This window comes from Leptodactylus fuscus, chromosome 6 (assembly GCF_031893055.1).
Source record: "Leptodactylus fuscus isolate aLepFus1 chromosome 6, aLepFus1.hap2, whole genome shotgun sequence".
NCBI lineage: Eukaryota > Metazoa > Chordata > Amphibia > Anura > Leptodactylidae > Leptodactylus > Leptodactylus fuscus.
The window spans coordinates 166435423-166504509 of NC_134270.1; the positions used below are offsets into that span (position 1 = coordinate 166435423).

The 69087-nt window shown below is 47.3% G+C and overlaps 1 protein-coding gene and 1 long non-coding RNA gene across 2 annotated transcripts; one reads left to right on the forward strand and one right to left on the reverse strand.

Moving 5' to 3' along the window:
* The first annotated feature begins 17592 nt into the window (after positions 1-17592).
* Positions 17593-25720, forward strand: LOC142209825 (uncharacterized). Its single transcript, XR_012716967.1, has 5 exons — positions 17593-17694; positions 18322-18396; positions 21767-21839; positions 25045-25105; positions 25556-25720. It is a non-coding gene; the product is annotated as an uncharacterized LOC142209825 (long non-coding RNA).
* Positions 25721-28913: 3193 nt separating this feature from the next.
* On the reverse strand, positions 28914-59743 carry SCN1B (sodium voltage-gated channel beta subunit 1). Its single transcript, XM_075277935.1, has 6 exons — positions 59224-59743; positions 38562-38728; positions 34428-34665; positions 34157-34298; positions 33356-33453; positions 28914-31867 (listed from the first exon to the last, which is right to left on the reverse strand). The coding sequence occupies exons 1-5, from the start codon at positions 59261-59263 to the stop codon at positions 33387-33389; spliced, it is 654 nt and encodes a 217-aa protein (XP_075134036.1). The 5' UTR covers positions 59264-59743; the 3' UTR covers positions 28914-31867; positions 33356-33386.
* Between the last annotated feature and the right edge of the window lie 9344 nt (positions 59744-69087).

Below are 69087 nucleotides of genomic sequence, written 5' to 3' on the forward strand. Positions count from 1 at the left end.
AAGTGAATGTGACACATTAGACAATAAGACAACATTTGCTAAATCTGTATATTGCATAGAAAGCTCAGTATAGAAGATGCAATGACAAAGTATCTATAAAGTGACCATTTGTAATCCATCCCAGGAAATACAACAACCAAAATGGATGGAGACGAAGACAGGATGTCGAAGTGTGAGGATGTGACACCTGCGTGGAGCAATGATGGTAGGGATGGTATTAGTTTCCAAGTGTTTGTGTGATCTAGAGCCTCGTATACACTGACCAATCAGCGCTCGTGATCTACTTAGTAATCTACTGTATGCAATGTGTACTGTGACACTTTTTGTGAATGTAGGGTGAGTTAGCTAGACACATGCTAGATTTGAAGTTTTGGGTTAATAAAACTATAGGTAACAGGTAGGTAGTAAGAGGTGATGGCAGAAGGTAGACTGGTTTGGAAAGTAATTTTCATTGTTACATTGTTTCCACATTGCAGATTACAGTTTGAGAAAATGGGGCCTCATCTGTGCAATATTCTGTATCATTGGAGTCTTGGTGTTGGGTATCGGTGAGTATTTACTGTACCATATTTGTGCTGCTCCTTGAGGTTATATTCACATGACACAATTTTACAGATGAGTACTATGCCACCAGCCCTTGTGCATCCAGAATAATAATATATTACCACATCACCTGGTAGGATTACATTAGACTAGTGTCAGGTTGTGTACATAAGGTTTCAGATTTCTGACCTATATGTGGTCCAGGGTGGGTCTTCTAAACACTTCCCATTGACTTTAATGGGAGCACTCGTAAAGCCGGCTTTACTCGCGCTCCCATTGAAGTGAATGGGAAATGTTTAGAAGCGCTCGCGTGTACGGCTCGGAGTGAGCTGAGCGCTTACGCCATGTGAAGGGGCCCTAACATGTAAATTACAATGCTAAGGCTGAGGGCCCAGGTTGCATAAATGCAGCGTTTTTTTGAGCCAAAACCAGTAGTGGGTTGAGCAGGAGGTAGAAGTATAAGAACCTCCTAGATTTTCCCCGTTCCTTTTTGTAGTCATTCTTGACTTTGGCTCAGCAAAATTGGCTCCTTTCTGTTTTTGGTGCCAGATGAAAGATCTGTATTATTTGCAGAGTCAAGATCAGTTAAACATAGTCCTGAGAACCCTGCTCTGGAAATCCTCTACCTGGTCATTAAACATATTAAAAGAGAGTACCCGATACTGACCCCTGTGGCACCCCAATAGTAACGGTGACCCGTCCAATACTAAGCCATGTGGCACCCCAATAGTAACGGTGACCCGTCCAATACTAACCCATGTGTCACCCCAGTGGTAATGGTGACCCATCCAATACTAACCCATGTGGCACCCCAATTGTAACTGTGACCCATCCAATACTAACCCATGTGGCACCCCAATGATAATGTGATCCATCCAATACTTTCCTATGTGGCACCCCAATGGTAACCCATCCAATACTGACCCGTGTGGCACCCCAATGGTAACTGTGACCCATCCAATACTAACCCATGTGTAACCCAATGGTAATGGTGACCCATCCAATACTAATCCACGTGGCACCCCAATGGTAACGGTGACCCATCCAATACTAACCCGTTTGGCACCCCACTGATAACTGTGACCCACACTGAGTAACAAGTACCCTCTCTTTCCTATCAGTGAGCCAGTTGTGAACCCCAATGCATATGTTTCCCCCCAGTCCCAACACTCTCATTTTGTATACCAACCCTTTATGTGGTCCAGTATCCAGTGCCTTTGAAAAATCCATCTACCTCATTACCCATGTCCAGATACACCATGTCCACGGCATTAGCCATGTCCAGTCTTGAACTGACCTCATAGAAGCTGATCAGATTAGTCTGACAGGACTGATTCCTCATAAACCCATGCTGATTTGGTGTTATAAGATTATTTACATTGAGATACTCCAGTATGGCATCTCTTAGAAAGCCCTCAAATATCTTACCTACCACAGACGTCAAACTTACTGGCCTATAGGTCCTGGGATCACTTTTAGACCCCTTTTTGAATATTGGCACCACATTTACTATGTACCAATCCTGAACCACTACTGAATCCTTAAATATTAGGTATAAGGGTCTATCTATCACCATGCTTAATTCCTTCAGAACTCAGGTATGTATGCCATCTGGACCTTGCAAAACCAATTGGCGCAAAAAATTTGCTACTTTGTATGCCTTGTATGCCACCAAACTGGCCTATCAGGTATTATAAATCTGCCCAATATGTCTTCAACTGAACTGCAATGTCATGTGGTGATTTATTTTTTTCTTTTCATCAGGTTGCCAAAACACCAAACAAATTATCATAGAAATTATCAAAATATTTGCCATAGACTTTAAATCACAGACTGTCAAAGAAATTAACAGGGATCTGATCAGGACAGTCATTAAATATATAAAGAGATTCATATGGTAAGTGTTAGTGTTACTTTCTCTGAATTCATAACGCTGCGAGATTACCGGATTATTAGTAATCCTAGACTTCAAATTGTGTAGTAATGCAAGTATACCCTGCACCCGGGCCCCAATTTTTTTATAACTTGGATCACCCCTTTAAAGAGGACCTCTCACCAGCTACAACTCCTTCCATCCTTCGATAGGTGCCGCTCCATTAATTCCGTCACAAGAGGAATTTTTATTTCTAGTTCCCACTATTCCTGAGCAATTGAAGCTAATGAACCCAATATGCTAATTAGGTGGGTGGTCCTTCCCAGGACATAGAGCAGAGAGTCCGGGACCACCCACCTTACAGTACAGAGCATAATTATGCAGAAACTTACAGTGAATTTCTCGGGAATACTCTGGGCTCGAGAAATACATTCCAACTGTGCCAAAATCAGCGGAGAGGCACCCAATGAAGGATGCAAAGAGTTGGAGTTGGTGGTAGGTGGGAAAAATCCTCTTCAAGGGATCTTGGGATTCCTGTGATTGTTCTGGGTATTGTCATTACTGAACATTGGTCTCACCAGGAGTAAGAGTCTTGTTCTAGAATGAGAAGATATCTAATATTCCGTTTCAATTTTCTAGGGAACTGTTTAGTGACTCGTAATGACCACCATCCAGACGTTCCAGGAGACAACTCCGAAGCTTCTTGGTCTTCCTCAGTTTCTTTTCCAGTTTCAAACTCTTCAAGATTCTACAAGAAAATAGAAAGTCAGAGATTTTCAATGGACTCAGTAGTCATCGCCAGTGTCTCAAAGTATCCAAGATATGTCCACCACAGTTTGTAGGATTATGACATTGAACATCCTGATGAAGTCGTAATGTGAATAGAACCTTAATATGGTCCTTCTCTTTTCATCAACTAGTGTGGACCATACAGAGCACAAATCAAGAACCAATATTTAGGCATGAAGTTCCTCCCGTGGATGTGAGTTGATCTTCAAGTTTCTGACTAGTGGAATGCCATCGGACCAGACGTTATTGCCAGGGAGAGCATACACAATTCCTCTTGAGTAGGGTTGAGTGATTGGGATCGGAAAAGATTGGATTCCAATCGGCGATCGAGCAAATTTCACGATCGGGATCGGCTGAAAAATGATCGGAAATCGATTTTAAAATCGATCCTGAAATCTCAAGATCGGCTCAACCCTACTCTTGAGTGATACTACAAAAAACCAATCACAATACAGGTTCTTTTTTTAATAATGTCCATTGTGGAAGTGGATAAAAATGTACCGCATGGTCATACCAGATCTTCTGTGCTCGAAGGTGGTGGAGTCCAGAATGAAGGATTCCTCTTTATTTGTTCAGACCATCCTGTAAATGTACGATGGATGTTGGGTCTTTAAAGAGGTACTGAGAGGACACCAAAGCTGGCAAATCTCTGTCCGTGATTGTAGAGAACTCTTAGCAGTTAACCTCTCAGATGCCGTGGTCAATTGCTATGTTGAGGAGCCTTTTCTTGCATGGTGCTGTCCATTATTATATTAATTCCATGGTGCTGCACATTATTATACTGCATTAATTCCATAGTGCTGTACATTATTATACTGCATTAGTTCCATAGTGCTGTACATTTGGGGGTTACATACAGTACACAAAATATACAAACAAATATAATACTAACAATGACCGGCTGGCACAGTGGGGTAGAGGGCCCTGCCTGCGAGGACTTACAGTCTATGAGGGAAGAGGGACAGAAGGTGAGGGGAGAGACAGTACAGATGGCGGTGCGGTGATAGTGTTACTGGAGGTTGTAGGCCTTCCTGAATAGGGGAGTCTTCAGGGCCTTCTTGAAGCCTGTGATTGTGGGGGGTCAGTCTTATGTGTCTTGGTAAGGAGTTCCAGAGTATGGGGGATGCACGGGAGAAATCTTGGAGACAGTTGTGTGAGGAGCAGATGAGAGCAGAGCGGAGTAGGAGGTCATTGGAGGATCTGAGGTTACGTGTGGGCAGGTAGTGGGGGATTAGGTTGGAGATATATGGAGGGGACAGGTTGTGGATGGCTTTGTATGTTAGCATTAGCGGCCAATGAAGAGTGGGGGAAGAGGTGTATTAAGCGAGCAGCAATGTTAGGTTGACTGGAGGGGGGACGAGAGTATTTGCCAGGAGTCCATGGAGAAAGGTGTTGCAGTAGTCTAAGCGGGAGAGTATGAGGGCATGGACTAGCATCTTTGTGGATTCTGGGGTGAGGAAGGAGCGGATTCAATGGATGTTTTTAAGTTGGGGACGACAGCAAGTGTTGAGGGTTTGTATATGTGATTTGAAGGATAGGTCAGAGTTCAGGGTTATCCCAAGGCAACGGACCCGTGGGACAGGGGTAAACGTGCTTCCATTAACTTTGATAGATAGGTCAGGTAGAGGGGCTGTACGAGGTGAAGCCCCATGTTCTCCACTGTTATACTCTGGTGTCTCCCCAAACACCAGAGCAAAATAAGTGGAGGTGCAGGGGAGGTGCAGAAACATAAAAAAACACCAATATTCATCTTGCCTCACTTTTCCTGGGGTACCTTGTGGTGTCTGGCTCTCCATCATGATCCTCTACACTTGTCTTCTGAGCTTGACTTAAAATTGTCATGGCATTGACATGCCCTCTATGGTTGGATCTTAGCTGACCATGATGGTTGCTGATTTGGGAGGCTGGAAGACACCCAAAGAGGATATTGAAGGTCCACTGGACAATGCCACAGAGCCCAGAAAAGATAAGACCCCAGACTATAATAGTGGTTTGTGGGTGGTGAACCCCCAAAATTTCAACATTTATAGAACATTTGTAATTAACTTGGCTCATTACTAACCCGTTCATTCATTCCTATGCAGGAGCCATTCAGTTGACTTCTGAAGTCTCCCAGGCCTTCCAATGTTAATTTTCTGTCAAACCTTGCATGAGGCGATATAGTATTGCTGTCTACGGCATAAGAGATCAAAGTAAAAATAACAGGATTTTTACCCGTCATAAAATGTTCCACTTCATTCCTCTATGGTCTCGTTCCTCTATAATCCTCGACTCTTGGAGGGGATGACGGCAGGTTTGGTGCACCCCTGGGGTAGGTTAGGCCTGTTCCATGTGGCGGACTTCACTGATCCCTTCACCCTTGAGCTCAGACCCTTTGATTACTTCACCTCTACTCTGCAGTTGCCTAGGTCAGAATGGTTCCACTATCTGATCACTTTTTGTCCACCATGTTTGGGGCTCCACGGGTTTCCGTCCCTACCACCTTCGCGACACCTCCACTAACTCCTGAACCCCCCCCCCCAGACATCTAGGTAAAAGACTTCTGTATTATGTTTGTACATTTGCACTGCTGCTAAGACCCTGGTGACTCTCCACTTGAAGGTCATGCTTTGGTTGCTCATATTAAAGATGTTACGAGTCCTCACAGCTACACTAAACAACACCATGGAGGCCTTCCCATCCACCTGGACCCTATGGGATACATACTGTATTCTCCATGGTCTCTGATCTCTTTACTATCCTGGTTCCCCCCACTTTGTCCCTTGTGTCCCGTCTCTGTCCCCCCATGTCTGTCTCCTGGTTATATTGCATTATTTTGTTGTTGATTTTGCTATTTTTTTCTGTTATTATTGTACTGTTTTTGAAAATTGATTAAAAATCAATAAAAAGCCTCATTGTTTTGTTTTTTTTTTGCTTAGTGAATTCGGTAAAAACAAGACCCATAAGAAAATGGAAAATTATGTAAATCTCAAGTAATCATTATGTGCACTAAACAATGCAGAGATAATAATTTTTTTATGGATATGCAAATCGGCCTACAAGTGCACTGGGGGTGGAGCTTGAAGAACCTGAGATTTTTAGAGTTCACCACCAAGGAACCCAAGTATATAACAATTGGAGGCCATTGGGGGTGCAGATAACTTAGAAAACACTGATACTCCCCTCTCCTGGACGTCCAGTCTTCTTTCCTTGTATCTGGTCTTCATCTGCTCTTGCAATCTCTTCCAGAGTATTCTCCGATATCACTCACGTCAAGATCACCACCATTGGGCTTCACATGGGACACATTGATGTCATGATGCTTTCATTCAGTGTAATGACATCACTGCGCTCCATGTGACCACTGAGATCCAATCACAGGTCTCAGTGGTGACCCTGGGGTGCATGACGTCAGAGCAGACTGCAGAAGAGTTCATAAGAACCCACAGGTGACAATGGTGCACCCCATGTGACCACTGAGTCCCATTCAAAGGCCTCCTCCATGACCTTGGTGAACATGACATCAGAGAAGATGCTGGAAGAGGCCAGAATGAGCAAGTGAACAATGGACACTCAGGAGAGGAGAGTATCAGTGTCTTTTTTTTTTTATCTTTGCCAAATCTCCCCTGGATCTCCAATTGCCTAAAGAAACCCCAAAGTACGATAAAGGTTTGTGGATGGGGAACCCGAAATTTTTGGAAAATTTGTAAGGAACTTGGCTTGTTACAAACCCCATGTGACTACTGAGGCCCAATCACAGGCCTCATTAGTGGCCTTGGGGAACATGACATCAGAGAAGATGCTGGAAGAGGCCAGAAGAGGCTTCATGAACAAGTGAATGAAGAAGGGACTCTCAAGAGAGGGCAGTATCAGTGGGGGTTTGTTTTGTTTTTTAATTTTGGCCAAATCTCCCCTGGGTCTCCACTTGCTTCAAGAGACTCCAAAGTATGATAAAGGCTTGTGGGTGGTGAGTCTGATATTTTTGGAAAATTTGTAAGGAACTTGTCTCGTAACAAACTGGTTGGGTCATCTCTAGTCTTGGGATTTGCTACCCAGAATACAATGGGTTTATGCCACATGTATGACACGGGTGTACCCCGGATAATGGCCGTAATGTCATATGTGGGTATAAACTGATATTAGGGCACAGCCAGACACAGAACGGAAGGAGGGCTACTTGATCTTTGGAGCACAGATTTAGAAGGTTTGGTTTTCGTACACCATGACACTTTTGCAGAGCGACTGAAATCCCAGTAAAATGGAAGCCAAATTTTTTGATATAAAGGAATATAACAACTATCCTCATGGTATACATGCACGGCTACTCCATGCGAACCTCACAAGATATGCTTCATGAATATATCCGCTGTTCTCTGAGAAAGTTACTTCTGGGTCAAACTTGTTCAGACTGAGTCGAAATTACAGAATAAAAGTTGTTTGTAGACTCTGGAGTCTCTTCAGGGATAATGTTAAAAAAAAAAAAAATGTACTCACCTTTCCTGGGCTCCAGCATGGCATACACATTCCTGACCCATCTGTTATATTCTTTGGCCACCATTTTGCTGAATTGTGGCAACACTAACCTTGGGCTTAGAGGTAACTCGCAGCTCAGTGCGTGTACAAGTAACGGCCTCTGCGTTCAGTCTCAACAATTCTGTCAACCACACGAGTAGTTCCCGAGGGCACAAAATTACTCTTATTATGTAAAACAAATAGCTTTACACTGAACTAGGAGAACCAGTAAGTTCATAAAACAATGCTTAAAGGGGTTCCCTGAGCAAAAAAATCTATTTTTAAAAAAGGTCTGCTAGTGCTATTAATGGGTTAATAAGTGCACCCCTATAACTTTACACCTGTTTTGAGTGATTTCTGTCTTTCTCTGGGAGCTCCTAATATCGTTTGCCTTTGGGTACATGGTGTAGCTTTATGCTGTTTTAGTTCATGCAATGCATCATGGTAGTTGTAGGCTGACTCACACCTATCTACCTCTCACTCACATACCGCCCAACTTTTGGAAATTCGAAAGAGGGACAAAACGTGCGGCGCGCTACCCTCTACCCCCAGATTCATGTCCCCCCTCCATCTCTGCCCCCAGATTCATGTTCTCTCCATCTCTGCCCCCAGATTCATGTCCCTCCATCTCTGCCCCCAGATTCATGTCCCCCAGATTCATGCCCCCCTCCATCTCTGCCCCCAGATTCATGTCCCCCATCTCTGCCCCCAGATTCATGTCCCCTCCATCTCTGCCCCCAGATTCATGTCCCCTCCATCTCTGCCCCCAGATTCATGTCCCTCCATCTCTGCCCCCAGATTCATGTCCCTCCATCTCTGCCCCCAGATTCATGTCCCCCCATCTCTGCCCCCAGATTCATGTCCCCCATCTCTGCTCCCAGATTCATGTCCCCTCCATCTCTGTCCCCAGATTCATGTCCCCTCCATCTCTGCCCCCAGATTCATGTCCCCCATCTCTGCCCCCATATTCATGTCCCCCATCTCTTCCCCCAGATTCATGTCCCCTCCATCTCTTCCCCCAGATTCATGTCCCCTCCTTCTCTGCCCCCAGATTCATGTCCCCTCCATCTCTGCCCCCAGATTCATGTCCCCCATCTCTGCCCCCATATTCATGTCCCTCCATCTCTGCCCCAAGATTCACGTCCCACCTCAGTGTAAACATTAGACTTACATTTTCCGCGCTCCCCCGCCGCTCTCTCTCTCCACAGTCTCGCTAACAGTCGTAGGCGCAATGTGACGTCATCACATCGCGTCTACACAGCGACTAGCAGCGGAAAAGCAAGGAGCTGAGCTGTGACAGCTCCTTGTTTTAGCCGCGTCTGTATTCAACTCAGGACGCAGATCTGAGTTGAAATCGGGACATACCTCCCTCCAAACGGTATCGTGGGACACGTCACCCAAATCGTGAATGTCCCACGGAAATCGGGACGGTTGGGAGGTATGCACTCACTCTCCCTCCCTGTTTCCCTAGCTATCCCAGCCACTACTAGCTCTACCTAACTAACTCAGCCCCCCTCCCACCCCATCATACTTACCTGTCTTCCTTTGGTGGGGACGACTCCTTTTCTGCTATGACTCAGATGGCTCATGCACAATAGACCCGGCACTGCGCTGCAGCCGACAGTCCATCTCTACTGTGCAAGCGTGGGAGGCTCCTCCGACCTGCGCATGCATTGACAGACATCAATAAAGAGGAGAAGGAAGTCTGGACAGGAAGACAGGTAAATATGATGGGGTGGCGCGTAATATTGGTGACGTTCCGTTTCTGTGGAAATGGAATGTCACCGGATAATCAGAAAATGTGTCTGGGGCAGTCACAAGACCGCCCAGAGATATGGGTAAATATACATTTTTGCTAAAGTATGTCATTTAGAAAGTAAGCAAGGGATTATAATGATCAGAGGCCCATGGGGAGATGAGGAAATATAAAAACCAGTGTTACTTACCTCTCCTGGGCTCCGTGGCACGCTCCTTGCAGCTTTCGACCCTCTTCAACATCAGTACAGACACCATGTGGACCAGGTCAGCATCAAGACACATAATGACGCCGGCCTGGGCCATGCAACAGCTGGGAAGTCGCCAAAGACTGCCTTTATTTTTATGTTGTTACCAAAGTGATATAGTATTTGTGGTTTAATACCTTTTAAAAAATGAAAAACTTTGCAAAATAGAAAAAAAAATTGTCGCCATAGTGTAACACCTGTAACTTTTTCATATTAACAAGTATGGAGTATTTTTATGCAGGACAAGATGTAGTTTTTATTGATACCATTTGGTCCCATTATGTTCAGTCTCCCTAGGGATCGCTCATACTATTCATTGTAATACTAATGTAATACATTGCATTGCCTATGGCAGGGTGTAATAGAACTATGGCAATGAAAAGCCTTGGAGCCATTAGCACAGGCAGGCGGTATTATACAGCTGGCATTCACCATGTATCGTCAGCTCCTGAGCTCTCTCCGTACACTTCCATATGACCTAGGACAGTGACGGCAAACCTTTTAGAGGAGGAGTGTCAAAATTGCACCCAAAACCCACTAATTTATCGCAACATGACAATTTAACCTTAATGCTATGTGGATCCACAATTACGGACCCGCAAAATAAGGTCGTGTAAATGGGGCTTAAAATCTGCTCCAAAGTGACTCTTACACAGTATAATCTGCTCCACGGTGTCCCCCACACAGTACAATCTGCTCCACAGTGGCCCCCACACAGTACAATCTGCTCCACAGTGACCCCCACACGGTACAATATGCTCCACAGTGACCCCCACATGGTACAATCTGCTCCACAGTGACCCCCACACGGTACAATCTGCTCCACAGTGACCCCCACACAGTACAATCTGCTCCAAAGTGACCCCCACACAGTACAATCTGCTCCACAGTGGCCCCCACACGCTACAATCTGCTCCACAGTGACCCCCACACGGTACAATCTGCTCCACAGTGGCCCCCACACAGTATAATCTGTTTCACAGATGGGTGAGCACAGAGAGGGCTCTGGGACGCATGCCATTGGTTCAACACCATGGACCTAGGACATACTATTATGCCCTTCATCATTAATGAGTTAAAATGAAAGAGGGGGAACCGAGAATACCCACAAAAAATACCATCAAAAGTGGCCATGAGAAATCAAAAATGTATAATAGACAATCTAGTACCCTCTCCAAAATACATGATACAATGTATAAGGCATAGTGCACATATAGACACTTGTATATAAAATCTAATTCAATAAGTAAGGTGAAGAGGATGCAGCGAGGAAGACATGAAACAAATACTGCTAATGCTTAGTCGGGGGGAATCTCACTGTGGTGTGCATTAAAGAAGAGGCCCTGGGGACTGGGGACGGCATGACAGGGGGGAGGATTAAGGGAACGAAAGGGTTAACCCTAACGGTTGGGAGCGGGAAAATAGGGGGCGGAGTCGGAGGTGACTTAAGGAGGGGGTGGGGCTACTAGGGCTCAGTTCAGCATTGTGAGCAGGTTGAAGTGGACGTATCTCACCTGCTATGGCCGATCTTGCTGCTCTGAGGGCCCTGCTGCAGGCGGCGGCGGCGGCGGTCCACGGCGACCAGGTCCTGGACAACTTGGTGGCGGAGGTTCGGCTGCCCCCTGGCCAGGACTCTTCTCCCCTGGCCGCATCGCGTGCTCGGCGGTCACGGCCGCCGGAGTGCTACTCACCGGAACGGGGGCGGGCGGCGCGGCGGCCATCTCGGAGCCCCAGGAGGGACCCTCCGGCTTCAGGCACCCGGGCCAGCTCTCCCGCGGTTCACCCGTCCGGAGGGGGCTTCGGAGGTTGCGTCCCCCCCCTCCTCTTCAGTGTCCCGGACCAGAGCGGCTGCCTCCCGTGGTTCAGGGGGGCGGGCCCGGCGCGTGGCTGTAGCGGGCAGGGTCGGCTCTCCTGCCCGTCTCCCTGGCTCTCCCCTGCTGACGGCGTCTGAGAGCGCCGGCGATATGGCGGCCTGCGGTGCTGGTGAGGCCGGGCCTTCTTCACCTGGGAGTTCGGGCCTGGGCCGGAAGAGGCCGGCTGAAGTAGGGGCTGGCTCTTCTCCTGCAGGGCGGCGGTTGTGCGGTGGGCCAGCCACACCCCTTCCTTCGGGTGCTGATGATGGGGATTCCAGTGGAGAGGAAGGACAGTGCTCTGATGCTCCTGAGGATGCTGGACCGGTGGCGGCTGATCCGGAGAGAACCGTGGTGCAGCCTGGTGAGATTACGGGGTTTCCTTCTTCTGTCTTGGGGGGCTCTGTTGGGGGGGGGGGGGTACTGTTTCTGTGAAAAGCGGGGTGGGGGGTGAGGTGTTGGGGTCCTCTAGTGGGGCGGCTAGCACTGGGGAGGATTTGCGTCAGGTGGTGTCTTTGTTACGTCAGTTGGTGGGTGCGTCGTCGGGTGGCGTCGGGCCGGCCGCGGCATGGGTGGGTCCCGGGGCTCCTGGTGTAGCGGGGTCTGGGGTGGTTGCTTCCCCTGGGGCGTCTGTGCTGTCTGTTGTGGAGTCTGGGGGTGCTTCCGCAGGGGCTTCTGGTTCAGTGGTGGGGTCCGGCGGTGTTGTGGGGTCCGTTGGGGTTGTTGTAGGGGCTGCTGGGGTCTCGGTGGGGGATACTGCTGTCGCTGGTGGGAGCGTTTCTGCCGCTGTGGGGGCAGATGCTGGGGCGCTGACTCCTGTTAAGGACAAGGAGAAGGCGGTTGATTTGGTGCGTAAGGTTGACAGGGAGCAAGGGGAGATGTATGTTTGTTTTGAGGGCCCTCTCGGGGCGCACCTTAAGCAGGAGGTACGTGATAAGATTTGGAAGGGGGAGTATGTGGAGATTTTCTCCCTTCTCCCCTTAGACAAGTTCAACTTGGATAGGGTGAAGCCCAGTGATTCCAAGAAGGAGGATGAGGAAAAGCGGTGTTACCGTTTAATCCCTCGCACATTTATCAATTGGCTTCAGGCTTATGCTATATTGGCAAGTGTGATCGGGGAGAAGGAACCGGAGCATTGCTCCGCTCTTTTTAGGTATATGGACGCGATTGGGGAGGCTCATCGTGTGTATGGCGGAGTAGCTTGGCTCCGTTACGATGAGCAATTCCAACAGCGTAAGGTGGTACGGCCTGGGCTGCGGTGGGACCACAAGGATATTGCTTTGTGGATGCGACTGATGACTGCGCCTTCTGCTCAGTCCTTTCGTGGGGTGCTGGGGGTTCTGGCTCAACGGTCGGATCCCCGGCATCCCAGCGGAAGGGTTTCTGTTGGATGTATAACGAAGGGCTGTACAAGTTCGGTGCCACCTGCTGCTTTAAGCACGAGTGCTCCGGTTGTGGCGGGGCGCACGGGCTTAACAAGTGCTTTAAGCGAGGTAAGGGTAAGTCGGGTGAGTCCGTTGGCGAGAAGAGGGAGGACTCCAGTGAAGGTCGAGGTCATGCGACCTTTTCTAAGTAGGTATCCGGACAGGGCTGCGGCGTGCCTGCTGGAGGAGGGGTTTAGGGTTGGCTTTCGCATCCCTTTTGATGCGAGCGCCCCCGTTTTTCATCTGGGCAATTTGAAGTCGGCCAGGGATTATCCGGAGGTGGTGGGTGCAAAACTGCGGAAGGAGATGGAGTTGGGCCGTATTACGGGGCCTTTTGAGGCCCCTCCTTTGCCTAATTTGCGGGTGTCTCCTCTTGGGGTGGTCCCGAAGCGCGAGCCGAATAAATTTCGGCTCATCCACCATTTGTCCTTTCCGGCGGGTGCCTCGGTTAATGACGGGATTGCTCCCGAGTTGTCTACGGTTACGTATGCGTCTTTTGACAGGGCGGTTGCTCTTGTGCGGCGGGCTGGTCCGGGGTCCCTTATGGCCAAGACGGACATTGAGGCGGCTTTCCGTCTGTTGCCGGTCCACCCCGATAGTTTTCATTTGTTGGGTTGCATGTGGGAGGGTCAGTATTACGTTGATTGCTGTCTTCCCATGGGTTGTTCCATTTCTTGCGTCTACTTTGAGGCATTTAGTTCTTTTTTGGAATGGACCGTCCGGGACATGTCGGGTTTGTCCTCCATCATCCATTACTTGGATGATTTTTTGTGTGTTGGCCCGGGGGATTCTTCCGACTGTTTGGTTTTGTTGCGCACGGTTGAGCGCATGGCGCATTTGTTTGGGGTTCCCCTGGCCCCGGATAAGACTGAGGGTCCTGGGGTGGTTATGAAGTTTTTGGGGATTGAGTTGGATTCCGTGCGTATGGAGTCTCGTCTGCCGGCTGACAAGTTGGAGGATTTGCGGTCCTCGGTGCGTCAGTTTTTAGGGGCTCGCAAGTTGCGTCTGCGTGAGGTGCAGTCGCTCCTCGGCAAGTTGAACTTTGCCTGTCGCATTATGCCGATGGGCCGAATTTTTTGTCGACTGCTCGCTGCTCTGACGGCAGGAGTGCGGTCGCCTCACCATCGGGTGCGTTTGACCGCGGCGGTACGGGCGGATTTGGTGGTTTGGGACGATTTCTTGGGTCGTTTTAATGGCCGTTCTTTGTGGTTGTCGTCAGTGGTCTCTAGTCCTGAGTTGGATCTTCATACCGATGCGTCTGGGTCCGTGGGCTTTGGGGCTTATTTTGGTGGTCGTTGGTGCGCGGGGGCTTGGCCGCCTGCTTGGGTCGAGGCTGGTTTGGTTAGGAATTTAGCTCTGTTGGAATTGTTCCCGATCTTGGTTGCTGTCGAATTGTGGGGCAGTTGCCTTCGTGATCGGCGTGTTTGCTTTCATTGTGACAATAGCGCAGTGGTGTTTTTGATTAATTCACAGTCTGCCTCCTCCCCCCCGGTGGTTTCACTGTTGCGCCACTTGGTTTTGCGGTGTCTGGAGTTGAATGTTCTTGTGTCGGCGCGTCATGTGCCTGGGGTCCTTAATTCTGTTGCTGATTCTTTGTCACGGTTTCAGTTCGACAGGTTTCGGGAATTGGCCCCGGACGCGGCTCCGGTGGGCGAGGACTGCCCGCCTCATCTTTGGTCTCTGGTTTTCCGTTCCGCAGCGGATCTGATTCGGCGGTCTGTATCCGATGCAACCTGGGCTCGTTACTCGAAGGTTTGGCAGGATTGGGAAGGTTTGTCTGGTGGGTTGGGGGGTGATTTGAGTGACGGGGATCGATTGTGTTTAGTTTTGTCGTGGGTGGGGGTTGCTTTTGGTGAGGGTAGGTCTGTTTCTTCAGTGTCTCAGCGTCTTGCTGGCCTTGCCTTTTTGTTTCGTTTGCAAGGTGTGCGGGATGTCACTAAAGATTTTCCTGTTCGCCAGGCCATGCGGGGTTTTCGGCGGGGTGCCGGTCGGCGGGATCTCCGCCGGCCGGTGTCGTTTGATTTGTTGGGCCGGTTGCTGGGTGTTTTGCCTGCCTTGTGTTTTGATGAGTACGAGGTTCTTTTGTTTCGGGCTGCTTTCTTATTGGCCTTTTTCGGGGCGTTTCTGGTTGGTGAACTGGTGAGTGGTTCCGTGGCTTCGGGTGGTGGTTTGCAATTGTGCGACGTTTCTTTGTTTGTGGATCGCGTGGAGTGCTTCCTGCGCCGGTCTAAGACGGACCCAGTCGGCCGGGGTCATTTGGTGGTTTTGTATGGGTTGCCCGGGGATTCTTCTTGTCCGGTTGCGGGGGTTTCCGCCTTTCTGAGGGTTCGTGGGTCTTTGCCTGGTCCCCTATTGCGCCACGTGGGCGGTGGAGCGCTTTCGCGCTTCCAGTTTTGTGCGGTTTTTAAGAAGGCCTTGGCGGCGGTAGGGGAGGCCCCGGGTGAATTCGGGACGCATTCGTTCCGGATCGGCGCTGCCACGGAGGCGGCGCGCTGGGGGTTGGGTGATGACGTGGTACGGCGTATCGGGCGATGGGAATCGGAGCGGTTCCGTCTGTACGTGCGCCCTCATTTGTTGCCATAGGGGGTGTTTGGTGGTTTGTTTGTTGTTGTTTTGTCTTGTTTGTGCTTTGTGTTCCTTGCGGTGGCAGTTGTTTCTTTTCTTTTTAGGTCCGTGTTTAATTTGGATTTTCGGCCACTCATACGTCTTCTGGGGGGCCCTGCGCGCTGAGGTTCGCCCTGATGGGCGGCAGCTGGGTCTACGTCGTGAGGAGGCTGTTGTCCGATGGATCGGGGTTCGAGGAATGCCGTGGAGCCGGGTTTTGCCTGAATTTCACTTTTATTGCCGGGTTGATTCTCCCCCGCATGTTCTGGTCCTGCATGTTGGGGGCAATGATCTTGGTGTCCGGCCGTCCCGTGACTTGATCAGGGATATCAAGTTTGATGTATTACGTTTGCTGACTGAGTTTCCGGGCCTCCTGGTTGTTTGGTCTGATATTGTGTCGCGGCTTGTGTGGCGCCATGCCCGTTCTGCAGTGCGGATCGAGAAGACGCACATTAAAGTGAACCGCGAGGTGGCGCGTTTCATAGTGCGCAATGGTGGGCTGGTGATTCGGCATAGGGATCTGGAGGTGCCTTCGGTTGAACATTTACGTCGCGACGGTGTTCATTTGAACACCATCGGGACGGATATTTGGATGCTTGGGTTGAGGGATGGAGTTGAGCGTGCGCTGGCGGTGTGGCGGGACTCTCGGTCATAAGGGGTCATGTCCGATAGTCTGTGGCCTGGGGGGTTGGGGGGTTAGAGGCCTAACAGGCTGTTTTACGGCCTCATCTGTGGTATGGGGCTCCTAGTGGGATAAGGTTCAAGCCTGGGGTGTCTCCTAGTTGGGCTCAGGTCCCTATGGGGTCTCAGGCTTATGCTTGCAGATTGTTGAGTTCTGCTCGAGGTTGGTGTCCTTGCGCCTGGGCAGATTCGGGGTGGTGCCTGTCCCCACGGTGGGATTGGCTGGGGTGTTGTTAGTTTGCATTTAAAAGGGGTTCACTTTGTAAAGGTTTACTCGGGGGGGGGGGGGGGGAGTATTTATACACCGCCCAGTTGGATGGCGGTGTTGTAATGTTTATACAGTATTTTCGTACTTTGTTATTTGTTAATAAATCGGCCTGAACAGGCCAAAATTTAAATCCAATTAGATGTGTATGTGTCTTATTGGGAAAGGGGGTGGGGGCGTGTTCAAGTGGTAGGTGGTCCCGTTGGTCATATTCACTAGGAGTGAACTATATTCCTCCTCCCCGTGTCAAGAAGAAGCCCTAGGCCCTGGGGACTGGGGACGGCATGACAGGGGGAGGATTAAGGGAACAAAAGGGTTAACCCTAACGGTTGGGTGCGGGGAAAATAGGGGGCGGAGTCGGAGGTGACTTAAGGAGGGGGTGGGGCTACTAGGGCTCAGTTCAGCATTGTGAGCAGGTTGAAGTGGCCCACCCTCCCGCCCTTGTTGTTTTTGTTTTAGTTTTGTTGTTAGTCTGGTGTTTTTGTTTTGCCTGGGGGGTTGGGGGGTTAGAGGCCTAACAGGCTGTTTTACGGCCTCATCTGTGGTATGGGGCTCCTAGTGGGGTAAGGTTCAAGCCTGGGGTGTCTCCTAGTTGGGCTCAGGTCCCTATAGGGTCTCAGGCTTATGCTTGCAGATTGTTGAGTTCTGCTCGAGGTTGGTGTCCTTGCGCCTGGGCAGATTCGGGGTGGTGCCTGTCCCCACGGTGGGATTGGCTGGGGTGTTGTTAGTTTGCACTTAAAAGGGGTTCACTTTGTAAAGGTTTACTCGGGGGGGGGGGGGGGGGGGGTATTTATACACCGCCCAGTTGGATGGCGGTGTTGTAATGTTTATACAGTATTTTCGTACTTTGTTATTTGTTAATAAATCGGCCTGAACAGGCCAAAATTTAAATCCAATTAGAAGTGTATGTGTCTTATTGGGAAAGGGGGTGGGGGCGTGTTCAAGTGGTAGGTGGTCCCGTTGGTCATATTCACTAGGAGTGAACTATATTCCTCCTCCCCGCGTCAAGGAATACAAGTAATACCGCACCCAATAACTGCTCACAATGCACTGACATGAGCGACAAACATGAGGAAGACGAAACCCGTCTATTTCCTGAACTAGAACACGAAAGTGAAAGTATAAGTAAAAGCAGAGTGCAGAGAAGAGCAAAGGTTGTTGAAGTACGGAGGTAAGTTATGGGGTCACCCCGCTTAAATCTGTAATATAAGGATCATTCTAGATAGATAGGAGATAGATAGATAGGAGATAGATAGATAGATAGATAGATAGATAGATAGATAGATAAAAGATAGATAGATAGATAAAAGATAGATAGATAGATAGATAAAAGATAGATAGATAAGAGATAGATAGATAGATAGATAGATAGATAGGTGATAGATAGATGATAGATAAATAGATAGACAGATAGGAGATAGATAGATAGATAGATAGATAGATAGATAGGAGATAGATAGATAGATAGATAGATAGATAGATAGATAGATAGATAGATAGATAGGAGATAGATAGATAGATAGATAGATCGATCGCCGGTTTATGTTTCAGAATTCTCCATAATCCCTACTCTGATATCTATGAATTCATGAAAACAATTATACGTAAACCTACCATTTCTGTATACAACATCTGTGCAGATCGATGTGTCTCCATGACTATAGACTACATAGTAACCTTTTGTAGCCTGATTGTGTAGTCATGCTTTCTCCACCCCATTCCTCTTCTTCTACGGCCTCTAGAGTAGAAGATACAATGACAAAGTTTCTATAAAGTGACTATTTCTAATCCATCCCAGGAAATACAACAACCAAAGGAGACGAAGACAAGATGCCGAAGTCTGAGGTTGTGATATCTTGGATGAACCTCATTGGTAGGGATGACTATACATTTCTGAATGTCTGTGTGATCTAGAGCCAGTGTCGGACTGGGGTGTCTAGGGCCCACCAGTGGAATTATTTCTAGGGGCCCACCATCAGGATCCCTGCAAACCAGCGATACCAGGACAGGGCGGTTGAAGGTAATGCTGCTCTCCCGCCATACAATGTGCAACACTGCACTACCTAAACCTATTGCCACATACTGTATGGAAAGTGAACAGCGTGGCTCCTAGAAATGTTACCATTACCTATAGCTGCGCTGTCCTGGAAGAGCTGATCTGCAGAGGTCCTGGCTGTTGTGTCATCACAGATGTAATATTGATGGTCTATCCCAAGGACAGACCATCAATATTACAAAGATGGATAAACCCTTTAAAGATTTGTCCAGGAATTGGAGCAACCCATGTGCTGGGAGGGAGGTGTAAAATAAAAAATAAAATAAAAAGCGCCTTCACCTGTTCTTGTTGCTCCGTTGTTCGCTGCCAGTGTTTATTCAGTCTCGCACCGGTGCCTCCATGCTGGGAGTCCTGCACCTCATGGGACCACTGAAACCAATTAGGTCTCATTTCCGGAAATCCTGTATCTAACAGACACAGGCGGGGACAACGGGGTGCTGGGGACAAAAGCTCAATGAAAAACACTGTGGAAAAAAATATATTGAGATTCACTGCAATTTTTTCCCACAATGTTTTTTTAGCTGCATCTCGCTGTTGTGCCTAATCCTTAAAGAAGACCTATCACCATCTGGGGCACATGAGGTTTAATACACCGCTAGAAAGCCAAGAGTGCCCTGAATTCAGCGCACTATTGGCTTTCACGTTCTGTGCCGGTACCGTAGATCTTCATCGTCAGAAGTGCGTTATGACAGTCAGGAACGCCCTTCCTCGCGGTAGTGTCTATAGCGCTGTACTGTGAGAGGGGTCGTTGCTTACCAGCCAGCGATGACGCTGAGCGCCTATAGAGCTCTCACAGTACAGTGCTATAGGCGCTGCTGTGAGGAAGGGCGTTCCGGACTGACTGTCAGAAACGCCTTTCTGACAGTGAAGAGCTACGGACTGATAGCTCCTCACCGGGGGCACAAAATGGGAAAGCTGAAAGTGCACTGAAATCATCGCACTGTCAGCTCTCTAGCGGTGTATTAAACCGCACCTGCCCCAGGAGGTGAGAGCTCCTCTTTACCATCTCAATATACTGCACACCACACTATAAGGATAAGGCCTAACACAGCGTCCCACAGCAAAAAAACACTGCGGGAAAACCCCCGGCGCCGACACATCAGTTTTTCCTGCAGCGCTTTTTGCAGAAACTCCACAGAGGTTTCCGTTTCCGCGCTCGTTTTGTACACAATACAGGACTGGGAGCAGAAAGCTTCATCCACTGTATAGTTGCCTGGCAGATTCACTGCAGCTCAGCTCCCACTGACTGCAATAAGTGCCGAGATGCAGAGAAGGTGCCGGCTGATATACAGTGGACAGAGCTTTCTGCTTCAGGCTCCGTATTGTGTACAGGACTGGTGCCAGAAGTGGCTCCATACAGATGATCGGTCTGAGGGCTGGGTGTGGGCCCCATACAGATCAGACATTTATAGCCTATTCTGACGATAAACCATAGAAAATTATGCCTGGACAACCCCTTTAATTTTCCCCCCAAATGCCCCACACTTTAAAGAGATTGTCCAGCATAATTTTTTTTTTTTGTTTATAATTAGTCCTGGGAGGTGAAAAACAAAGTACACATAAAAAAAAACCCCGCACTCATCTGTTCCCAGTGCTCTGATCCTGCAATTCTGCTGGTAGTTACATGCCGGACTGGACCGCACTGGGAGACACTGGGACAGGCAGACTTCCCCCTGCACACTCCGATCGGCAGTGTGCTTAAAAAAATAGAAAGTGTTTTTAAGGGTTCGTTCACATCTGCGCCCGGGGTCTCCGCCCTGCAGGCATTTTTCAAACCCATTCAAATGAAAGTGTGCGTCCGTAAGCTCCTGTGAGCGTTTTGTGCTCACCGCGGCGAAACGTTTTTTTTTTAACCAGACACAGAGTCGGACATGCAGGACTTTGTGTCTGGTTTAAAAAAAAAAAACGGTTTTGCCGCAGAGAACATAAAACACTCACCGGCGCTCACGGCCGGACTCGAACCGATAGGTTTCCGTCTTCTACATGCAGAAGATGGAAACCTCAGAATGGAGACCAGACGCTGGTGTGCACCTAGTGTTAGCTGTGTTTTGCTCAGTAGGGCCTAATCCTTACCCTGCACACAGTATTATCCCCCATAGTGGCCCCTGCACACAGTATTATGTCCCTCAGTGGCCTCTGTACACAGTATTATGCCCCATAGTGGCCCCTGCACACAGTATTATCCCCATAGTGGCCCCTGCACACAGTATTATGCCCCATAGTGGCCCCTGCACACAGTATTATGCCCCATAGTGGCCCCTGCACACAGTATTATGCCCCATAGTGGCCCCTGCACACAGTATTATGCCCCATAGTGGCCCCTGCACACAGTATTATACCCCATAGTGGCCCCTGCACACTGTATTATGCCCCATAGTGGCCCCTGCACACAGTATTATCCCCCATAGTGGCCCCTGCACACAGTATTATACCCCATAGTGGCCCCTGCACACAGTATTATACCCCATAGTGGCCCCTGCACACAGTATTATCCCCCATAGTGGCCCCTGCACACAGTATTATACCCCATAGTGGCCCCTGCACACAGTATTATGCCCCATAGTGGCCCCTGCACACTGTATTATTCCCCACAGTGGACTTCCCGAAAAGGGAAGATGTGAACCAGGCCTAATACATATAACATACATTTACACACACACACCTATCTACAAATATACAGGACTCACACAGTATATCAGACACTTTACACAAATATACACACATTAAATATACATATTTTACCCAAAAAATGTACTTACATTTGGCTGTGTCCTGTCTGTCCTGTCTGGCTGTGGTGAAAGCTCTTCGTTTACAGCAGCCGGCAGACATCCCCCTGCACACTCCGATCTGTGTGGGGGAGGGGCAGCACAGCTCCTGCTAGTGACGGCAGTGTGCAGTGCAGGGAGCAGAGACACACTCCCAGCGATTGATACAGGGGCCCATTTTGGCACGGTCAGGATCCCGATCGGGCCCCTGACAAGTGCATTTAGATAAAATTAATAGTCAGGCTCGGGGGCCCACAGGGGAATCCCCCGGTGCTCCGGCGGGCCAGTCCGACCCTGTCTAGAGCCTCATACACTGACCAATCATTGCTCGTGATCTAGTTAGTAATGTAATGTCTACAATCTGTCCTCTAAGGCCGGGGATACAAATAGACTGTTTTTTTTTTTTTTTTGCTTTTTTCCAGAGACTTTTCTGGACGGTTGTGTTAAGATACTTCGCCCACTGCTTGAATGTTTAACCCTACTGCTATCCATATGGTAAGTATCACTAATACAATTACATTCCTATAACCTGCCATTACTAGTCCTAAAATTTTGTCTTAGGCTGAAACCCAATGTTGTGTAACTGCTGCGTATTACAGTACCTGCGACGTAGATGGGATTCTGGCTAATCCCCATCCACACATTGCAGAAAAAATCTGCCGAGGAAAAGCTGCATTTTCAAAGACGCCCGTGTTTTTGGAAATCGTAGCCTGTCAATTATACCGCCATTAAAGGGGTTTTCTCATCTCAGTGTCTCAGCAGGCTCCCTGCAGTATTTTCTTCTCACTTTCTGTATTTCTCTCCCCATCCTCCCTCTTGGTAAACGGGACGGAGAAGTCTCACAACACTTATACAGATCAGATAATATGCAGATGCTTGTACAGAATGGGCTCAGTGTTATCTGTATGTTTACATAGACAGATAACAGACCAGGCTTTATCAGTAAACTGCAGTGTTAACATTTCGGGCCGGAGCTTCCGCAGTACCGTACGGAGGCCCTGCCCCGCTAGACTGTTGGCGCGCATTTGCGCTTCCGGTCCTATGGAGGAGGGCTGGAACCTAAGCAATAGTCTGCAGGGATTCTGGTCTCCTCCTGGGACCAGAAACCATTCTTCCAGGGTCAGGGAGGTCAGCGGCAGGCCAGAGGCTATTTAGGCATCATTCTGGCTCCGGCCCATCACTGGCTATTCAGTTTACCTGGTGACAGCTTCCTTTCTGCACTCCTAGGGGATTATGCCCAATAGCGGCCCCAGTGCACAGTATTATGCCCCATGGCGGCCCCAGTGCACAGTATTATGCCCCACAGTGGCCCCTGCATACAGTATTATGCCCCATAGTGGCCCCTGCACACAGTATCATGCCCCATAGTGGCCCCTACACACAGTATTATGTCCCATAGTGGCCCCTGCATACAGTATTATGCCCCATAGTGGCCCCTGCACACAGTATTATGCCCCATAGCGGCCCCAGTGCACAGTATTATGCCCCACAGTGGCCCCTGCATACAGTATTATGGCCCATAGTGGCCCCTGCACACAGTATTATGCCCCATAGTTGCCCCTGCACACAGTATTATGCCCCACAGTGGCCCTGCACCCAATATTATCCCCCATAGTGGCCCCTGCACACAGTATTATCCCCCATAGTGGCCCCTGCACACAGTATTATACCCCACAGTGGCCCTGCACCCAATATTATCCCCCATAGTGGCCCCTGCACCCAATATTATCCCCCATAGTGGCCCCTGCACACAGTATTATCCCCCATAGTGGCCCCTGCACACAGTATTATACCCCACAGTGGCCCTGCTCACAGTATTATACCCTATAGTGGCCCCTGCTCACAGTATTATACCCTATAGTGGCCCCTGCACACAGTATTATGCCCCATAGTGGCCCCTGCACACAATATTATGCCCCATAGTGGCCCCTGCACACAGTATTATGCTCCATAGAGGCCCCTGCACACAGTATAATGTCCCATAGTGTCCCCTGCACACAGTATTATGCCCCATAGTGGCCCCTGCACACAGTATTATGCCCCATAGTGGCCCCTGCACACAATATTATGCCCCATAGTGGCCCCTGCACACAGTATTATGCCCCATAGTGGCCCCTGCACACAGTATTATCCCCCATAGTGGCCCCTGCACACAGTATTATCCCCCATAGTGGCTCCTGCACACAGTATTATCCCCCATAGTGGCCCCTGCACATAGTATTATCCCCCATAGTGGTCCCTGCACACAGTATTATCCCCCATAGTGGCCCCTGCACACAGTATTATGTCCCATAGTGGCCCCTGCACACAGTATTATGCCCCACTGTCAGGGCCGGCTCCAGGTTTTTATGGGCCCTTGGGCGACAGAGCCTCAGTGGGCCCCCTGTGCGTTACAGATGAAGCGAGTGACGTCATGCAGGAGTGTGGCATCACCAACGCCATACCTCCCAATCTTTTAAAGAGTAGAAAGAGGGGCAAAATGTGCGGCGCGCTCTGTGTGCCGCGGCAAATTTAGCTCCACCCACTTTTATGTTGATTCCACCCATTCTCATTCATTTATTATGTGCTCCCACACAGTATAATCCTCCTACAGTCACCTGTAAATTATATGCCCCCCTCCATCTCTCCCCCAGTTTCATATACACCCTTCATCTGCCCCCAGTTTCATGTCCCCCCTCCATCTCTGTCCCCAGTTTCATCACGTTCTCCCCCTTCATCTGCCCACAGTTTAATGTCCCCTGTCTCTGCCCCAGTGTCATGCTGTTCTCCCCCCCTCCATCTGCCCCAGTGTCATGCCGTTCCCCCCCTCCCCTTCAGTTTCATTGGGCCCCCTCCATCTCTGTCCCCAGTTCCATGCTGTTCTCCCCCCCCTCCATCTGCCCCAGTGTCATGCTGTTCTCCCCCCCTCCATCTGCCCCAGTGTCATGCTGTTCCCCCCCTCCCCTTCATTTGCCCCCCAGTTTCATGGGCCCCCTTCATTATGTTTCACCTTAATATGTAATACAAAACAAACACTTACATCACTCACCTTCCCTCGTTCCCCCGACGCTCCTCTCTCTCTCCCTCCAATCACATACGCGATGCAGGAGCTGTGAGATCAGCTCCTGCTTAGCTCCGGACCGGCTTGCGTGTGTAGGCGTGATGCGATGACGTCATCGCGCCTACACACGCAAGCCGGGGCCGGAGCTTTAAAGCAGGAGCTGATCTCACAGCTCCTGCATCGCGTATGTATTTCAGCTCATCGGCGGACGGACGCCGATGAGCTGAAATTGTGACAGGCAAGTGCCGGGGGGCCCCCAGAGGCTCTGTGGGCCCCGGCACTTGCCCGACTATGCCGTGCGCTGACGCCGGCCCTGCCCACTGTGGACACTCATGAATAATTATTATACTCTTTTCAGACCCCATAATATAATAATTGGAGAACGAAGGGAGATACCAACATAAAAACACTGTTACTTACCTATCTCCGCCTCTGCTGCAGTCCTCGGTGGTGTCGGCCATCTTCACTGACGTCCGGGACGTCACATGACCTAGGACGCAGGCCTGGGTCATGTGGTGTCAGGGAGCGTCACAGAAGTAGGTCCGAACCTGTCCAGAGAGGTAAGAAACACATTTTTTCATGTTCTTATGTTTATATCATTATACTTGGAGATCTGAAAAGACCCCTGAAAATATCTGATATTCTGTGTCTGTTTTCTAGCGAAGCAGCCAAAAATCTTTTCAAGTTTTTCACTGGCTGATTTCTCCATGAACCAGTAAAGGTACAGACTATTCTCATTCTGAATTTTTACGTGATGTGATCTCCTACACTAGTTATTCATTGTTTCGACTTATAGATTTCCAACTAAATCTAAAGATAATTCTTTGTTATGAATTGTCATCGAGCTTCTGTAAAATCAGAGAAAAGTGTTGCGTCAGCAAGTCATGTTACTAACCTCTCCTGGGCTCGGCCGCACATCCTATAAGTCACCACTAGGGACTGTGATTGGGCCTCAGCGGTCACATGGGGACATCAATGTCATCAGGGTATGTGATGAAGCTGTAGCATCAAACCTTGGACCTTGACGTGTCCATGTGAGGCCCAATCACCGGCCTCAGTAGGGACCAAGGGGGCTAGAAGACATAGCGGACAGCCTGGAAAGAACCCCGTAATGCAGGAGGATGCTGGGAAATAGGTCAAGTAGAAAAATAATATTATGTTTCTATTGTAGGGATTACTTGAAAGTTCTGGATGGCCGACATCAAGATCTACAAGTACTCGAACCTAAACTCATACAGATACAGTATAAAACTTAACCTTCAATGTTGTGTGAACATCATAATATAACGAGGATTAATTAAAAACACTTATTTGTTTTACTTAATCATTAAAATAAATGGTGCACTGCACGCAACATATGTCTCCTGTATTTATATTCTGTATATCCTATTAATATTATAAATGTGAAAGTTTGTGAGTTTGTGGGTTTGTGTGTTTGGATGTTTGCATGTTCGGATGTTTGTTCCTCAATCACGGAAAAACCGCTCCACCGATTTGGCTGAAATTTTCCACAAACATAGTTAATACACCCGATTAAACAATAGGCTACTTTTTGTCACAATAGCGCACATACGTTTTTCCCAGGACCCCCACAAAACCCAAACTCACACCACTATCTCTGCAATCTCACACACTTTGGACCCCAATTTGGCTGAAATTTTCCACAAACATAGCCCCTACACTCGATTGTGCAATAGGCTACTTTTCGTCACAATAGCGCACATACGTTTTTCCCAGGACCCTTTGGATGTTCGGATGTTTGGCGGTCAATCACGCAAAAACCGCTCCACCGATTTGGCTGAAATTTTCCACAAACATAGTTATTACACTCGATTAAACAATAGGCTACTTTTCGTCACAATAGCGCACATATGTTTTTCCCAGGACCCCCACAAACCCCAAACTCACACCACCATCTCTGCAATCTCACACACTTTGGACCATAGCAAGCCACAAAATTCATATTGCCCTCTGCAGCCTCACCCCTAACCCCACACAATCACATATACATAGACTTTACCACTTTGCCCCTCCCCTTAACGATTCTCCAGGAGGTTCTCTTTAACGCTCCGGAGCAGCCATGTTTGCCAACCCCCACTGCTCTGACAATCTGCGACACCGCCCACCCATGTCAATAACCCTAGGCGGTCTAATAAATGCAAAAAAAAAGTTTAAAAAAAGTAAAAAAAATATAAAATAAAAAATAAAAAGGATTAAAAATTCAAATCACCCCCCTTTCCCTAGAACACATATATAAGTAGTTAAAAACTGTGAAACACATACATGTTAGGTATCCCTGTGTCCGAAATCGCCCGCTCTACAAAGCTATACAAATATTTTCCTGTTCGGTAAACGCCGTAGCGGGAAAAATGGTCAAAAGTGCCAAACCGCCGTTTTTTCACTGTTTTGATTCTGATAAAAATTTGAATAAAAAGTGATCAAAGCAATAACATTTCCCGAAAATGGTAGAACTAAAAAGTACACCCAGTCCCACAAAAAAAGACGCCCTATACATCCCCGTACACGCACGTATAAAAAAGTTACGGCTGTCGGAATATGACGACTTTTCAAAAAAAAAATTTTTAACACAGTTTTGGGGTTTTTTTAAGGGGTCAAAATGTAAATAAAACCATATAAATTTGGTATCCCTGGAACCGTACTGAAACACAGAATACAGGGGACATGTCATTTTGGTTGCACAGTGAACGCTGTAAAACCAAAGCCCGTAAGAAAGTCGCAGAAATGCATTTTTTCTTCAAATCCACCCCATTCTGAATTTTTTCCCTGTTTCCCAGTACATTATATAGAATAAATAATGGTGGCATCATGAAGAAAAATTTGTCCCGCAAAAAGTAAGACCTCATATGGCTCTGGGAGCAGAGAAATAAAAAAGTTATGGGGTTTAGAAGGAGGGGAGTCAGAAATGAAAATAAAAAAATGTCATCGGCGGGAAAGGGTTAACTTCAAAAACTTCTGTCCCAAAGTCACTATGTACAGTTTCTCACAACACCGTATATATAGCAGCTCAAATACAAAGTAACTTCAACACAAAAGTCTCACGTATTCTCTGAATTATAGCAAAAACAAGATACAAAGTTACATTTCATATCCCATACCTTATACACAGTACAAAAACCTTACCCGCGCCTGTATATACCCACTGCTACAATCACCGCAGACGAAGTCGCGGGTACCAGCTAGTTATTATATATTATATATATATATATATATATATATATATATATATATATATATATATATATATTCTTCTCCTACCTTTAGATATCTTCTCCGCGCCACCGTTCATTATATAATCCGGTTTTTGTCGGTATGCAAATGAGTTCTCTCGCAGCACTGGGGGCAGTCCCCAGCACTCAAACAGCACTGGAGGCGTCCCCAATGCTCCGAGAGAACTCTGCAGCCCCGCCTCCATCTTCTTCAGGAACGGGTCTTCTTCCGGCGGTAGCTGCAAACTTCTAGGCCTCGGGCAGCCGACTGCGCATGCCTCCCGGCCACATTTGCTTGTGGCCGGCAGTTGTGCGCAGTCGGCTTTGCCCTAGGCCTGAGGCCTAGAAATTTGAAGACAACCCCTGGAAGAAAACGCGAAGAAGACTCGTTCCTGAAGAAGATGGAGGCGGCGCTGGAGAGTTCTCTCGCAGCATTGAGGACGCCCCCAGTGCTGTTTGATCGCTATAAGAGCACTTTAAGAATTGGACATATTGATACAATAAACAGAACTAATTTCTCTTCAGATCTGAATAATATACATCACTTTGAAACTCTACAACATACTCTATTCAGGGAACCCCTTGTTGTCCCTAACATACAGCAAATGCCCAGCGTTAATGTCCAAATTAAGGCTCCTGCCTCCTTGGTCAAAGTTGACTGAGGTGCCATTTTCCTGTGCATTGCTCCAAGGTTTGTCTGGTATTCAAATCTATTGCAGGTTGCTCTATGAAATCTCGCGCATGCGCCGTCAGTTCTGCCCGAACCCAAAGTGTCAGAGCCAACTGCGCATGCACAGGATTTCAACTGTTGCATCGGATGCCTACGCAAGGCTGAAGACCAGGAGAAGGTGCAGGGGAGAATGAACAGGAGGCACTAAGGGGCGGCGAGGGGTTGATGATGCTGGGGTGCTCGGAGCACAAGGGAAACGCTCCCTGTGCTCCCTGAGCATAATTTGCATATTAGAATAAACATAGCATCTATTGCTCGACTAGAAATTCTCATGGAACCCTCACCACCAAGTTTGGTGCAAAGTGGGACATATGCAGGACATTGCAAAAGAGGCGCCATTATGATGTCATGTGTTTGATTCGCCCTTGTTGCCCTTCCATATCTCCAGGACTATTCTGCTATCCCTTGCTTGCAACCTCTGGGGTGGTAAGTCCTGTCCAAGTCCTGTCCTGTCCAAATCCTGTGCAGGGCCCCATCTCACAAGGGCCATATTCATCTGGACCCCAAAGACCTAATACCAATGTGTATAAAGTAAACCACTCGTCAGCCATTGTATAAAGCCATTTTAGATGTTTATATTGTCAGATCTCTTTATTATTCTCAGTCAAATAAACAGAATGCTTTATTTAAAAAAAGCAAAAAAAAACAAAACCAAAAAATAACAAAAAAAGAAAAAAACACCACACGGCCCGCAAATTTCCCAGCCTCAAATGAACATGAAGAATGCAAAATTATAATGTAAAAAATAGTAACAATAGGATAAAAGATGAAAATAAAATGACATTTTACAGCAGGGATTACCATGATGACAGCGGGTGATGACGGACAGACAGGTTTAACACCTTCATCCCCAGCGTGACTCCTCCGCCGGTTCAGGAAGGGTTAAGAAGCAGGCACAATAAGACAGTAGAAGCTTGCTTTGCAAGGCTGCAGCTTGTTGGTACAGTAAAGTTCAGCATGCATCATACATAAGTTGCGGCTACGCAGTAGCCCTACTAAATCATATGCTACTGAGGAAGTTTGTTACGGCATGCCCGGTTCTCCATGAGGCTTCAAAGGTCAACTCCATGCCCTAACCAGAAATGGTTGACTGCATTTAACCAAAATCTTCTACACGGGGTCTAGAAGCCAATAATAGGCCGCCTGGAAAAGGATCTGCCACCGATGAGCTGCTTTAGTTGCACGAGACCCTGCAGATTTGACATGGAAGGTACTTGGAGGTCACTAGAGATGGTGTATGCAACAAATAAAACTTAACACCATCTGCAGGATTCTTTGCTGGTTACATGGAGATGACTACTGAATCCTTGGACCACCAGGGACAACCATTGCGTCTTCAAAAATGACCACTAGAGAGATCCTAGGATTACCTGGGACCATAAAGTCACCTTTCCAACCCATCATTGGGTCTCCAGGTTGGAGTGCAGGTATTTGGTAGAGCGCTCCCGGTCAGTGAAGGTAGGCACTCACCAAAATTTCCAAACGAGTGGTGGGCAAACTTTACAATTTGCAAATTTCATTGGCCCGAACGGAATCTGCCATTATTATACTCCGAAGTCTCTTCATAAGAAAGGGAAGAAATGGACCCGCACCAAATGGGGCCGAGGAGAGGAGAGCAAATAATGTGTTATCTTTATGAACCCCCTCAAGAGACCCTAGAATATGATAATGGTTCATGGCAAACTCTCAAAATTTTCAAATTCGTCCAAATCAAAAAATTTTGCAAAAATTCATGACAAACCTGGCTTGTTACGTGCTGGTTTGCACATCTGTACCCATATCTAACAATATAGATGCTCTGCAAGGTCATGGACTCAAAAGTGGAGCAGCTCTCCAGGGTAAGGATCTCGTCCAAAACCATCTCAGCTTCATAGACTCCTGTGTATAGTAAAGGGTAATAACAGATTGTGATTAAATCCAGAAATTCCGCCTGGAGTTGTCCTTTAATTAAACTGAAGTGCATGTAATCCACCTTGTCCACCAGATGGGGGCAACAGAGATGTGCCATTAGCCATAAAACCTAACCTTAGTATAACATCGAGTCAAAGCTTGCATTAGATTGTCAGTTTGGGTTTTGTGCAAATTGCATAAATCATTGTGGTGGGTAAAGTTTGGCATTTGACAGGTTTACACGGTTGACCACTCCCAGAGTGACCATCAGTATACCATCCCTACAGAAATCACACCTGGTCCTCTAGAAAGAGGCCATGGGTGGTAGAACAGGGTCTCAAGTGGTTGAAATTGATATTTTTTTTTTTACTTGTAATACCCTTCCTGACCACCTGGTGTGCTGTTGGAAAAAAGACATACCTATTTGTAACATAAAGAGCAGCCTCGTTCAGATACAAGTCTTACAATACAGTAAAGTGCTACCTAGTGGTGGAAATCGTTAGTGCAGGAATTTACATGTTCTGGTATACAATGGCCGCATTGTGTCTAGAAAGAGAACCGCCAAGCCTCATGGGGGCGCAGCAGCCTCAGCAACCCTTCCTCTTTCAATCATACATAATAGAATCTAATTTTATTCTCTTTTTTGTGTTTTATTCTGTATTACAAAATAAATAACATGCTTTGATAAAAAGTCATTTAACCCCTTTCTCCCCGAGCTTCGCAGACCCAGTACACAGCAAGAGTTTGGGTAACCATACTTGGATTGCACCCCGGTAAGTAGTTCACATTCAACATGTCACCCCCCAATATCCATGACGGAAGCCGGAACAGCAGAGCCGAGTGAGTTGCGTCCATTCTTGGCCAAGGGCCGTCACCCACGTAATTCCGTCCTGAGCGTCAACGTTCAATTAAAGCTTCGAATGCGCGGGGGTTTAACTCATCGGGTGCCAGACCACGTTGCAGCATGTTGTTCGACAATACTTTCCCCGATATGGTTGAATAAATACAAGGCGCGCGTTCTTGTGCGGGGTTTTTTTTTTTTTTTGCAGCAAAAAGGAAAAAGGATATGCGTTCGGAGCGACATGCAAGGAATAGTAAACATGCCCCTTAGATTGCTCGCTGCATTCGGATACGATGTAAACAAAAAAAACGCAAATTGAAAAATTTATTTTTGGAAATTTTTGATTTTCCAGTTCATCGATAACCTTGGATGGTCGACTCCCATGAACGTAGCCCCCTCCCTCTCCGCACCCACAACGGAAAAAAAAAAATAAAGCAAAAGCGACGCCACAAAAGAAGAAAAAGTCTGACTTTCCATGGAAGCATATTTTGGTAAATTTCCTTAACACCTTCATTGCTGGTGAGCTACGGCAGCAATGATGAGGCTAAGGAGCGTTGCATATGTGAGTGACCCGGAATGTCCGGATGAAGCAAAACCGGGTCTTGTCCGCGTCTTCTGCATTGTTTAGCGTTAAAAGCGACTTGGAATAGATCCTGAAGCAACTCCTGGGGGAGGGAGGGAGGTGGTGGTGGTGGCGGTGGGGCTAGTGGTGGCGGTGGTGGGCTCGTGACCCGTTACAGTTTTCGGTCCTCCCAGCAGTGTTTACATTGCTCCTGGCTCCATCCGTTCGTCCAGCTGCGGAAAAAATTAAGGTTAAAGGGGAAATCTGTATGGAACCACTTCATAAATCTGTCTGCCCTCCCTGTGACAGAATGGAAAGCTATAGTGGTGGCTTGAGGTCCACATTTGGTGCAAGGAAGGGTCTTGTGCCAAATAGGTGCCTCAATGTGTGGGGGCAATGGGAGAATTACACTGTGTGGATGTCGGAGGGTGTGGTTTCTTAGGGAACATTATATTGTGTGAGGGCAAAGGTAGAGATTATACTGTATGGATCACTAACAGGGCAATATACTGTGTCGGGGACCAAAAAGGGGCATTATACAGTGTAGGGGCAATGAGAAAACATTATACTGTGTGGGGATAGAATGTGGCATTATACTATGTGGGGAGCAACAAGAGGACATTATACTGTGTGGGGATCACTAAGGGGACATTATACTGTGTGGGGATCACTAAGGGGACATTATACTGTGTGGGGATCACTAAGGGGACATTATACTTTGTGGGGATAGGATGTGGCATTATACCATGTGGGGAGCAACAGGAGGGCATTATACCATGTGGGGAGCAATAGGAGGACATTATACCATGTAGGGAGCAATAGGAGGACATTATACTGTGTGGGGATCACTAAGGGGACATTATACCATGTGGGGAGCAATAGGAGGACATTATACCATGTGGGGAGCAATAGGAGGACATTATCCTGTGTGGGGATCACTAAGGGGACATTATCCTGTGTGGGGATCACTAAGGGGACATTATACTGTGTGGGGCTAGAATGTGTCATTATACTATGTGGGGCCATTAAAGGGACATTATACAATGTGCGGAGAAATAGAAGGACATTATACTGTGTGGGAATCACTAAGGGGACATCATACTACATGGGGATAGAAGGTGGCATTATACTATGTAGGGCCATTAAGGGGACATTATACATGTGGGGAGCAACAAAGGACATTATACTGTGTGAGGCTTCAAGGTTACATTATACTGTGTGGGCCACTAAAAGGGCAATATACTGTGTTGGGGACCAAAAAGGGGCATTATACAGTGTAGGGGCAATGAGAGGACATTATACTGTGTGGGGCTAGAATGGGGCATCATACTATGTGGGGATCACTAAGAGAACATTATACTGTGTGGGGCAAGAAGGTGGCATTATACTATGTGGGGCCATTAAGGGGACATTATACCACATGGGGAGCAATAGGATGACATTATACTGTGTGGCGATCACTAAGGGGACATTATACTGTGTGGAGATCACAAAGGGGCATCACACAAATGGTTTAATGAGAAATTGGAATTCTTTACCAAATCTGACCCAAGGACACATCTGTCTATTGGTATCAGAGTTCCTCGCCAAGCATGTGCCAGGTATGATGTTATCTTTTATGTGACAGGGTGACCTATGGGCTCTCTCATACACAGACCCTGCACCCCCTATAGCTATAGCTGTGGTCACCTTACTGTAGAAGAATATATTTGGCCACTTACCTGGTTTCCCTGTGTCACTGTCCTGGGTCCTCTATTCCTGTGGCTGCACTCCTAGGCAATTGTCTTTACTTTCAGAGGTTATTGCTAAGTAGTCTGAACTGTGGAGGGAAAGTCAGTAAGTAAGTCAGTAAGTCAATGTCTGTACAACACAACGCAAAATGACAAAGGTTATGTAAGTCAATCTTAAAGTGAATGTCCTGTCCACGGATACCATGGCACTCTTAGAGCTGACATTATGTTTCTTCACTGAATACCACGCACTGCTGTATAGTGGTTGTGCTTGGTATTGCAGCTCAGCCCCATTCACTTGAATGAGACTGAGCTGTAAACTGGCCACACGACAAGCGAACGTCTCACCACTGGCCTGTGTCCCAAGTGTCAGACCGCCACTAACTAAATATCCTAAGAATAGAACATCTATATGTAACAAGAGACCCTAGACTAAAGCAACTCAACAGTAACCCCAGAAAAACTGTAATTTACAATTTTTTTAACATGGTATCCGATAGTCCGGAATTTATTCTCCATCACGTATTCTGGAACCAAAACACAAAAGCAGAAGAAATTTACAGACATCCTTTGGGGTCTGTCGGCATAAACTCAAAGCTTGGACATTGTTATGTCATACTAGACATTGGCACTAGATGGCGCTGTATATTAACTAATCTATGGAGGTTTTTATTGTAGTGTGTACAGGCTATGTGCTGCATTGTTTTGCCACCATGTATCACCAGCTTCAGGAAGGAATTTTGGTCCATTGCACGCTGTACGATTCAATAATCCCTCCCACATGGCACTCACGCGTTCTCCAGAACCGCCTCCTCCCCGGCGGCAGCGATCTTCCGGTAACAGTAGATCATTTCGGCCACCAGCCATATGGTGAGGACCACGATGAGGACGTACATCATGATCTCTGACACTATAGAGGCGATATCTCGGTTACCTGCAGGAGAGGACAGAGTCATATAATACCGTGCTCATACTATGCTCCATTCACTGCCCAAGCAGCATGCAAAGTTTTTACAGCATTTTTTGATTTCTTCCCCCCCCCCCCCCCCCCCCGGTCACTAACCTTTGTCCACCACATTAATGTCGATGAGTTTGGTGACGTTGGTGTTGTATTCGTGGCTTTCGAAGATAAGCGTGCGGTTGACGCTGCACATGTAAGTCCCTGCGTGTTCGTAGGTGACATTGGTGATGACTACAGACATGTCCTGCAAGTCTTCGGAGTGACTACTCCCGTTCCACTTTAGCCGGCCAATGAAACGTTCATCCACGACGGATAATTGAGGGTATTGGTATATGAGTATCTGAGAAGGGAAGACGAGAGAAAAAGCAGCGTCAGCAAAAATTACATAGTCCAAAACCCCAAAACTGATGAGATCACCGGGCACCGCATAATGTGAGACTGTGACCCAAAGTGTCTAAGTATAGATAGAAGTAATCCAGATGGTAAACGCCTATTAAAAAACAAAAACGCAGCAGTAGCAGCTGTCGCCGGGCCCCTTAATGCTACTCTGGTAGATACGCCACTGCTGTATATGGCTATGGCTGTACATGGTTATGGCTGTATATAGTTATGGTAGTATATGACTATACTGGTTAGCACTCCGCTTTCCCAGCAATAGAAATAATACAAAGCATTCACATTTACCCGGGATCCTTTGAAGTGCAAAATACAAAATACACCTAAGTGTCATACTTTACAGGCTGCAGTTTTCTTACTTTATGATGAAAGCTAAAAATAACTAAAATGTGAATAAATATTTATATCCATCAAGTCTATAACCTGACAAGATCTCAGAGAGCAACATAAAGATCTTTGAAGTTTTATATAACTGCAGGCAGGAGCAGCACAGAGGATGAACACTGTGAGAAGATGTATCATGTATACCAGCTGTACATATATAGCTATATACAGTATATACCACTTGTACATATACAGTGTTGGCCAAAAGTATTGGCCCCCCTGCAATTCTGTCAGATAATCCTCGTGTTCTTCCAGATAATGATTACAAGCACAAACTCTTTGGTAATATCTTCATTTATTTTGCTTGCAATGAAAAAACACAAAAGAAAATGGAAAAAAAAAGTCAAATCATTGATCATTTTACACAAAACTCCAAAACTGGTCCGGACAGAAGTATTGGCGCCCTCAGCCTAATACTTGGTAGCACAACCTTTAGACACAATAACTGCGCACAACCGCTTCCGGTAACCAGCAATGAGTTTCTTACAAGGCTCTGCTGGAATCTTAGACCCTTCTTCTTTGGCAAACTGCTCCAGGTCCCCCCTGAGATGTGAAGGGGGCCTTCTCCAAACTGCCATCAAGAGATCTCTCCCCCTCCCCCACAGGTGTTCTATGGGATTCAGGGCTGGACTCATTGCTGCCACTTTACAAGTCTCCAGGGCTTTCTCTCACCACCATTTTCTAGTGCTGACCTGAAGTGTGTTTTGGGTCATTGTCCTGCTGGAAGAGCCCTGACCTCTGAGGGAGACCCAGCTTTCTCACACTGGGCCCTACATTATGCTGCACAATGTGTTGGTCGTCTTCAGACTTCATAATGCCATGCACACGGTCAAGCAGTCCAGTGCCAGAGGCAGCAAAGCAAACCCAAAACATCAGGGACCTTCTGCCATGTCTGACTGTAGGGGGCGTCTTCTTCTCTTTGAAGGCCTCTTTTTCTCCTGTAATCTCTATGTTGAGGCCTTTTCCTACTTTTGTCTCATCTGACCAGAGAACATTCTTCCAGAACGTTTTTGGCTTTCTCAGGTAAGTTTTGGCAAACTCCAGCCTGGCTTCTGTCTCTGGGTAAGAAGTGGGGTCTTCCTGGGTCTCCTACCATACAGTCCCTTCTCATTTAGACGCTGACACTGGATAGTACGGGGTGACACTGTTGTACCCTTGGACTGCAGGGCAGCTTGGACTTGTTTGGATGTTAGTCGAGGTTCTTTATCCACCATCCACACAATCTTGCGGTGAAATCTCTCGTCAATTTTTCTTTTCCGTCCACACCTAGGGAGGTTAGCCACAGTGCCATGGGCTTTACACTTCTTACTGACACTGCGCACGGTAGACACAGGAACATTCAGGTCTTTGGAGATGGACTTGTAGCCTTGAGATTGCTCATGCTTCCTCACAATTTTGCTTCTCAAGTCCTCAGACAGTTCTTTGGTCTTCTTTCTTTTCTCCATGCTCAATGTGGTGCACACAAGGACACAGGACAGAGGTGGAGTCAACTTTAATCCATTTCAACTGGCTGCAAGTGTGATTTAGTTATTGCCACCACCTGTTAGGTGCCTCAGGTAAGTAACAGGTGCTGTTAATTACACAAATTAGAGAAGCATCACATGGTTTTTCAAACAGTGCCAATACTTTTGTCCACCACCTTTTTTATGTTTGCTGTGGAATTATATCCAATTTGGCTTTTTGACAATTCTTTTTGTGGTTTTCCATTGAAGACAAATTAAATGAAGATATTAATACCAAAGAATTTGTGATTGCAATCATTTTCTGGAAGAAACTGAGTATTATCTGACAGAATTGCAGGGGTGCCAATACTTTTGGCCAACACTGTATAATTATATACAGTACATACCCAGGTTATACCAGCTGTACATATATAAGTATATACAGTATATACCCAGGTTATACCAGCTGTACATATATAATTATATACAGTTCATACCCAGGTTATAGCATCATGGCCCATATCACTATATATAAGAAGATATATAACTTACTAGCAGGAGGGGCCGGCTTCGCATGGGTATATTTCATTTTTTATTTGTGTAGTGGCTCATTTTCGCACTGGTGTATTTTGTTTGTCTTCTGTGTGTGTATCCATAAGCGTCATGTGATTATGTGTATCTCAGTTTGGATATCAGTCAAAAACCTGCAATTGGTTGTTATGGATACCTGGAGTAAAGCTGTGTGTATGTGATCTTGTATAACAGTGTCCTGCCCCTCTAAAACTGACCTACAGCAGCCAAGAAAAATGACTGGGTTGTTATGGAAACCTGGAGTAAAGCTCTGATGTGTGATAGTGTGTGCTGAGCTACGTATCTAATCCACAACGCATGATACTGTGTGCTGAGCTGTGTATCTAATCCTCTGATGTGTGATACTGTGTGCTGAGCTGTGTATCTAATCCTCTGATGTGTGATACTGTGTGCTGAGCTGTGTATCTAATCCTCTGATGTGTGATACTGTGTGCTGAGCTGTGTAGCTAATCCTCTGATGTGTGATACTGTGTGCTGAGCTGTGTATCTAATCCTCTGATGTGTGATACTGTATGCTGAGCTGTGTATTTAATCCTCTGATGTGTGATACTGTGTGCTGAGCTGTGTATCTAATCCTCTGATGTGTGATACTGTGTGCTGGGCTATGTATCTAATCCTCTGATGTGTGATACGGTATGCTGAGCTGTGTATCTAATACTCTGATGTGTGATACTGTGTGCTGAGCTGTGTATCTAATCCTCTGATGTGTGATACTGTGTGCTGGGCTGTGTATCTAATCCTCTGATGTGTGATACTGTATGCTGAGCTGTGTATCTAATCATCTGATGTGTGATACTGTGTTCTGGGTTGCGTATCTAATCCTCTGATGTGTGATACTGTGTGCTGCGCTGTGTATCTAATCCTCTTATGTGTGATACTGTGTGCTGGGTTGCGTATCTAATCCTCTGATGTGTGATACTGTGTGCTGAGCTGTGTATCTAATCCTCTGATGTTTGATACTGTATGCTGAACTGTGTATCTAATCCTCTGATGTGTGATACTGTGTGCTGAGCTGTGTATCTAATCCTCTGATGTGTGATAGTGTGTGCTGAGCTGTGTATCTAATCCTCTGATGTGTGATACTGTGTGCTGAGCTGTGTATCTAATCCTCTGATGTGTGATACTGTGTGCTGAGCTGTGTATCTAATCCTCTGATGTTTGATACTGTATGCTGAACTGTGTATCTAATCCTCTGATGTGTGATACTGTGTGCTGAGCTGTGTATCTAATCCTCTGATGTGTGATACTGTGTGCTGGGTTATGTTATCTAATACTCCCATGTGTGGTACTGTGTGCTGAGTTGCGCATGTAATCCTTCGACATGTGGGTTATACCAGCTGTACATATTGAAGTATATACAGTATATACCCAGGGTATACCAGCATGTTGTATGCTCTTCTCTGTTTTGTACTCTATTACTCACCAAGTCAAATTTCTCCATTCCTTCCCCCTTGAAGTACCATTCTGTGAAGGTTCTGGCCACTGTCTCTCCTCGCTTCTTGCAGGAAATACACCGGATTTTAACTTCATGCCCATAGACGGCCTCTGACTCCGGATCCACCTCAACGCAGCCGGACCAGCACGTGTATGCTGCAAAACAAAGGCACAGTCACTGTCGTGTGTGTTATTATCTTTACCTATTCCCTATCATGTGCTGAGAGTACAACTCCCAGGAAATGGCGGATGTCAGCCCAAAGTCCTAACCCAAGAGACCAAATCTAGTCCTGCTCCCACAGCAGAGGGTTTGTTACACTTGTATCCCTTCTAGACAGTTCTTTGTGAAATTCAAGAGTGTATGAATGAAATATTTTACCTACACTGATACATTGTAACAAACAGCCAGGACAGGAAAGAACTTTGTTTAATTCACAGAGGATTGTCTATACTGGATACAATGTAACCAACCCATAATATTGTTACAATGGATGAGAAGTTCTGGATTTTATTGCGCTGAGAGCAAACTGTACAGTAACCACAAGGCAAGGATCAGAGGTCCTAACCACAGTGTGAACAGGAGGAAGGTTAGGGCCAGGGGTCAGCAGGAGGAAAGGTCAGAGGTCAGATCGGTCAAAGATGAGGTCAGCACAAAGAGCAAGAGAAACTGTAGAGATATATAGATAGATAGATAGATAGATAGATAGATAGATAGGAGATAGATAGATAGATAGATAGATAGATAGATAGATAGATGAGATGTGTAGATAGATAGATAGGAGATAGATAGATAGATAGATAGATAGATAGATAGATAGATAGATAGATAGATAGGAGATAGATAGATAGATAGGAGATAGATAGATAGATAGATAGATAGATAGGAGATAGATAGATAGATAGATAGATAGATAGATAGGAGATAGATAGATAGATAGATAGATAGATAGATAGATAGATGAGATGTGTAGATAGAATAGATAATCTGCTGTCAGTATAGTAGGTTTTCTATGCTGATGGACTCCATCTTCTATATTTCTTATCACTGTCATGTCCTGCTCTATACGTTCCGGTACATTATAGATCTGATGTGACTGTGACTATTCTCTGTATTAGGTTTATTATGTTTTTGATCTGCTGTAAGGAAGAAACTGTGTATTTCAGCAGTAATAAAAGCCTTCATCCTGCGCGGAGGCCCCCGGGGCTCCAGAGTGTACTTTACACAATATGGCTAATGTAATGGAGGATCCACAACCTGGACTCAGCACTTGTTAATGGATGATCTTAACTCTTAACCCTTCGTGTTGCTGCACCAGCGGAAGCCAAGCAAACCTATGATCTAGTCTGCAGTCAACTCAAAACGTTCTCCATCCAAACATGATGTAGAATATGGTTTGGGCACTGGACTGCTGCAGTTATATACTGACATATTCTGCAGGGTTCTGGTGATCCAATAGACATGCTTCTGCCCCACATCGTCTCCGGTCCCAGGTATGGATGGCATCATATAGACTCTTTACAAGGAAGGATCCAGGGTAAATATGAGGTTCATTGGTGGTTGTTGTGATAGTGTCAGGTGCAGCTGTGTGTGACACAGCACAGGACTATGCTAGTCTATGAATGGAGTTAGGACTAACTATGATGGCATTCTTGGTCCTGAAATCATATTGAACAAGGAGCAACTGCTTGACCGTTGTCTTATATAGGAAGTCCTTGACCAGAGCTATCCCAGGGGAACTTGTAAGCAGTTGCAGTCTGTCTGCTGTATCAAGTATGGAGCAGAGGAAAGCCCTGGACAATACTCCTCTTTGTGACCAAGAAGTGTAACCACAAAGCTGTGTACTTGACATCAAATGTAACCAGCAAACTGTGTGCCGACTAGAGACTGCAACCACTAAGCTGTGTGCTGGCAGAACTAAGACCACTAAGTTGTGTGCCCTTCAGAGACTGTAGCCACTAAGATGAGTGTCCAATAGAGTCTGTAGCCACTAAGATGTGTGTCCACCAGAAACTGTAACCACTAAGCTATGTGCCCACCAGAAACCCTATCCATCAAGCTATATACCCACCAGAGAACCATATATGCCTACCAGGGATTATAACTAGAGATGAGCGAACACTAAAATGTTCGAGGTTCGAAATTCGAATCGAACAGCCGCTCACTGTTCGTGTGTTCGAACGGGTTTCGAACCCCATTATAGTCTATGGGGAACAGATACTCGTTAAGGGGGAAACCCAAATCCGTGTCTGGAGGGTCACCAAGTCCACTATGACACCCCAGGAAATGATGCCAACACCTCTGGAATGACACTGGGACAGCAGGGGAAGCATGTCTGGGGGCATCTAACACACCAAAGACCCTCTATTACCCCAACATCACAGCCTAACAACTACACACTTTACACACTCAATACCACCTCTCTGACAGTAGGAAAACACCTTGAAACATGTGTATTTGGCACTTGCAGTGAGGAGAGCTTGTCACCAGCAGTGAATTTGGCCCTTGTAGTAAGTTGAGGTTGGCACCAACATTTGTTTTGAAAATCAGGGTGGATTGAGCCTCTAACCAGCAGAGTTTGGGCAAATTCATGGTGGAGGGAGCCTCTAAAAACCCCAGTTTGGACCAATTCATGGTGGAGGGAGCCTCTAAAAACCCCAGTTTGGACCAATTCATGGTGGAGGGAGCCTCTAAAAAACCCAGTTTGGACCAATTCATGGTGGAGGGAGCCTCTAAACAGCCCAGTTTGGACCAATTCATGGTGGAGGGAGCCTCTAACCAGCCCAGTTTGGGCAAATTCATGGTGGAGGGAGCCTCTAAACAGCCCAGTTTGGGCAAATTCATGGTGGAGGGAGCCTCTAAAAACCCCAGTTTGGACCAATTCATGGTGGAGGGAGCCTCTAAAAAACCCAGTTTGGACCAATTCATGGTGGAGGGAGCCTCTAAACAGCCCAGTTTGGGCAAATTCATGGTGGAGGGAGCCTCTAAAAACCCCAGTTTGGACCAATTCATGGTGGAGGGAGCCTCTAAAAACCCCAGTTTGGACCAATTCATGGTGGAGGGAGCCTCTAAAAAACCCAGTTTGGACCAATTCATGGTGGAGGGAGCCTCTAAACAGCCCAGTTTGGACCAATTCATGGTGGAGGGAGCCTCTAACCAGCCCAGTTTGGGCAAATTCATGGTGGAGGGAGCCTCTAAACAGCCCAGTTTGGGCAAATTCATGGTGGAGGGAGCCTCTAAAAACCCCAGTTTGGACCAATTCATGGTGGAGGGAGCCTCTAAAAAACCCAGTTTGGACCAATTCATGGTGGAGGGAGCCTCTAAACAGCCCAGTTTGGGCAAATTCATGGTGGAGGGAGCCTCTAAAAACCCCAGTTTGGACCAATTCATGGTGGAGGGAGCCTCTATAAACCCCAGTTTGGACCAATTCATGGTGGAGGGAGCCTCTAAAAACCCCAGTTTGGACCAATTCATGGTGGAGGGAGCCTCTAACCAGCCCAGTTTGGACCAATTCATGGTGGAGGGAGCCTCTAAACAGCCCAGTTTGGGCAAATTCATGGTGGAGGGAGCCTCTAACCAGCCCAGTTTGGACCAATTCATGGTGGAGGGAGCCTCTAAAAACCCCAGTTTGGACCAATTCATGGTGGAGGGAGCCTCTAAAAACCCCAGTTTGGACCAATTCATGGTGGAGGGAGCCTCTAAAAAACCCAGTTTGGACCAATTCATGGTGGAGGGAGCATCTAAACAGCCCAGTTTGGACCAACTCATGGTGGAGGGAGCCTCTAAACAGCCCAGTTTGGGCAAATTCATGGTGGAGGGAGCCTCTAACCAGCCCAGTTTGGGCAAATTCATGGTGGAGGGAGCCTCTAAAAACCCCCGTTTGGACCAATTCATGGTGGAGGGACCCTCTAAACAGCCCAGTTTGGGCAAATTCATGGTGGAGGGAGCCTCTAACCAGCCCAGTTTGGACCAATTCATGGTGGAGGGAGCCTCTAAAAACCCCAGTTTGGACCAATTCATGGTGGAGGGAGCCTCTAAAAACCCCAGTTTGGACCAATTCATGGTGGAGGGAGCCTCTAAAAACCCCAGTTTGGACCAATTCATGGTGGAGGGAGCCTCTAAAAACCCCAGTTTGGACCAATTCATGGTGGAGGGAGCCTCTAAAAACCCCAGTTTGGACCAATTCATGGTGGAGGGAGCCTCTAACCAGCCCAGTTTGGACCAATTCATGGTGGAGGGAGCCTCTAAACAGCCCAGTTTGGGCAAATTCATGGTGGAGGGAGCCTCTAACCAGCCCAGTTTGGACCAATTCATGGTGGAGGGAGCCTCTAAAAACCCCAGTTTGGACCAATTCATGGTGGAGGGAGCCTCTAAAAAACCCAGTTTGGACCAATTCATGGTGGAGGGAGCATCTAAACAGCCCAGTTTGGACCAATTCATGGTGGAGGGAGCCTCTAAACAGCCCAGTTTGGGCAAATTCATGGTGGAGGGAGCCTCTAACCAGCCCAGTTTGGGCAAATTCATGGTGGAGGGAGCCTCTAAAAACCCCCGTTTGGACCAATTCATGGTGGAGGGACCCTCTAAACAGCCCAGTTTGGGCAAATTCATGGTGGAGGGAGCCTCTAACCAGCCCAGTTTGGACCAATTCATGGTGGAGGGAGCCTCTAACCAGCCCAGTTTGGACCAATTCATGGTGGAGGGAGCCTCTAAAAACCCCAGTTTGGACCAATTCATGGTGGAGGGAGCCTCTAAAAACCCCAGTTTGGACCAATTCATGGTGGAGGGAGCCTCTAAAAACCCCAGTTTGGACCAATTCATGGTGGAGGGAGCCTCTAAAAACCCCAGTTTGGACCAATTCATGGTGGAGGGAGCCTCTAACCAGCCCAGTTTGGACCAATTCATGGTGGAGGGAGCCTCTAAACAGCCCAGTTTGGGCAAATTCATGGTGGAGGGAGCCTCTAACCAGCCCAGTTTGGACCAATTCATGGTGGAGGGAGCCTCTAAAAACCCCAGTTTGGACCAATTCATGGTGGAGGGAGCCTCTAAAAACCCCAGTTTGGACCAATTCATGGTGGAGGGAGCCTCTAAAAAACCCAGTTTGGACCAATTCATGGTGGAGGGAGCCTCTAAACAGCCCAGTTTGGACCAATTCATGGTGGAGGGAGCCTCTAAACAGCCCAGTTTGGGCAAATTCATGGTGGAGGGAGCCTCTAACCAGCCCAGTTTGGGCAAGTTCATGGTGGAGGGAGCCTCTAAAAACCCCCGTTTGGACCAATTCATGGTGGAGGGAGCCTCTAAAAACCCCAGTTTGGACCAATTCATGGTGGAGGGAGCCTCTAAAAACCCCAGTTTGGACCAATTCATGGTGGAGGGAGCCTCTAAAAACCCCAGTTTGGACCAATTCATGGTGGAGGGAGCCTCTAAAAACCCCAGTTTGGACCAATTCATGGTGGAGGGAGCCTCTAAAAACCCCAGTTTGGACCAATTCATGGTGGAGGGAGCCTCTAAAAAACCCAGTTTGGACCAATTCATGGTGGAGGGAGCCTCTAACCAGCCCAGTTTGGACCAATTCATGGTGGAGGGAGCCTCTAAAAACCCCAGTTTGGACCAATTCATGGTGGAGGGAGCCTCTAAACAGCCCAGTTTGGACCAATTCATGGTGGAGGGAGCCTCTAAAAACCCCAATTTGGACCAATTCATGGTGGAGGGAGCCTCTAACCAGCCCAGTTTGGACCAATTCATGGTGGAGGGAGCCTCTAACCAGCCCAGTTTGGGCAAATTCATGGTGGAGGGAGCCTCTAAAAACCCCAATTTGGACCAATTCATGGTGGAGGGAGCCTCTAAACAGCCCAGTTTTGGCAAATTCATGGTGGAGGGAGCCTCTAAAAACCCCAGTTTGGACCAATTCATGGTGGAGGGAGCCTCTAAAAAACCCAGTTTGGACCAATTCATGGTGGAGGGAGCCTCTAACCAGCCCAGTTTGGACCAATTCATGGTGGAGGGAGCCTCTAAAAACCCCAGTTTGGACCAATTCATGGTGGAGGGAGCCTCTAAACAGCCCAGTTTGGACCAATTCATGGTGGAGGGAGCCTCTAAACAGCCCAGTTTGGGCAAATTCATGGTGGAGGGAGCCTCTAAAAACCCCAGTTTGGACCAATTCATGGTGGAGGGAGCCTCTAAACAGCCCAGTTTGGACCAATTCATGGTGGAGGGAGCCTCTAAAAACCCCAATTTGGACCAATTCATGGTGGAGGGAGCCTCTAACCAGCCCAGTTTGGACCAATTCATGGTGGAGGGAGCCTCTAACCAGCCCAGTTTGGGCAAATTCATGGTGGAGGGAGCCTCTAACCAGCCCATTTTGGGATAAATATAACAGTCCATGGAGTCTCATCTTCCTCTTGTTTGGTGACAGCTGGACACGTATTGGGCAGCGATCTCCACAGTGGCCTCTTCTTCTCCCAGTAGGATGTAGAGTTTCCTCTTCTCGTCTGCAGATATGAAGTCTGGGATGTGGGCAGAGAGTCTTTGGTAGTAGACGGCCCTCATAGCTGAGTATTTGGTGCAGTGTAGCAGGAAGTGGGTCTCGTCTTCTAGGGCCCCCTGGTCACAGTGCTGGCACAGTCTCTTCTCCCGTGGCTTGTACGTCTGTCTGTATCGCCCCGTCTCTATCTCTAGTTTGTGGGCGCTCAGTCTGTATCGGCTCAGGGTCTGTCTGCGCTTGGGATGGCGTATTCTCTCCAGGTAGGTGGCCATGGTGTAGTCCCTTTGTAGGGATTGGTACACGGTGAGTTTCTTGGAGTTATTTATTTCGTTTCTCCATTCTTCAATGTACCGCTCTCTGTTTGCCTCTGCTAGTATTAGCAGAATTGTGCAACGCTTATGGTGGATGAGTATGAGGATGCGGAGGAATTGGAGAGGTTGAGTACAGACATGGAGTTTCATGTTGGGGTGCTTTACACAGGTGGGCACAAAAATGAAGGCTCTATCCAGTGGTGGTTCATTTTTATCAAAGTGAGCCGGTCGGCACTCTCAGCTGACAGACGGTTGCGCTTGTCAGTGATGATGCCACCGGCTGCACTGAACACCCTCTCAGATAGGACGCTGGCGGCAGGACAGGACAGCACCTCCAAGGCATATAGGGCAAGTTCAAGCCACAGGTCCAACTTCGACACCCAATACGTGTAGGGCGCAGAGGGGTCGGAGAGGACAGGGCTGTGGTCGGAAAGGTATTCCCGCAACATGCGCCTATACTTCTCACGCCTGGTGACACTAGGACCCTCTGTGGCGGCACTTTGGCGAGGGGGTGCCATCAAGGTGTCCCAGACCTTAGACAGTGTGCCCCTCGTTTGTGTGGACCGGTGAGAACTTGGTCGCCTACTGGAGGAACTGTCCTCCCTGCCGCCAACGTCACATGCTGGAAACATCTCCATCATATTCTGCACCAATTGCCTGTGGCAAGCATTGATGCGATTGGCCCTCCCCTCTACCGGAATAAAAGACGAGATGTTGTTTTTATACCGGGGGTCAAGGATAGCAAAGATCCAGTACTGGTTGTCCTCCATGATTTTGACAATACGCTTGTCGGTTGTAAAGCACCCCAACATGAACTCAGCCATGTCTGCCACAGTGTTAGTTGGCATGACTCCTCTGGCCCCACCGGAAAGTTCAATCTCCATTTCCTCCTCATCCTCCATGTCTACCCATCCGCGCTGCAACAATGGGACGATTCGAAGTTGCCCGGAAGCCTCCTGTATCACCATCACATCATCGGACAACTCTTCTTCCTCCTCCTCCTCCTCCTCCTCCTCCTCCATTAAACGCGATGAAGCGGACAGATGTGTGGACCTACTCTCCAGCTGTGACGGATCGGATGCTATCCCTGACTCCTCTGTGTGATCTGAGTTATCCCTGATGTCAATCAGGGATTCTCTCAGAACACACAAGAGCGGGATTGTAAGGCTCACCATCGCATCCTCAGAGCTCACCCTCCTTGTGGACTCCTCAAACACCCGTAGGATGTCACAAAGGTCTCTCATCCATGGCCACTCATGGATGAGAAACTGAGGCAGCTGACTTTGTGGCACCCTAGGGTTTTGTAGCTGGTATTCCATCAAAGGTCTCTGCTGCTCAACCACTCTATTCAACATCTGAAACGTTGAGTTCCAGCGTGTGGGGACGTCGCACAAAAGCCGGTGTTGTGGCACATGCAGGCGTTGCTGGAGAGATTTTAAGCTAGCAGCGGCTACTGTCGACTTGCGAAAGTGGGCGCACATGCGCCGCACTTTCACCAGTAGCTCTGGAACATTGGGGTAGCTCTTTAGGAAACGTTGCACCACTAGGTTGAAGACGTGGGCCAGGCATGGAACATGTTGGAGTCCGGCAAGCTCCAGAGCTGCTACCAGGTTCCGGCCGTTATCACAAACGACCATGCCTGGGCCCAGGTGCAGCGGCTCAAACCATCTTGCCGTCTCATCGAGGAGGGCATCCCTCACCTCGGAGGCAGTGTGCTGTCTGTCCCCCAAGCTGATCAGCTTCAGCACAGCCTGCTGACGTCTACCAACGCCAGTGCTGCAACGTTTCCAACTCGTAGCTGGGGTCAATCTAACAGCGGAGGAGGAGGCGGTGGCGGAGGAGGAGGCGGTGGCGGAGGAGGAGGCGGTAGAGGAGGAGGAGGAGGGGGGTGTTCTTCTCGTGTCCCTGCCAGGAATGTTAGGCGGGGAGACGAGGTACACCGGGCCAGTTTGGGAAGCAGTCCCAGCCTCAACTACATTCACCCAGTGTGCCGTCAGTGAAATGTAGCGTCCCTGTCCGCATGCACTTGTCCACGCGTCGGTGGTCAAGTGGACCTTTGTGCAAAGCGCGGAACTAAGGGCCCGCCTGATGTTGAGTGACACGTGCTGGTGCAAGGCGGGGACGGCACACCGGGAGAAGTAGTGACGGCTAGGGACGGCATAGCGAGGTGCCGCAGTTGCCATCAGGTCCAGGAAGGCGGGAGTTTCAACAAGCCGGAACGCCAACATCTCCTGGGCCAGCAGTTTAGCGATGTTGGCGTTCAAGGCTTGCGCGTGTGGGTGGTTAGCAGTGTATTTCTGCCGCCGCTCCAATGTCTGAGAGATGGTGGGTTGTTGTAAAGAAGCGCCTGATGGTGCCTTTGATGGTGCAGGAGAAGGAGATAAGACAGGAACAGGGGAGGATGAGGGAGAAGTCAACAAAGTGGCGGAGGCAGATGAAGTGGTGTCCTGGCTCGTCCTCTGGAGTGCATCGCCAGCACAGTCAGCAGTGGCAGTGGCAGAGGCAGTGGCAGAGGCAGTGGCAGTGGCGTGAACGGCAGGCGGCCTTTGTCCTGCCGTTGCTGCCTGCCACTGATTCCAGTGCTTGGATTCCAAATGACGGCGCATTGAAGTGGTGGACAGGTTGCTCTTCTCAGAGCCCCTAATCAATTTCGAGAGGCAAATTGTGCAGACAACACTATATGTGTCCTCGGCGCATTCCTTGAAAAAACTCCACACCTTCGAGAAACGTGCCCTCGAGGTGGGAGTTTTTCGGGGCTGGGTACGAACTGGAACATCTTGGGAGATTCCGGGTGTGGCCTGGCTTCGCCTAAGCTGCTGACCTCTGCCTCTGCCTCTAGCTACCCTTTTTGGTGCTGCACTTGCCTCAACATCCACACTACTTTCCCCGCTTGACATCCCCCCTGTCCAGGTCGGGTCAGTGTCCTCATCATCCACCACTTCCTCTTCCAACTCCTGTCTCATCTCCTCCTCCCGCACAATGCGCCGGTCAACTGGATGCCACCAAATCGAACGGAGATGGAGGAGACTCTAGTGTTTGAGCATCTGGACACAGATGCTCCTCTGTTAGGTTCGTGGAATCGTGACGTGGAGAGGCAGGTTGAGGGACAATGAAAGGAGCGGAGAACAGCTCTGGGGAGCAGGGACAGTTGGGGTTATTGTTCTGTGAAGCTTGGGAATTTTGGGAGGAAGGAGGACAAGACTGTTGGGTAATAGGAGGAGAGGAGGCAGAGTCTGACTGGCTGCTGGACAATGTGCTGTAAGCGTTCTCTGACAGCCATTGCAAGACCTGTTCCTGGTTCTCGGGCCTACTAAGGTTTGTACCCTGCAGTTTAGTTAATGTGGCAAGCAACCCTGGCACTGTGGAGTGGCGCAATGCTTGCTGCCCCACAGGAGTAGGCACGGGACGCCCTGTGGCTTCACTGCTACCTTGCTCCCCAGAACCATTCCCCCGACCTCGCCCACGGCCTCGTCCACGTCCCTTTCCGGGAGCCTTGCGCATTTTGAATTCCCAGTTAGAAATTGGCACTATATACCAGTAGCAAAAATTGTGGGTGCACGTAACCCCAATATATTCTTTGAATTCCCAGTCAGACAATGGCACTATATACCAGTAGCAAGAAATGAGGGTATTTATAACCCCAATATATTCTTTGAATTCCCAGTCAGACAATGGCACTGTATACCAGTAGTAAAAATTGTGGGTGCACGTAACCCCAATATATTCTTTGAATTACCAGTCAGAAACTGGCACTATATGGCAGTAGCAAGAAATGAGGGTATTTGTAACCCCAATATATTCTTTGAATTCCCAGTCAGAAACTGGCACTGTATACCAGTAGTAAAAATTGTGGGTGCACGTAACCCCAATATATTCTTTGAATTCCCAGTCAGACAATGGCACTATATACCAGTAGCAAGAAATGAGGGTATTTGTATTCCCAATATATTCTTTGAAATCCCAGTCAGACAATGGCACTGTATACCAGTAGTAAAAATTGTGGGTGCACGTAACCCCAATATATTCTTTGAATTCCCAGTCAGACAATGGCACTATATACCAGTAGTAAAAATTGTGGGTGCACGTAACCCCAATATATTCTTTGAATTCCCAGTCAGACAATGGCACTGTATACCAGTAGTAAAAATTGTGGGTGCACGTAACCCCAATATATTCTTTGAATTCCCAGTCAGACAATGGCACTATATGGCAGTAGCAAAAATTGTGGGTGCACGTAACCCCAATATATTCTTTGAATTCCCAGTCAGACAATGGCACTGTATACCAGTAGCAAGAAATGAGGGTATTTATAACCCCAATATATTCTTTGAATTCCCAGTCAGACAATGGCACTGTATACCAGTAGTAAAAATTGTGGGTGCACGTAACCCCAATATATTCTTTGAATTCCCAGTCAGACAATGGCACTATATACCAGTAGCAAGAAATGAGGGTATTTATAACCCCAATATATTCTTTGAATTCCCAGTCAGACAATGGCACTGTATACCAGTAGTAAAAATTGTGGGTGCACGTAACCCCAATATATTCTTTGAATTACCAGTCAGAAACTGGCACTATATGGCAGTAGCAAGAAATGAGGGTATTTGTAACCCCAATATATTCTTTGAATTCCCAGTCAGACAATGGCACTGTATACCAGTAGTAAAAATTGTGGGTGTATATAGCCCCAATTCTATTGCTAGGGGACTTGCAGGGTATTTCTGGGGTGAAGGTGGGGGGGCACACCGTTGGAACGGGTATCGGGGGTATATATCGGGTATACGGGAATACACTGACAGTGTATTCCATTCAGGATCCTGGGAAAGCTGGGTTGCGGCGATTGAGCCCGTCAGTGCCACGTTACACTGACAAGCTTCTCCCTGGAATTTAGCTCTTACAAGAGCTGTTGGTTGTCTTCTCCTTCCTATCCTAGCCTGTCCCTGCCTACCCAGAATCTAAGCCCTAGCTAGCTGGACGGAAACCTCCGTCCTCGGTGAATTGCAAGCTCAGAATGACGCGAACCTGGGCGGCGCTGTTCTTTTAAATTAGAGGTCACATGTTTTCGGCAGCCAATGAGTTTTGCCTACTTTTTTCAACGTCACCGGCGTCGTAGTTCCTGTCCCACCTACCCTGCGCTGTTATTGGAGCAAAAAAGGCGCCAGGGAAGGTGGGAGGGGAATCGAGTAATGGCGCACTTTACCACGCGGTGTTCGATTCGATTCGAACATGCCGAACAGCCTAATATCCGATCGAACATGAGTTCGATAGAACACTGTTCGCTCATCTCTAATTATAACCATAGACTGCAACCACTTAACTGTCAGCCAGAGACTGTCACCACTAAGATGTGCACTCACCAAAGATTGCAACCACACAGCAGTGTGGTTGCCACAGAACCATAGCCACTAAGCTGTTCGTCCATCTGTAATGACTGTAATGACTTAATATGCCCACCAAAGATTGTAATCATTAAAATGTGTATCTGCCAAAGACTACAACCACCAAGCTGTATGCCCTCCAGGAAACTACATCCACCATGACAAACCAATTTGATACCAATTTGTAACTGTAACCATCAAGACAAGTGCCTTGCATTGTAACCGTCAACCATTGTGGGGGCCAGTAAGAGATTAAAACTACAAGTTGTGTACCCGCCAAATAATATCTGTCGGAAGGAAATGTAAGAGGTTCACATACATATAACGTAGTCAAACCAAGATACATAGTTGGGTTCCAGTTCAGACATAGTCTTAGGGAGCGTTCACACTACCGTCGGTGTCCGACATGTAGTGTCCGCTCCTAGTGTCCGCTCAAAATCTGTCACGGACACTAGGAGCGGACACTAGATGTGTCCGTGACACCTGTCATTCACTTTAATGGGCATCGGGTGCGTTCTTTTGCACTCCGTGCCCGTCCTTCCCTGTCCGCAAGAGAAGATGTCCGACTTCTCAAGCGGACAGAGGAACCCTGCATGCAGGGTTTTTCTGTCCGCTTGAGAAGTCGGACATCTTCTCTTGCGGACAGGGAAGGACGGGCACGGAGTGCAAAAGAACGCACCCGATGCCCATTAAAGTGAATGACAGGTGTCACGGACACATCTAGTGTCCGCTCCTAGTGTCCGTGACAGATTTTGAGCGGACACTAGGAGCGGACACTACATGTCGGACACCGATGGTAGTGTGAACGCCCCCTTAAAGGTTTGAACATGTGTCTTAGGTCTAAATTTCTGGCTTATACAGATCTATATGGCAGATATCCTCTATATGGTCCATTCCTTTACCAGACCCTGCACTTACATCCTTCAGAAGCGATGTTTGCATTACAGTGAACAGAATGTGGTCATGACGTTGAGCACTTCTTATGTTCTCGGTTAATCTTCGTCCACGGCTCTTTCGCTCAGTTGTCGCCTTCATGACTTATTCATTACTCTTTACAATCAATAGTGAAGACTTATAATAACCGATGTTTTCTGTTTCCATTGACTTTCTCGTAAGTCTCCAGCATGAGACCCGAGAGGGAGAAGCAACGTACTAGAAAACCAACTGGAGGCAATGGTGGCTACCGATGATCAACTGGTAAGATCTGATCTATTGGTTAGAATTTGGATAGATTTGTTACAAAAATATTTTAGCCTCTGCCCCATTTATGGCCAAATGGAAAGATGGATGGATTCGGTGCAATCCGTTGTGGGTTTACCATGTTTGGCTGGATCTGCTGCTCATCCAAACTGTCCAATGGCCACCAAAATGTCCCTTGATATATATTCACCTTATATCTTCACCACCACGTCTTCACCAATGGTTCCAATGGCCTGTTGGGTCTTTGTTTTCTAGGTCATTGAAGGACCTGTATTCACGATCAAGAATCCCAAGAGGGAGAAAATCATCTTAAACTAGATATAAGGAATGGGTTTTTGGATTAGAACATGCCTGGTCCTTCTGTTCTAAGGAAGTGGAAGTAGCTTACTCCTCTCCTTCCCTTGAGATTCATACATGCTCATCCCAGACTGCATGTTTATAGAGAGGACACTGGACAATTGGAGCATGCATACAGTGTTGGACTGGGGTTCTTTGGGACCATGAGATACAAGGATTTGGGGATCCATCCTCTAACAACCCCTGGGAAAGAGACCTTAGTACTCTTTAAATCTGGCCTAATCTAATCTAAGCCTTTTGTTGGACCATTATTGTGCTAAAGCCAGGCCCACTGGAGGTTCCTTTCTGGTGAAATGATGGCTCATCAGATGATTGTTGGCTCAGGAGTTGTTCAACCATCAACTTGTATCTAATATGTATGGTCACCTTTAGGATGTATGAGAATATCAAGAAGATAGAAATGGATTTCCATCAAGGAAAGAGCTCTAAAGTAACCCACAAATGGTCTACCTGATGGATATTGGAGACTAAATTTAGACCAACGTAAACCTCCATAATGAAGTGTAAGCCATCATTGTGGTTCTTCATAAACCTATAGCATGTCAGACCAATCTGGCCTTTCATTATACCACGAGGGTGTATCTGATGGGAATATTTACCCATGACATAGACAGGGATGTACATCATTGATCAGAGGAAAATGTAGAAGATCTCCTCCGGGAATCAGATGGGAACTAGGTTGACGATAGTTCCAGTAATGGGAATTACTGATGGATTATGGAGCTGCTGATCCTACAAGTAATTCTGAGATGTCAGGACTAAACCATATGGATGGTATTGATGCGTACTATACATTACATGGTATGATGTTGGTGGCTCATGACAGCCAGCATTTTATATCTTCTGTTGGTCATAGCCATGGGTTCACCTATAGATCCTGCTGCCTCTTCCCCATTGCTGTGCTGCACCTATAGATCCTGCTGCCTCCTCCCCATTGCTGTGCTCACCTATAGATCCTGCTGCCTCCTCCCCATTGTTGTGCTCACCTATAGATCCTGCTGCCTCTTCCCCATTGCTGTGCTCACCTATAAATTCTGCTGCCTCCTCCCCATTGCTGTGTTCACCTATAGATCCTGCTGCCTCCTCCCCATTGCTGTGCTCACCTATAGATCCTGCTGCCTCCTCCCCATTGCTGTGTTCACCTATAGATCCTGCTGCCTCCTCCCCATTGCTGTGCTCACCTATAGGTCCTGCTGCCTCCTCCCCATTGCTGTGCTCACCTATAGGTCCTGCTGCCTCCTCCCCATTGCTGTGCTCACCTATAGGTCCTGCTGCCTCCTCCCCATTGCTGTGCTCACCTATAGATCCTGCTGCCTCCTCCCCATTGCTGTGCTCACCTATAGATCCTGCTGCCTCCTCCCCATTGCTGTGCTCACCTATAGGTCCTGCTGCCTCCTCCCCATTGCTGTGCTCACCTATAGATCCTGCTGCCTCCTCCCCATTGCTGTGCTCACCTATAGGTCCTGCTGCCTCCTCCCCATTGCTGTGCTCACCTATAGATCCTGCTGCCTCCTCCCCATTGCTGTGCTCACCTATAGATCCTGCTGCCTCCTCCCCATTGCTGTGCTCACCTATAGGTCCTGCTGCCTCCTCCCCATTGCTGTGCTCACCTATAGATCCTGCTGCCTCCTCCCCATTGCTGTGCTCACCTATAGATCCTGCTGCCTCCTCCCAATGCTGTGCTCACCTATAGATCCTGCTGCCTCCTCCCTATTGCTGTGCTCACCTATAGATCCTGCTGTCTCCTCCCCATTGCTGTGCTCACCTATAGATCCTGCAGCCTCCTCCCCATTGCCGTGTTCACCTATAGATCCTGCTGCCTCCTCCCCATTGCCGTGTTCACCTATAGATCCTGCTGCCTCCTCCCCATTGCCGTGTTCACCTATAGATCCTGCTGCCTCCTCCCCATTGCTGTGCTCACCTATAGATCCTGCTGCCTCCTCCCCATTGCTGTGCTCACCTATAGATCCTGCTGCCTCCTCCCCATTGCTGTGCTCACCTACAGATCCTGCTGTCTCCAACCAATGTTGATGAAGTTTCTAAAGGGCCAACTAAGTGTTGGACTAGATTCCTTTGGGCTCATCAGAGGAAATGATCCTAAGGTCCCCATTCTTTATCTACACAGGCCAATTCATGTCCTTTTAATGGCATAAGCCCATCCTATCCATAGGGTCTAACTGGGTATTTGTAATGAACTCATAGGAAATTGACACTCGTGGTTGTAGCCAAATACATGTCCAGAATGGGTCAGCATCTATTGGATGGTTGGTGTCCATGTTTACGCCAGTACATGGGTCCACCAGAGGATCCTGGTGGTCCAATCTAACCCTCAGGACAACCCTTTACTATGAGGGTAAGGGCTACACGCCGACTTTGGCTTCAACAAAGATTGTGGTGTCACCCTATCAGTCAAACATGGCAGCCCTGAGGATTTAATAGTCCCAAATAACCCAGAAGTGCCCAATATTTTTGCAGCTACCGTCGCAGTATCCTCGCAGTACCCTCACAATGTGACTCCATTCACGAACATTGGTGAGAGAATCCAAGGGCAACATGGTGATCCATATGGTGGGGGCCCCATATTTCTTGCCACGTCTCGTAGTATTACATGACTGGACAACCATGTAATACAAGGTCCCCTGAAGGCCTTGGAGTGGGTGCCAGTCTTTGTAGTGGTTTTCAGCTCTTTGTATAAAGCTCCTTAACTTAACCAGCTTTGGGCGTCGTGTACGGTGGCAGAGGTGACATTTCTCCGTAATTACTGATTGTGTCATCAGAAAGAATGGAATCAATTACCTAATTATTGCATTGTTACTTCTGCTCTTACTTCACATATTAACCCTGTAATTATCCGCTGACATAAGTAGCGGGCCCGCTGCTCAGCCGTACAGTAAGCTCTCAGACAGAACAAAGTGGAGTCGGCTGTAAATGCCTCCATTGTGGTGTAACTGCATTTACTCCCTGTCTCATTCCACCAGCTAAGGAAATTGAATTTTTCCTCGGCTAGGAAATTGCATTTTGCGTTTCCCAGGCCTGCTGTGTATAACGCAGCGTGTCGGGGCTGCAGCATCTGCTCCCGGTGCCCTCCTGTACGCTGCACTCGCTCTCCTCCCCGTCCATCCCTATTCCGTCAGGGCTCCTGGATTTTCTTTCAAGAGATCTGCAAGTTCAGCATTTCCTTCCTAGAACTACACGGGGAGAGGAGGAGAGCGACAATGAAACGCGTCAGTCCATTAGCCATAGACGACTGAATGATCGACGTGATGGAATGGAAGCGGAAAAATCCTGAAAATAGAGGATTGTGCTTGGCTGGATGGATTGCAAAGGAAGAATAGAAAGGATGTCCATAGAAACTAGTCATATAAGAGGCACTACAACCCCCAACATGGCCTGACTATAATACAATCCTCTTATACTCTGCACATAGAGCACTACAACCCCCAGCATGGCCTGACTATAATACAATCCTCTTATACTCTGCACATAGAGCACTACAACCCCCAACATGGCCTGACTATAATACAATCCTTCTATACTCTGCACATAGAGCACTACAACCCCCAGCATGACTATAATACAATCCTTCTATACTCTATACAAAGAACACTACAACCCCCATCATGGCCTGATCGCTGGACATGACCATTATACAATCCTATTATACTCTATACAGAGAACACTGCAACTCCCAACATGACCCAAACCCTGGACATGATCAGAATATAATTCTATTGTACTCTATACATAGAAGACTACAACTCCCATCATGACTTTATCACTGGACATGGCCATAATACTGTACAATCCTATTATACTCCATACAGTAAAAATTAGAACCTTCATCGTGACTTGACCTCTCAACATGACCATTATACAATTCTATTATACTCTATACATAGAGAACTACAACCCCCAACATGATCTTATGCAATCCTATTATACTCCATACAGTGAACACTACAACCCCCAACATAGCCAAACACTGGACATGGCCATAATACAACCCTATTGTCCCCTATACATGCAGCACTACAACCCTCATCATGTCTGACCACGGCAATGATCAGAATACGATCCAGTCCGTGGCAGGTCACGTGTTGTAGATGATATCGTCAGAGGAAGCGCAGTAACCTAATCTGGAGATTGTCATCTGTAACTCGCAGAAATTACTCTCTAATGGACCAGGACCGGAGACGCCATCAAGTAACTACTCCTATCATCTGTGATATCATCAGTGACATGAACCGAAACAGCGCAACAGCTCTACAACATCTACTGAGCCCTCCATTCCTTCCATCTACGTATCTTCAAGTAGAAGATGACATTGGTGGAGGACCATGAGCTGAGACCATCACATCATAGCATGAATTGTGCCCTAAAGACCACTCAGACCTCAGCCGAACCCCTGAAGTCACCGGTCTCAAGTATCAGGGATTTCAAGGAACTCATTTAGGGGTTTCAGATGGTCCACTGGCACCAGAAATGGTCAGAGTCCCATCTAGAAACCTCTGATGATGTCATCAGTGGGCTATTGTGAACTGGCTTCTTAAAGGAAGCACCTGAGGAGCTCTTTATTGCACCCAGACATCTTTAGCAATGCTCCCTGATTCTAGATGAGTTGCCACAGGACCGGTTTAGGTAGAGTGCCCCTTTAAACAGATGCCCTAAGGTCTCCCGAACGCGAGCTGCATTAAGAGGCTGAGCACTTCCAGAACCGCCTGTCGACATCAGACACATTTAACCTGTTTGTTTTATAGAGAAGTGGATTCCATTGACCTAAAAAAGTCTTTGCCGGCTTGCAGTTTACTTTTCTTTCTGGATTTCGGCCAATCATCAAAAGCTGCACAGAAATGCACGCACGCGAAGTGACAGCGAAGATGGCGACACATACATCAGAATATCAGGGGTCCACATCTTAGCTGGATTCTCATTATGCATGAAAAGACTACTCACAGCTGAGGATTTGTTACAATGTATCAGCGAGAACAATCCTCTGTGAGCTAAACACATCAATAGCACAGATCTCTCCTGTCCTGACAATGTATCCAGTCCTCTGTGAGCTAAAATTCCTCCTGTCCCAATAGTTTGATACTATGTATCAGTGGTTGAAAACACCACCGTTCCGAAACTGTTCAAAGCTGAGGATTTGTTACAGTGTGTCAATCTAGACAATCCACTGTGAGCTAAACACATCAGCAACACAAATCTCTCCTGTCCTGATAGTTTGATATTATGTATCAGGTGCTTAAAACACCAAAGATCTAAGACTATTCACAGCTAAGGATTTGTTACAATGTAACACTGGCATGACCTCGAGCTCGGTAGACACGCCACATCAGAGTGTCTGTTATATTATGAGGTCACATATATTTTCCACTCACTGCTGTAACATTGTAACGCATTCCCATCTACGTATCACTATTTGTATTCTCCAGTGTTGCAAAATGTCAGGAAGGTTATTATATCACAGTGCTCAGTATATTATTGTAACTTAATAGTATCCCCCCCCCCCCGCCCCAACCTCAACCCTAAGTCAGCAAAAATGAGGCCTCCAGATGGTCAAAGCACTTCAGCCACAGAAACCTTCCCGTCCTGCTTATTACACAAACCTAAAGTCCTCCACCCCAGCAGAGTGTAGTGTAACATGTAACACATTGCTCAATATACCACACTCTGTATATACATGTGTACCAATATCTGCAACCAATAGCTCTCCATCTGTTGTAACATTACAACTCTGTGGCCCCCCAGCTGTTGTGATAGTACAACTCTCTGATTCTCCATAAGTCATGACACTGCAACTCTGTGGCTCTTTGGCTGTTGTGATACTACAACCCTGAAGATCCCCAGCTGTTGTGATAGTACAACTCTCAGACTCTCATGTGTCATGGCACTGCAACTCTTTGGCTCTCATCTGTCATAATGATACCACTCTGTGGCTCTCCAGCTGTTGTGAAGACTACAACTGTTTGATTCTCCATATGTCATGACACTACAACTCTGTATCTCCCCAGTTGTTGTAACACTACAACTCTGTATCTCTCCAGCTGTTGTAACACTACAACTCTATAGCTCTCCAGCTGTTGTAATACTACAACTTTGTATTTCTCCAGCTGTTGTAACACTACAACTCTGTATCTCGTCAGCTGTTGTAACACTACAACTCTGTATCTCTCCAGCTGTTGTAATACTACAACTCTGTATCTCGCCAGCTGTTGTAACACTACAACTCTGTATCTCTCCAGCTGTTGTAATACTACAACTCTGTATCTCTCCAGCTGTTGTAACACTACAACTCTGTATCTCTCCAGCTATTGTAACACTACAAATCTGTATCTCTCCAGCTGTTGTAACACAACAACTCCGTATCTCTCCAGCTGTTGTAACACTACAACTCCGTATCTCTCCAGCTGTTGTAACACTACAACTCTGTATCTCTCCAGCTGTTGTAACACTACAACTCTGTATCTCTCCAGTTGTTGTAACACTACAACTCTGTATCTCTCCAGCTGTTGTAACTCTAGAACTCTTTATCTCTCCAGCTGTTGTAACGCTACAACTCTGTCCCCCCCCCAGCTGTTATAACTGTACAACTCTGTGCCCCCCCCCCCAGCTGTGGTAACACTACAACTCTGTGTCTCTCCATAATGCTACAGTTCTGTGGCCTTCCAACTTTTGTAACAATCCACCTCGGTGGCCCTCCAGCTGTCGTAACACTACAACTCCCAGCATAAAGACGGTTGACTTATGTATGGTTTAGGATTATTATTATAGTGAAAGTCATATCCAATTTAATACATGTAATAGGGAACTTTCAACACATCATACAGATACAAAGAAGATTTCCAGTAGAGTGCCACTGACCAGAGTCAAAGTTCCCCTTTAAATTAACAATTAACCAAAAGTTTTCGGAGGTCACTCACCTGCCGTAAGGCAAATAAGCATCATCACCCAGTAGTCCATGGTTTATCCTGGGTGTTATGAGGCCACCAGACGTCTTCTCCACCCCCAGTCGCTCCAATGTCTATGGCGTCTTAAGACGTTGTAGTATGTTTCTTCTTAATATCCTGGTTGTCGTCTTCTTGTCACATTTCCAGCCTCCTCCACATGTCCTTATGGTTATACTTTAGAATAATCGTCCTCCTGTCTTCACTTCTTTCTTGCTTCACTTCGTCTTGCTACGTTTCACCCTCTCCCCTTTCTTGGTCAGTGTCCCCCTGGTCTCCTCCGACTCCCCGCCTTCTCTTATTCCTCTTCTAGAAGATGTCACTTGATCCCCCCCAAGCTGATCATTCCAAGGGGGCTAATTTTAGATAAAGATGGAGACAGCCCTCCCGCCCTTGCCCACCCTGCCCGGATGATACCACCACCATGCACGTCTTGGAGGGAGGGGTAATTTCTGGAGTGGGGGGGCTGTTTTCTTAAAGACAGATGAATATCTGGAGAAAAAGAAAGAGAAGACACATGAATTTCTTAGACGTAACATTAAGAAACACGAGAAGCTGTCACTGAGACGACTTCTAATGTTCCACATTTATAGGAACCGGCTGCGGAAATGACCTTCTGCCTGGAGAAGCTTCTGTCTGACCTGAGGGAATATTCCCGGAACGTGACGTGAGGATAAGACACGAGGGAGAATCGCAACAAAGTCCTTGAATCCTGAACTTAGATAAGACCTTAGGGATGTGCTATAGTCAGAGCGGTCTAATCTAATATGGGGGCAAAAAATCTCAGAATATATCAACTATTGACTGCCGGATTAAATAATTGGTGTATTATTATTAATAGGAATATAAACATAATAATAAAAGTATATATTTAATAATTATAGATAGTGATAGTATATCAGCCCTGCAGATAGATAGGTTATGTCACCAGAACCAGCATATCACCCCAGCCCTGCAGATAGATAAGTTACTGTCACCAGAACCAGCATATCACCCCAGCCCTGCAGATAGATAGGTTAGTGACACCAGAACCAGCATATCACCCCAGCCCTGCAGATAGATAGGTTACTGTCACCAGAACCAGCATATCACCCAGCCCTGCAGATAGATAGGTTAGTGTCACCAGACCCCAGCATATCACCCCGGCCCTGCAGATAGATAGGTTACTGTCACCAGAACCAGCATATCACCCCAGCCCTGCAGATAGATAGGTTAGTGTCACCAGACCCAGCATATCACCCCAGTCCTGCAGATAGATAGGTTAGTGTCACCAGACCCCAGCATATCACCCCGGCCCTGCAGATAGATAGGTTACTGTCACCAGAACCAGCATATCACCCCGGCCCTGCAGATAGATAGGTTAGTGTCACCAGAACCAGCATATCACCCCAGCCCTGCAGATACATAGGTTAGTGTCACCAGAACCAGCATATCACCCCAGCCCTGCAGATAGATAGGTTACTGTTACCAGAACCAGCATATCGCCCCAGTCCTGCAGATAGATAGGTTACTGTCACCAGAACCAGTATATCACCCCAGTCCTGCAGATAGATAGGTTAGTGTCACCAGACCCCAGCATATCACCCCGGCCCTGCAGATAGATAGGTTAGTGTCACCAGAACCAGTATATCACCCCAGCCCTGCAGATAGATAGGTTAGTGTCACCAGAACTAGCATATCACCCCAGCCCTGCAGATAGATAGGTTACTATCACCAGAACTAGCATATCACCCCAACCCTGCAGATAGATAGGTTAGTGTCACCAGAACCAGCAAATCACCCCAGCCCTGCAGATAGATAGGTTAGTGTCACCAGAACCAGTATATCACCCCAGTCCTGCAGATAGATAGGTTACAGTCATCAGAACCAGCATATCACCCCAGCCCTGCAGATAGATAGGTTAGTGTCACCAGAACCAGCATATCACCCCAGCTCTGCAGATAGATAGGTTAGTGTCACCAGACCCAGCATATCACCCCAGCCCTGCAGATAGATAGGTTACTGTCACCAGAACCAGCATATCACCCAGGACCTGCAGATAGATAGGTTACTGTCACCAGATCCAGCATATCACCCCAGTCCTGCAGATAGATAGGTTACTGTCACCAGAACCAGCATATCACCCCAGCCCTGCAGATATATAGGTTACTGTCACCAGACCCAGCATATCACCCCAGCCCTGCAGATAGATAGGTTAGTGTCACCAGAACCAGCATATCACCCCAGCCCTGCAGATAGATAGGTTAGTGTCACTAGACCCAGCATATCACCCCAGCCCTGCAGATAGATAGGTTAGTGTCACCAGAACCAGCATATCACCCCAGCCCTGCAGATAGATAGGTTAGTGACACCAGACCCAGCATATCACCCCAGCCCTGCAGATAGATAGGTTAGTGTCACCAGAACCAGCATATCACCCCAGCCCTGCAGATAGATAGGTTAGTGTCACTAGACCCAGCATATCACCCCAGCCCTGCAGATAGATAGGTTACTGTCACCAGAACCAGCATATCACCCCAGCCCTGCAGATAGATAGGTTAGTGTCACCAGAGCCAGCATATCACCCCAGTCCTGCAGATAGATAGGTTAGTGTCACCAGAACCAGCATATCACCCCAGCCCTGCAGATAGATAGGTTAGTGTCACCAGAACCAGCATATCACCCCAGCCCTGCAGATAGATAGGTTAGTGTCACCAGAACCAGCATATCACCCCAGCCCTGCAGATATATAGGTTAGTGTCACCAGAGCCAGCATATCACCCCAGCTTTGCAGATTGATAGGTTAGTGTCACCAGAACCAGCATATCACCCCAGCCCTGCAGATAGATAGGTTACTGTCACCAGAACCAGCATATCACCCCAGTCCTGCAGATAGATAGGTTACTGTCACCAGACCCAGCATATCACCCCAGCTCTGCAGATAGATAGGTTAGTATCACCAGAACCAGTATATCACCTCAGCCCTGCAGATAGATAGGTTAGTGTCACCAGAACCAGTATATCACCCCAGCCCTGCAGATAGATAGGTTAGTGTCACCAGAGCCAGCATATCACCCCAGCTCTGCAGATAGATAGGTTAGTGTCACCAGAACCAGCATATCACCCCAGCCCTGCAGATAGATAGGTTCCTGTCACCAGAACCAGCATATCACCCCAGCCCTGCAGATAGATAGGTTACTGTCATCAGAACCAGCATATCACCCCAGCTCTGCAGATAGATAGGTTAGTGTCACCAGAACCAGCATATCACCCCAGCCCTGCAGATAGATAGGTTAGTGTCACCAGAACCAGCATATCACCCCAGCCCTGCATATAGATAGGTTACTGTCACCAGAACCAGCATATCACCCCAGTCCTGCAGATAGATAGGTTACTGTCACCAGACCCAGCATATCACCCCAGCTCTGCAGATAGATAGGTTAGTATCACCAGAACCAGTATATCACCCCAGCTCTGCAGATAGATAGGTTAGTATCACCAGAACCATTATATCACCCCAGCCCTGCAGATAGATAGGTTAGTGTCACCAGAACCAGCATATCACCCCAGCCCTGCAGATAGATAGGTTAGTGTCACCAGACCCAGCATATCACCCCAGCCCTGAAGATAGATAGGTTACTGTCACCAGACCCAGCATATCACCCCAGCTCTGCAGATAGATAGGTTCCTGTCACCAGAACCAGCATATCACCCCAGCCCTGCAGATAGATAGGTTACTGTCATCAGAACCAGCATATCACCCCAGCTCTGCAGATAGATAGGTTACTGTCACCAGACCCAGCATATCACCCCAGCCCTGCAGATAGATAGGTTACTGTCACCAGAACCAGCATATCACCCCAGTCCTGCAGATAGATAGGTTACTGTCACCAGACCCAGCATATCACCCCAGCTCTGCAGATAGATAGGTTAGTATCACCAGAACCAGTATATCACCCCAGCTCTGCAGATAGATAGGTTAGTATCACCAGAACCATTATATCACCCCAGCCCTGCAGATAGATAGGTTACTGTCACCAGAACCAGCATATCACCCCAGCCCTGCAGATAGATAGGTTAGTGTCACCAGACCCAGCATATCACCCCAGCCCTGCAGATAGATAGGTTACTGTCACCAGACCCAGCATATCACCCCAGCTCTGCAGATAGATAGGTTCCTGTCACCAGAACCAGCATATCACCCCAGCCCTGCAGATAGATAGGTTACTGTCATCAGAACCAGCATATCACCCCAGCTCTGCAGATAGATAGGTTACTGTCACCAGACCCAGCATATCACCCCAGCCCTGCATATAGATAGGTTAGTGTCACCAGACCCAGCATATCACCCCAGCCCTGCAGATAGATAGGTTAGTGTCACCAGAACCAGCAGATCACCCCAGCCCATCATCGGCCCCAACAGATAATAGTTCTCCCCACTGCACCCCAAATTACATCACATACAGTCTAGGCCACACAACTCTGGTGAATTTTATATTTAACATTTCTTCCTGTAAAATGCTGATGGCGCCCGGCTGTGCACCTCTTCTATTATCCTCTTGGCTACCTTGTCACCTGAGCTATGGTGACCCTGACAGCTGTTTGTGTTGTCTTTGGCAAGAAGGTCCACAGCGATCCCCAGCTATAGTGTACGTGATGTGACATGTTTTACTAGCCACTATACATAATATGGACTCCACACAGTATAAGGCCCTCTTTTTATCGCATCCACATAGTCATATGATACTTGCGGTGTCACTTAGAGGCAGCAGCGAGGGTGGGCCTGGACAGGAGCGTAATTGGGTTAGTAAATTATCGCCATTCATTGCAGTAATCCAATAGGTAGCGGTTGATTAAAAAAAGTATGCCGCCCGCACTTGTACCAGGCCCTATGGTAGCCGGGGTCCCCTGTGGACATTTTTTCTGACTGGGCTGCCCCAACTTCAACTCAGGACACCAGGACATCGAAGAGCTGAATACAATGGTGAAGCAGTCAGCCATCTGCCCCCTGCTTCACCATTCATCCCCTCTCTTCCCTGGGAGCTGTAGGCACTCTGTGATGATGTCACTTACACTGCGCCTGCAGCTCCCTGAAGCCTCCGGACCAGAGACAGCAGGGGAGTGAGGAGAGGGGAGTATTAATGTATGTTTATGTAGCAACTGCAGGGGGACTTTAAAATGGGGGAAAGCCAGAGGGGGACATTAACCTGGGGGAATCTGGAGGGGTGCATTAAACTGTGGGGATAATTGGAGGGGGACATTAAAATGTGGGGGTAGCTTGAGGGGAACATTAGACAGGGTCAGATATTGCTAAATGGTGATGATAGGGAGGGGGCACTTATGAAAACTTTGCCCTTGGCCCACCAATGTGTTAACGGTAGGGTTGAGCCGATCTTGATATTTCAGGATCGATTTTAAAATCCGATTTCCGAACATTTTCCAGCCGATCCCAATCATGAAATTTGCTCGATCGCCGATCGGAATCTGATCTTTTCTGATCCCGATTGCTCAACCCTAGTCAATGCTTCTCTATGGGAAAAGTCACTTTTAGGGTTGAGCCGATCTTGAGATTTCAAAATCCGATGTCCGATCATTTTGCAGCCGATCTCGATCGTGAAATTTGCTCGATCTCCGATCAGAATCCGATCTTTTCCGATCCCGATCGCTCAACCCTACTTAACCGCCCTGAGTAGCAGGCATCCAAAGGGACAATCTCACGTTATTATGTATGGTATGTCCTAACAATATGCTTCCTCTTGTACATCAACGAGACCCTGGTCAAGAATGTCTTGTACTGATGACATCATTGCACTTGGACAGTGATGGAAATAAACAGTGGGAGTTTGATCTCTGGGGTCATGTATGGGGGGAAACTCATAACAGGTCCTACACTTGTCTAGGTCTCACTGCAGAAAATGAATGGGTGCGTGAAGGCGCAGACTGCCAACCCATCACCTGTGCACGGTCTTATGTATGTAGCTTCATAGTACTGGTTTCCACATATTGGGAAGCGACACTTGAGGGCCCCCCTAAGGCTCCTGGGCCCGGATGTGACCGCACCGTCTCTACTATTCCCATGCCCTACCTGCTGGCACTATACTATACTTTCCCAGGTCACCTCCATTCATCAGCGGTGTTTTCTGCCATCCGCCCCCTTTCTTTGCGCTCCCCAGGTCGGCCGCTCTGACTATTTATAATATTACTAAGTGACGGGATTCCTCGCTGCCGGCTGCCGTGTGCTCAGCCCTCACGCTCACGTCTGTTTGTATATTTTCTCAAATTTGTCAATATCTGGCTTTTTGCCTCAGACTGCCGCTCTTGTTTAACTTGCCGACATACTGGGCAGCGCACCGTCCATTTAAAGGGAACCTCACGTAAGGGCGGCTTTATAAATGCCCAGCGGATAGTGAGCTAAAGCCTGCAATTACATCCAATGAATGGCCGCCCAAAGTGTCAGTCAGGGGGGGAAGGGGTGTCACATAGATTTAACCCCTGGTGCGCCTCGGTAGCCGCTCGGCAGAGCTGTGGTGAGTCACGTGACTTAATTGTCTGCAACCCTGACTACATAGAAGGAGGAAGAAGAGACGTGTTTACATGACATCAGGGGGAGAGGCTGACGGCGCCCCCCAATGACTGCCACTGCGGGGGCTACTTAGTGCTAAGAGATAGACAGACATATACAGATATATATATGTACAATGTGTACAGCATGTATGTACAGTATGGATGGATGGAGATACAGTAAGTATGTACAATATGTATGTGCAGTATGTATGTAGATATGTATGTATGTGCAGTATGTATGTAGGTATGTATGTATGTATGTACAGTATGGATGGATGGAGATACAGTAAGTATGTACAATATGTATGTACAGTATGTATGTAGGTATGGTATGCATATATGTATGTATGTGCCATATGTATGTGGGTATGGCATGTATGTATGTGCCGTATGTATGTAGGTATGGTATGTATGTATATATGTATGTGCAGTATGTATGTAGGTATGGTATGTATGTACGTACGTGCAGTATGTAGGTATGGTATGTATGTATGTATGTGCAAAATGAATGCATGTATGTATAGCATGTTTGCAAGTACAGTTTATACATATAATATGTATTCATGTAGGGACAGTTTGTATGTAGCTAAAGTATGTATACATATAAGTGTGTACAATAGTTGTAATATGTATGCATGTACAGTACATCTAGTATTTATACGTGTATATTATTAGGGTATGTACACTATGTACAGTATATATGCTGTTATGGTAATATTGCATTAATATATAGACTGTATAGTATGCATGTACGGTATATGTGCAGAGTGTGTTTGTACAATATGTAGCTATGTATGCACAGTGTGTATATACAGTATATAGAGAGGTATGGTATGTACAGTATGTGTACTATATGTATGTGTGCAGTGTTCTGTTTAACTACAGCACCCCAACAGGCAAACCTAAGAATTACACTGTATTACATCATTCTCCACGTCTATTAGCAGAATCCGCTGATCCCAGGGTCTCTTGTTGTTGGGACAATCAGCGATCTGTTACAATCTATGGCAAAAGTGTCCAATTTTCCTGCAGCACCCCCACAGGCAAAATGAAGTATTACAGATCTCATAGAAATCAATGTCCTTCAAAGGTCTTTGTAGCTGCTGTCTTAGGCCCAGAGCCGGCCATCACCATGTACCATGTGACCATGGGGTCCCAGACGTGACTGCAGCCTCACAGCTGCCATACTGCAGAGTTCCCCTTTAATGATAGGACATAGGATAAATCTTCCACTTCCTTGCACCTTGTGTTCTCTTTGATCCGGCTCTTCCCCTCCTCGCTCCCTCTCTGGGGACACTTCTAGTAATTATGACACAATCCTTAATCATCTTTTCCATAATCATCCTGGATATTAATTAATGGCACTTTTCTACTTCACTATTTCCTTCCATTTCTCGTAGCGAGCGATCTCCATCTGTAATTTTGCATTTATTTTGTGTTGTTTTTGAGACACAGCCTGTTGTGTACTCTAGTCACATCCAAAGCTGCTTCTAAAACTTCACAGATTGGCCAAGATTTACGTGCACCTACATCTTAACATTGCACTCATTGCACACATATACTTTGATCTATGTCATGCTTTACTACTCTAGTTATATCCAGAGCTGCATTCAGCACATCCATGACTCCACTGTTCCATAAACATACTGTAGAGATCACGCAATGTAATCCATTGTGACAATGAAGTATGCCTGACCATTCACCACAAATCAACAGAATTCCCGATACAGCTTTGGATGTGACTAGAGTATTAGTCTTAACTGGAAGGTAAGCAATGGTAAAGCAGTGAATTGCAGTAAATTGTTGGGTCCCCTTTAAGATCATGTTTGCAGGGATGCTTGAGGATCTTGACAAGGAAACAAGATCGGAGAGGTGAAATGAATTATTTATGAGCAATTTTGGAAAGTATCTGTTATTCTGGAGAAAGCTGCTGAGTTCAGTATTTCACATTGAATGCAGTGAATGAAGCGGATCTTACTCACTGATCCAGTTTTCCATTGAGTACGGCAGTAGTTCCCAACACGAAGCTTTCCAGCTATTGTAAAACTACAACTCCCAGCATTCACTGACAGGTGAAAAAACTCTACAATATCCTGTGATCCCCATGTCAGCACTCTTACTCACTGGTCCACCTTTCCATTCTGTACAACAGTAGTTCCCAACACGAAGCTTTCCAGCTATTGCAAAACTACAACTCCCAGCATGCAATGAATGGTGGCAAAACTTTACAATATCATCTGATCCCCATGTCAGTACTCTTACTCACTGATCCACTTTTCCATTCTGTAAAGAAGTAGTTCCCAGCACAAAGCTTTCCAGTAATTGCAAAACTACAACTCCCAGCATGCACTGACAGGTGGAAAAACTCTACAATATCCTCTGATCCCCATGTCAGTACTCTTACTCACTGATCCACTTTTCCATTCTGTAAAGAAGTAGTTCCCAACACAAAGCTTTCCAGTAATTGCAAAACTACAACTCCCAGCATGAAATGAAAGGTGGCAAAACTTTACAATATCCTCTGATCCCCATGTCAGTACTCTTACTCACTGATCAAACCTTCCATTCTATAAAGCAGTAGTTACCAACACGAAGCTTTCCAGCTATTGCACAACTACAACCCCCAGGATACACTGACATGTGGAAGAACTCTACAGTATCCTCTAATCCCCATGTATGTACTCTTACTCACTGATCCATCCTACTGTATAAATGATATACTTGTATACCTACATCTTATACACTGACATCTTTAATTGGTTGATCATCTCATATGTAGTAACATCATCACATTGTGCAAAGTGATGTCACTCATCTAAACCTATGAGTCACAGAATATCATACTGTTCCCACACTCACCCCTGGTTAACCCTTTCCAACAAAGACGACCAACTTCTTACCGTTTCGGTGTTTTTTTTTTTCAAACACCTGTCTATGGAGTGGCAACTCAGCACCATTCAAATGAATAGGACTGTGCTGCAATACCGCACACAACCTGCGGTCAGCTGCGGCACTGTTTCTGGAAATAAAAACAGCCATGTTTTTGTAATCCTGGACATTGTCCCTATTCAGACCCCATGGACAGAATCTCTGCACCAAGGGTTGGGGTCAAGAGTTGGCCGTGGGGGGCCCATGCTTGTCAAGTCAAGAGTGGGGCAGACAGGAGGCGACCAAGGATCCAGATAACCATTTGGTACCACCTTTACCCCATAGAGTGGCTCATCCTGGATCTACGGCCCTTCTACACCAGGCCAGGGCTCAGGTCGTCTTCCGGCAAAGTCAGCCCGGACGGCAATA

What these genes read in the sequence shown, in the direction of transcription:
- SCN1B (XM_075277935.1), bottom strand. Translation starts at nt 59,263, where the DNA reads ATGGACTACTGGGTGATGATGCTTATTTGCCTTACGGCAG. An exon ending in CATTAATGTGGTGGACAAAG is followed by an intron (nt 34,299 to 34,427) that starts GTTAGTGACCGG and finishes CCTCTCCTGCAG; the next exon opens with GTAACCGAGATATCGCCTCT. An exon ending in GAGGCGGTTCTGGAGAACGC is followed by an intron (nt 33,454 to 34,156) that starts GTGAGTGCCATG and finishes TTCCCTCCACAG; the next exon opens with TTCAGACTACTTAGCAATAA.